Source organism: Corvus kubaryi, unplaced genomic scaffold (assembly GCF_017639235.1).
Source record: "Corvus kubaryi isolate FWS band 111438036 unplaced genomic scaffold, C.kubaryi_AGA036_p1.0 68, whole genome shotgun sequence".
Classification (NCBI taxonomy): Eukaryota; Metazoa; Chordata; class Aves; order Passeriformes; family Corvidae; genus Corvus; species Corvus kubaryi.
In genome coordinates this window covers 23,714,479-23,786,567 of record NW_024582056.1, presented here as the reverse complement: position 1 = coordinate 23,786,567, position 72,089 = coordinate 23,714,479, and the positions used below count along the sequence as shown (strand labels likewise).

General features: G+C 39.0%; 2 protein-coding genes across 4 annotated transcripts; one reads left to right on the top strand and one right to left on the bottom strand.

Moving 5' to 3' along the window:
• Nucleotides 1-27,919: 27,919 nt before the first annotated feature.
• FBXO15 (F-box protein 15) lies at nt 27,920-57,473 on the bottom strand. Of its 3 annotated transcripts, none has more exons than XM_042048823.1 (10): nt 57,308-57,473; nt 53,504-53,620; nt 51,450-51,554; nt 47,677-47,919; nt 47,207-47,416; nt 44,837-44,966; nt 42,461-42,543; nt 41,177-41,322; nt 35,121-35,245; nt 27,920-32,031 (listed from the first exon to the last, which is right to left on the bottom strand). In XM_042048823.1, the coding sequence occupies exons 1-10, from the start codon at nt 57,325-57,327 to the stop codon at nt 31,762-31,764; spliced, it is 1,449 nt and encodes a 482-aa protein (XP_041904757.1). In that variant the 5' UTR covers nt 57,328-57,473; the 3' UTR covers nt 27,920-31,761. The 3 variants fall into 3 exon arrangements, with proteins under 3 accessions (XP_041904757.1, XP_041904758.1, XP_041904759.1); XM_042048824.1 differs by having other exon boundaries at nt 53,504-53,617; XM_042048825.1 differs by lacking the exon at nt 57,308-57,473 and adding an exon at nt 56,963-57,269 and having other exon boundaries at nt 53,504-53,617.
• On the top strand, nt 57,326-64,632 carry TIMM21 (translocase of inner mitochondrial membrane 21). The gene is made up of 7 exons (XM_042048658.1): nt 57,326-57,602; nt 58,736-59,242; nt 60,467-60,529; nt 60,629-60,726; nt 61,996-62,069; nt 63,763-63,868; nt 63,961-64,632. Exons 1-7 carry the CDS (start codon nt 57,326-57,328, stop codon nt 64,051-64,053), a joined length of 1,218 nt encoding a protein of 405 aa, XP_041904592.1. The 3' UTR covers nt 64,054-64,632.
• The last annotated feature ends 7,457 nt before the right edge of the window (nt 64,633-72,089 follow it).

Below are 72,089 nucleotides of genomic sequence, written 5' to 3'. Positions count from 1 at the left end.
ATGCAGGCCTGCTGCTAAGAACCCCTAAGTACATCCCTGCTCCCAGCCCTGCTCCCTCAGCCTCTTCCTACAGGGCAAGCATTGCCACCCTGACCACCATGGGGGCCTCTGCTGAATGTCTTTCTTGCACTGAGAAGGGGGCTTGTCCAAAGCTGTATGTAGTAGCCTAGATATGGCCACACACGTGACATGTAGAGGGAGTAAATCAATCCCCTTTTTCGCAAGTGATGCAGCCTGACTGTAGATTTTGTGACCACAACCAGAGCAGTTGTTCCTCCCATTTGTTTTCCAGGCCTCACACATTCATGTACATGCATTTTATACAGGTGTCTTTTGCCCTGTTTCATTGTTTCTGAGGTGTCTCTTGTAACCACCATTCTGCATCCTCACGTATGGTATCCTTACTTCCCAAGTTGCTCTCCTCATGCGGCTGGCCAGCCTTTTGGCAAAGGTGCTGTTGCCCCATTTGGTTAGGTAGATCCTCCTCTCCATAGCAATCCTTCATCTTTAAAAAGGGTGTTGTAGCTGTAAAAGCCAGTTTTCCACCTAAAACACCAGCTCCAGACAGGTGTCTAAACAGAAATATCAATCTATTTTCCGTCTTTCCTGGTTCTACACAGATTGTTCCCCTCCTCCTACAGGCAGGTCCCTGCATCCTCCTCCCCTGCTTCAGCCCAAGCTCCAGGGTTCTGCTGAAGGTCTGAGATGTACCAGAGAAGCTGCTGGAGGAGAGACCTGCCCTGCAGAGCAGCACCACCCAATGGTACCCACCTCTTGCATCCTCAGCTGAGTTCGGCCAATTTCTAGTTGCTTCAAGATTTACTCTATTTCCCTAACACAGATTCCTCCTCAAAAAATGACCAATATCTATCCCCTCATTAAACAGCCCCAGGAAGAAATGGGACTGATCCTGATCCAACAGAGCAATCCCCAAGTGGCATTTTGGTTATAGCAAGGCGAATAAATAAATCAGGGAAGGTCCCTTCCCTTTATATGGTTGTCTCTTCAAGAAACTGTCACTAACCAGTTTCTTCTCTGCACTCAGCCATAACACAGGCCCCCACCATTTTATAGTTTTTGAGTCCAATACTAACTAATGAAGAGGGAAGCCCAAACAACTTGCAAGAGGTTCAGAACAGCACCATGAGCAGAAGGACACAAACAGGCCATGGGCATACAACAGGTACATTTGTTGTAGCCACTGAGAGTAATTATTACATAGAATTACTCAAGAGTATCAAGCAAAAAATAGACTTCTTATAAAGAGAAATTTTTCATTTCCCGTGGTGACAGTCAGTGCTGTTTTGAGTTGTAACAGCCCTCAAGAGATGGCAAATATATAGATGCACTTTTAATCATTGCAAGATGCTGACAGTCGGTTCTTTCCCAAATCCTACAGGAAGGCATTTTTCGTATATTGACTCTAACAGTCACTCTCTCAATTATCTTAGACACAAACTGTTATTATATGTCAATGTTAATATAATTATGTTAGCCATCAAAAAAGGGGTTTTTTTTAGAAATTTCTTTCTGCAAAATATTTCAAATTGAACTTGAATAAGCACTTCTCAGCAGAAAAGTGCTCTACTGAGACTTTAAAAGCAACTCTGAATTCAATTCCTCTCATAACAAACCTGATGTTCTCTGCTCCCTGACTTTGCTCAGCTCACTTGCAGGCATTCTGGTTATTCTCACTTCTGCACCCTTCTCATGCCCTACCAAAGACCATTCAAAATACCAGTATTGGGCTGAACTTGTAACAGAAAAACTGCCAGCATTTTGCAGTTGTCAGTGCAATAGAAAATAAGCTGCAGCCTTACTTCAAAGGAGTCTATTTTCCAGGTAAATCCTTTGGTTGATAAATCTTGTTGAAGAGTCTCTCCATGATGCAAAGTAGGGGCTCTCTCTGAGCTGCCCTCAGGATTCCCTGGGAAGCTGGAAAGCCAGGCTAGGGACATAAATGTGCTCAAAGGGACTTAAGTGCTTGAATTACTCCTTGAGTTTTTCTGCTCAAAAATGCCAAGGTAAAACTGAGCTTATATGGCTTTGATATGAAATCAGACCCTAGAAGTCTTCAAAGCCAGAACTGAATTAATCAAAATTATTTGTGATTATTTGGAGAATTTCGCTTTATGTGGCTTAAGATAACATTCTATGAGAGAAGGGGGGCTTCTGTTGTTAGTGAGCAGAATAATAAAAGGTATTTGAAGAGTCCTGCCAGCAGACTGAGGGATGAGATCCTTCCCCTTTACTCAGCACTGACTTTTACCTCTCCAGCAAAAAACGATCTCTCATGTGCTGCACAGTAACACTTGTTACTGACTGCTGCAGAAAACTGCTTACAAAGTCTCAGGTATTCATTATGACAATAACATTTTGAAAAGTGTAAAAAGGTTAGCTGCTGCAGAATGTAGGAAGTCTCCCTTAAAAAATTGTAAGTATTGTTTAATTCTGTTCTTAAATAATAAGTTCCTGCTGCTCTCCCAACAATAGAAAACAAGCTAGCAGTTTGCAAGAGCAGGAGCCAACCTGAATAAACATGGGTGGACATCAAACAAATCTATTTAGCATTCAATAAATGAGAGACTAATAACTATTCTTTCTAGAAAGTAAAAATTTGGTAGTTCCAGAAATCACATTAAATTTTTTTCCTAGTATTAAATTCATATTTACAGCCGGCTCCACCAACAAACACTTATATAATTAAAAATTATGTCAATCCATTTTATTAGATCTAGAAGGCATTTAATTTTATGGTGAGTGCAAAAGCAAATGTAAAGATTTTGAAACAGTGAGTTTTTTAATATTTACTCTGAACCAAAGAAAAGTAGAAAGAAGCTGTGAATACATAATTAACTCAAAGCAACAGTATGCTATCTTACTAGTCTGGAAATAAACTTCCCTCCCATCAAACATCATCACTCATTAAAAAAAAAAAAGAAAAAGAAAAAGACCACAGAAGTTAATGTATTTTAAAAAACATCAAACAAAGAAAAGCAATAACATATTCTGTTTTTAAAATTTATACACTCAGTCTCAGCTTTGCAGCTGTAGAGTAATACATGAATACAAATCAACTTCGCCCATTTCACCCAGGTACCTGGGGAAAGGCAGTCAAAAGAAGTGAGAAAATCACGCAGATATCTGAAGATACAGAATACAGATAAGAAAGTCAGGAAAACTTTATCTCCTAGAGACCTGAATTCCTAAAGCATTTTCCCAATTTACTAGAAAATAAAGCAAAAATTTGGGTTTATGTCAATTAGTTTTAGAACCACATAAGATAAGGACACTAATTTGAACTTGGCATGCTCCAGTCAAAGAAAATGAGTTCAATTTGAAGGCAATAAAAAAGTCAGTTATGAGCTAGAGACTGAACTCATTTGTGCTGAGACTCTCAGTCATATACTTGTGCAACCACTGCATGCAGGAGTTGCTTTACTGCCATGGTGCTATGTAAGAGTAATAAACACATCTGCTGGGAACTCTTAATTATAGATGACAAACTATAAATCACCAGCTTGTTGCAACATCAGAAGGCTCAACATGTGAGATCCATCATGTCTATAACCCAAGAAATAAATTAACCCCTCTGCTTTGTTTAGTAGAAGACATACATTTATTACATTTATTTATGAGCATGATGCTACTGCAATAAACAATTAGGGCCGTGCTTGTCTTGAGTATTGCTGTCATCCACTCTTCTGCCATTGCCTGTACTGTTTTGCACTGATACTATTTGACACGCCCTCCTGTGCAAGGATAAAACAATGCAAGGTGCAAGGCAGTGAAGAAGCAAGTACTGTATCTTAAGACACGGGGAATCCAACAGGATATTTGCTCTCATTAAGAACAGTCCTATTCATTAACTTCCATGAACTAAAAAAAAAACCAAAACAATATAATCCAGTCAAATAAATTATTAAATGTTTCCTGAGAAAGCACCAACAACATATATATGTATGTATCTGTATATATTCACAAATGTACTTTGTCCAAGTGACTCCTATTGTAACCTAGGCAAGTGGTTTTTTAGATGTTCACTCTTACATATTACAAACAAGCCTGAAACATATTTGGAAATTTATCTGCTTTAAATGAACAGTGACAATTGCTCTTCAATGCCAATAGGAAGAAAATCAGTTTGACAGGTGGAGGGGAGAAATACTGACAGCTGAAATCCATTTAAATCCTGGGGTACTGGATAAGGCCTTCTCACAATTATTATATTTCACTACTAAGTTCACCCATGTTGTTTTACATTATAATGGTAATAAAAGTCAGGCATGCAGGCAAGAACTTTTTAATGGAAGGAAAAAGTGGCTCTGCTGCAGGAACTCTGTCAGGAGGAACAGCAGGTGAACATATTAGTCTTTTGTGTGTCATAGGGTACTATAACCACAGCAGGACTAAAATTAACTCTTCAGAAACACACCTCCTTGAACATCATTACTGTGATCACCAACATGAAGCTATATAATATTACTGAGGATACAAACATAGATCTTCTACTTCATCTGAGAAGAAATAGCCCAAACTAGAGTAAATCTATGCAAACTAAAAATGCTTTGCTGTTTATTATGAGAAATGCATTTAGCATTGTTGGGAAAATCTTTAATTGTAACAAAGAGTGTTTAAGTCTTATGGATGCCTTCAGCTTTAAGTGACTGTGCTTAGTCCTGTATTAATCCTGTATTAATTTGTGCAAGTGGTTATCTTAGCCTTTAAGACTGTGGGCCTGAGAATGTAAGGCTGCTAAGAATGTATATCTTGGCCAGACCACATCACTGGGATGCACCCAAAGAGAAGAAACTTTTTGGAGGCCTGTGACCAAAAAAGAGTAATTTGAGGAATGGTACGTTCCCCAAACAACCACCAGAGACTCTTAAAAGACCCATTACTCTGATGTAAATGAGCTTTGAGAAGTGCTTTAAATATGAAAAAAAAATTGCAGGGATATTTAGCATACATGCACCGGTTTGGGGAAATATAACGAATTTGTGTAAGTTATATAGATTGAAACTGTCTGTTAGGTAGCTGCTCCACATGGGTTAGGGGAAGATATGTCCCTCACACCCAGTGCTGAAAATAAAAGCGATGCCACTTTCCAAGACTGAAACTACAATGTTAGAGAGTTTTATTCCCAACTTCTGGTGACAGTATGAGGAGTATGTGTTGCCTCTTGTTTTTCAGAAGATTTTAATTGCCATTTATGTGTACTGTCATTCCCAATAGCTCTGAGTTGTGGGTTCATGGTAGACCAAAAGCCCTACAAGCAGAAGAATAGATATATTCTGGCATTTCAGCATTTTGATCAAAAAACTCCTGCTGCTTGGCATAATAATACAAGTATTGCATATTTGAACAAAGCTGCCACAGCATGAGACTACCTTGGAAAGCAAACAACAATAACACAACAGATGCTTAAAAAACAACCAACAAAAAAAAAAGGTTTCCAGTCTATGAAATGATGTACATTCTCTCAAGACACCTGATACTACTATAGGTAGCAGAGGATGCTCACTCAAAAGGATCAATAGGATTATGCAATGTAGGAAATTAATCCTCCATAAGGTTTCAGGAAGTGGTTTTGGTTTCTCATATATCTTGTGAAGAAATAAGCTCCTGATTTAAGTGAGTTTGTAATCACACACTAATTAAATTATAAGGTATAAATTAAGCTTTACTGCTTAATAGATTAAATATTTTCAATAAAAGGCCCAGGTCACTGCTGTCTTAAATTGAAGGCCAATGAAAAAACCAAAATCAATTACAACAGCAGTAGCACTTACCTTTCCTCCCAGTCTCTCAGAGAACCAGATTCTCCTGGCTAGCTCAAAGAATAAATATCCACAGGGCTACACCCAGTTACACCTGGCCTGCATTCCCAATTAAGGTTTGCCCCATCTTGTTAGAGGCAGCAGCTAACCAACTCTGTTCATTACACACACCCTGCCAGTTTTGAGATGGGGGCTACAGAAGAGACAAACACCATTGTGCTGGTCCTTGCAGTAAAGCCAAGGAGATTGGAATGGATACAGGGCCTAATGCAATTGCAAAAGGCATCAACAGCTTATCCACTGCATTAAACTCATGTAAACAGCCAATGTACTAAAAGCTGTTTTAACTTTCTGCAAATTCTCTGCACAACTGATCCACAATCATCTGAGTGCTCACTGAAGCTTAGCATCCTACTTTTTCCCATTGATTGCAAATGGCCTGTTTGGTTCTCTAATATGTGTTATAGTGAGCATCATGCTCAGCAGAAAAGGCTGTTTGTTGGCAGTGTCTAGCTATCCCTAGAAACGGTAATACAATCACACAGGGTATGATGGTTCTGTATTTTCTTTCAAACCCTGGGGGAATACAAAAATGAAGAGTTTAAACTGAGCCCATGCCAGGCATCTATGAGATAGCAGGAGAGCTTGAAAACCTATCTGAAACAAGAATGATGAACTTACTGCAATTAAATCTGGATGTACAAGTACCAATATCATAAAAATCATCACCAAACTTGGAAATAATTGTCAAATCAGCTGGAAAACCTGATAAAGAAGACATGAATATAAAGGCCAAAGAGACAACTTCTCCCCCAGTGGTAAAGGCCAAAGGCAGAGAATGGAGAAATACATGTTTGTGTTTCTCATTGTGGAGAAATACATGTCTGCCATCACTACCAATGCCTGTGCTTCATTTACTAGTTTCAAATACTTTAGCAAAATCCTTTTGCCTTAGAAGGCAAGAAAAATAGTAGGTGCAAGTTAGCAATTCACATCCTGATGAGGAACATATCCAGGAACATAAAAGCCAAAAAGTCCTTTGAATTCATATTTAATTGCAATTAATTTGCAAGGCTGGCTGATTCTGTTAGTGGTGATCAGGGAAAGAAACAAGGTGAACATCAGATCTGTCTGAACTAAAACATTTGTTTGAAACATTTAAACCATGTTCTAATAAAAAAACTATTTCTATAAACTACAGCAACAGTTTCAACAAATATTTTAATACCCCTTCCACTGACATTATTTCCCCCAAATCAGTAAACAAGTAAGCAGCTGTGTAGCCTTTAAGGTAAGGTTTTTATTTGTTTTACACAAAAAAGATTCAGTAATTCCTCTCAAATAAGAGGTTTCAGGAAACATTTCCTTCATAGATAAGCCTAAGCAAAAAGTGGCCAGAATTCACTGCAATGAATGTTGTTCTTGGAACTATTTGAACTCAAACTACTTGAGGTAAAATTTACATGTTACTTCAAATAAATAGGCATAGCACCCTAGAATGACATTAATAATGAGAAAATTAAAAAAGCATGGTCTAAAAAATTGATTCGAGAGGTTTGGGGCAGTTAGAAAGTGCACTGTTACCTTGTATCTTCCCTACAACTGCAGTGATCTCCAGGATAATGAATCCAGGTGAAAGACAGTTCATTTATTTCTTGACTAGCAAATGCAGTTGTCTTGAGCACATGCAAAAACGTTTTCAAAGGAAACCCCATTAAAGTGGAACATACATTAGTTGTTCTTATTTCTAGCAGAGCAACAACATGAAATTCTCCATTTAATTAAGCTTAAAATACAATGCTCTCTTTAAAACAATGTACCTGTATTTCTCATGCTTCCTTCCTCCATCTCTCACAGCTTGTTTTGTAAGGCTAAGAAAATTCTACACTCAGAGAAGACAGAAAACTTGTAAATTATTGCTAACCTGTAAGTGAGGTTACCTACAACTGCTTTTAAAAGATGCTAAGTAAAGGGGTTTTTTCTGCTTTTTGCAAGGAAGATTTCCATTTCAATGTTTAACTAATGATACACAGGGCCTGCATCTGGCACTACACAGATGCCAGATTGCATCCACAACACCTTCCTGGAACCACTGAGCACAAAGATTAAGGCTCCCACCCAGCCCTTGAGTGAAGAACATGCGTGTAACTTCAGAAAATGAGTAGTGCATTAACACTTTAACAGACAGCCTGTGTGCTTAGACATGGCAGGCACATGTTGTAAAATCAGATCACCAGTTTACTACTGTAATTTAAAATTAGTAAACTCCTTTTATATATATGCATGTAAGCATCCTCACAGGGCAAAGACAAAAAACCATGGCAGTAGTAATATATTTATGGTACTTACTATTTAGAGTAGGTAACTTTGGAAGACTTCAACACCAAGGAAATTCAGGTTCCTGTGCACTTTCCTAAATTAAAGTATTTTTGCAATTTTTTTTTCCTCTGGAAGCAGAATTAAGTTCACTAACTCAACACAGTGTTTATTCTTCTTGAAACTGCAGACATAAGGTACACCTAGTATTTCAACCTTGCTCTACTAGCACATGGCAAACAATAATCTACTACAATGAGAATGACAGAACACAAGCATGATATTCTACTGTGTGCAAACACTGCATAATTCATTATTTCACTGTTCATCCACTGTAATGATGTTTTTGAGGATGTTTATTCTTATCTCTTTTCATCCATTCAGCGGTGTATGTATTGGTATCAGAGGACTTACAGGGGAGGCTTTAAATATCAGAGGAAATCAGGTCAGTGTCTTTTTCCTCAGAGAAGCCCTGAAATCAGAGGTGGTGGGAAGCATTGCTTGAGAGACTCAAAAGAAATCTGCAACAGAAGGCACAGTGATAGTAGATCCTCCACAGAGAGTTTCCTGACAACAAAATAAGCCATTAAATGAATAGAAACCAAATTCAGCCTTAGAAGTCCTACAGTGAAAATGGTTAGCTGGTGGGAGAATATTCTGTCTAATAATTATTACAGGCTTGCTCTAGCTTTCTGCTCTCCCTAAAGCTCATGCTTTTAGCCACTGTCAAGGGAGAAAAACAGAAGAAAAAAAGCCTTCTCAAAGACAGCCTGCTGAAAAAGACTTGGACTATAGCCAACAATTCACTCCATGACCACGACCCTAATGTCTTTAAACGCACATCATCTCATTTTCATTTTCTTATTACCAGAAATTATTACTTTTGGAATAAATGATGTGCAGGAATACAAATTCTGCCTTTGGCTGACGCATTCTAAGGCATTAGACTTGTTCCTTAAATATCATGGCACAGCTTTATTAAAATGGTAACTTAGCTCAAAGCGTTCATTACAATTTAACAGGTATTATAGTAAAAGCTGAATAAACAAGCAACACTAGTACAGGGTACTTCAGTACTGCATAATAAAATATTGTGATGCATGAACAAGACACTACTAATAAGATCAGGAAGGCTAGATATCGGATAAAGGGGTTTTGCTTTAAGCTGTTTAATAAAATACAAAACCCACGCTACACTCTTTAGCTCAAGTTTACATAAGCTGATGGAAAAAACCCAAACAAACCAAACAGGAAAGGAAACAAATCAAGCAGCAGCAATGCAGTTTATGAAGGTCTGAGAGAAATGAAGAGAAAATAAGTATTTAGAGGCTCTAAGTATTATAGGCTCTAAAATAAGAATTCATGGGCTCTATCACCAGGCCAGACTCAGACTAAAATTCAGTCCAAAGCAAGGTCTTGCAGGCAAGTCCTGTACTTCCACTTTTATTTGTGAGAACAGCTGAGAGTCTCACCTACAACTTTAAAAATGGCAACTCCGCAGTCTTCTTCCACCTCAGAGGGCAGTCCTACCATACCATCAAAGAAACTTCAGAGCTGTGTGTCTGCTTACATATCCCTTTCACTCCAATGGTTCTGCATTTGAGCACCGCTTGACTCTAAACCCTGCAGAAATGCTGCCACCATAGTGACTTCTTTACAAGGGCTGCAGGAGGTAACAATTTAGGATATGCAAGGCCATCAATTGATTGTTTTACATTTAGCTCCAGTAGGCCATTGTAGCTACATGCTGAGTCACAGCAGTTACTTTCCAAGCAAGTACTTTCTTAACTGAATGCTCCTGTACTTTCAAAAGCAATAATCTCTTTTTCTAATAATCTTGTAAAAGAAAAAGTGGTTTCTTCTTTCAAAGACTACTTGCAACTGTGAAGATGTGACATGAATTATAAATTCACTAGTGTAGCTATAAGCACGCAAACCACCCCATAGATATTCTTTCCATTCTTGTTTGAAAATTTATTACCAGCTTTTCTGTAGGTACCTTCCAACTTACCACCTGCTCTCCTGTTTCCCATAACTAAACCAAATTCTCAAGGCAGATATTCTGTGCTATGAAAAAAACTCCACTTTGCATCTAAGTGGAAGTAGAGCCTTCTCTTTTGCAGCTCTGTGGGGGCTCATTGCAGTGGGCTAGGATTTTTCTAATTCTTTTTAACTTACCTAAAGTGCAGTGTTCAATTTCAATAATAAAAACCTTAGTGGATCAATATAGACCAAGTTTTCAAAAAACCCCACAACCTAGAAGCTATTATTTTCACTTTAATTTTTTAAATCCAGCTTTGATAATTTTGGAAATATCTCCCCAAAACATTCCACAACCGACCTCTCACGAAAGCCTGTGAGATACTTGCACATTGTTACTTTGGAATTAGCAAACGATATAAATAGTACATTTCCCTCACCTCTACATCTGCAGCATCCTGGCATGTCCAACTTGTCAGTCAGAATGCCTTTACTCCTGATTAATTTTACTTTGGCACAAAGCAAGCCAAGCCAACAGAAACTCAATTGGCCAAGTTCATAGAAGAAAAATACGTGCATGTCTAAGCAGCCACCATATTGCTGGGCATGTAGAATATTCCTGAGTTTTAGAAATTTCAAATGAACTCTTATAACATGGGCTTCCACCTAATATAGAAAATAACAGAATACAGATGTTTCATGGAATTAAACCAGGGATTTTTGTCAGAGAGATTTTGAAAGTTGTGCCACGTCCTAATGCTGAAAAATGTGGATCATCTCAATCACCAAGGACAAGACACAGCTTTTCATGCTCTCATTACAAAGTATGAGAGATTACAATCAAAGTAACAAATAGTTAAATGGCAGCTATAGTACATTGCTTTGAGCAAAACTTTGTATAAAACAGGACGTCTGTAAGAAAGCCTAGCTCTGCTAATGTTCTCATTTAAAAATCAAAATTCTTTCCACTTTCCTCAGAGTAAAGTTTAGTATTTTCTTGAGGATACTTGGTGTTCATTTCCCACCCCAATTTTGTTAATGAACCATACCTAATAAAGCCAAAGTAAGCAACTGTAGCTTCTGTATTATCAGCTGTGACTGGACCCTGTTTTTTATAGAATCTGATTCACAAGGAATGTTGCAAATACTATGGCACTGCAGACCCTGATTGGAGTACAGCTTTTTTTTTAAATCCCAGGTAAATCCCAGGTAAATCTTATTTGTGAGATTTCACATCAGCTCTTCTGTAAACTGGAAAATCATCCTTCAAGTGAGATCAAATATGGTGTATTAGCCAACCAAGTAAAAAAGCACGAATGTGGAAGCAGCAGCTCTCCCCACAGGAGACACTTTTAAAAGTGCTATAACTGCAAATTAGAAGAAGTAATAAACACCAACTTAGAAAGGGCAGCAATCCTCTTATCTATTGCAGTGTTTTAATTGGGAAGGAGAGGAGGGAAGGAAGGGATATTGGGAAACAAGAATGGTTTCAAGAGTCAAAGTTTTAATTTAGCCTGTAGCTAGGAAATACAAGTGGTGTAAGTGGATATATACCTAAAAATTTACTTGAAATTTCAGGAGTGTTTGTGTGGCCTCTGTGAGCTACCAAGTAAATACCTGGCAAAAAAAAGCACAAATTTTCTGAGTGAGAATAGGAAGTCGTCTTATTTTTCTCTAGGCGAGCAGGAATACAAGCACCGAGATCCTTGTTTCACTCACAATGTACCTCCCACCCCTTGGCTACCCAACAATATAAATGGCATGAGAGATAATAATTGTAGCAAATAGTCCTCAAACTCTCAATCCTTAAAATGCCTCTACACCAGAAGAAAAGAAGAGTTGAAATCATTTTGAAAATTTTAAAGTCTTCCAAGTGACATTCAGGAACTACAGACAAATAAACCTGACAACCACAATTCTTCAGAACAACATTAGGTGGGCGGGACCCACCAAGGAAGAATCAGCAAAGCTTTTATCAAGGGGAGTCACAGCTCCCAGATTTCTACATTTTAAAAAGAATAAAGAAGATCCAGCTGATAACAGTCTACTCATACTGCTGAAAGCCCTTCAGAAGGATTTTTAAAGAGAACCAACAGCCATGAGAAGAATTTCACACGGTTTAAATAAAGGTGGCAATAATAAATAATCACAAAATGTTAAAAGACAAAAAAGCAGCCTACTCTAATCCCTCAACAGAGGGAAGGACCTTGCAGTCCCATATATTCATAATCAATCTAAGATGAAAAAAAGAAAAGGAGAACCTAGGACAACCATACATAACTGGGATAAGCTCCATTATTGTCAAATTTTGTCCAGCTATTTATAAATATTTGAATTCTGAATAAGAAAGAACATAGAAAAATTTGAATAAGAGAGAACATTGTGGAGGGAGGACACACATGAAGAAAAAATCTTCGTCCAAACTTTTAGTGGAAAAAGGGACTGTGAAGGAAAGATCTGAAATAAAAGCAGTCCTCTGGTGAAATCCTCACTGAAAAAGGCACCCTTTCAGTGCTGAAATAAAAAACAGAGAAGGCAACCAAGAAAGAAGGATGGGAAAACCACCGAACAAGGGACAAAAAGCTTGCTATCAAACTAAAAGGAACAAAACATAAAAAAAAGCTTTCCTTTAACTTCACATTTCTTAACTGAAATTGCAGCGATCCCAGTGCAAAACCCTATTTGCATTCAAGAATGCAATCAAGAAAGATAGATGAAACAACTTTCAGATACCTGACAGATAGAGACTGCGGAGAGCTACTGTAAGGAGGGAGATATAAAGAAGGCTGTGAGTGTCATGCTTATGCGTGGCTCGGGTGCGAAGACAGCACGACCATTCCCAAAGCGTCCTACGAGAGTCCGGGCCTAAACTGCTCTGGCACACTCACGCAGCACTCGGGGCAAGTGAACACACACACACAAGCACTTTGTTGAATCACACCAAGAACAAAGAGGCTGGAGGGGCTCTCTGTGTGCAGTTCCATGGACAGGGTTTATCTATACGTGAAGAGGTCCAGGGGCAAAGAGCACAGATTGCAGGGGGTTCAGGGATTAAATACGGGGAGGAGAAGGGGCGGAGAAGGGACCAATGGAGAGAGAGCCGAGGGGAGGAGCATAGGCAGGGCCAGCGTACACAAACCAATAGGGAAACATGGAGGGAAGAGTTGGGATTCAACAACCAATGGGGTGTCGAGGAGAGGAGAACATTCTGGAACTAAGTCTTATAGGGAAGAAAGGGGGCGGTAGGCCAAAGGGCCAACTAACTGGGAGTAATCTGCATTACTCAGATCAAAACAAAGGACTGTGGGAACTTGCCATGAGCAGAGGCACTTCTGTACATTAGTACCTGCCCACCAGCGGACTTCCGCTGTTCTTGGGCCTTGTGGCTCCTTGGTCACTTCTGCAGTGGCCTTGACCACCGCAAAAGCTGAGGAGAAAGAGGGAAATCAAGCATGGAGAAGAGTAACATGATACAAGGATCATCACAACACTTTTCTTCATTCTGTAGGTTCATGACAAACGCTGACGTTTGTCACAGATTTGGTCTTCAGTGAACCTCAGGTCCAGCTGAAAGCCTTCAAATATTTCCAGAAGTGACTGTACAGATTAAAATACAACACAGAGAAGCAGGTGTTTGAAGTGATCATCCAACGAATCGTGCAGATCATAGCTGTAATTTAAGTCTGAAGGACAATTTAGCACATGTAAGATCAGTACTTTTGTGCAGTATATGAACTCAAGAATACAGTGGTCTAGCATTTCATTTCCCCGACATCCTGAGACTATTATATTATCAGGATTATCTAGATTGCCCTAAGTAATGATATATCAGTGCCACCTTAAAACATTCCTACTCAAATTACTGTATTTTTAGTATTACCTAAGAATTATTGAAGCAAAAGGTCACGATGCCTAAATAATGAACCTGTTCAGAAATCAAAACTTTTAGAATTAGCACAGCAGTTTTTGAGACTAAAATCCTGGTTTGCACTGGAAGATTTTGAGTCCTAAACTACAATAATTTTACTTTGCTTGTCTTGTTAAAGACAAACTTCAAGCAGATCTTCACTTCTTGCTGATACTTAGCAAGAACTTTTGTTTGTTAAACATCAAAGCTTCTGTCAGTCTTGGTGGTATAAGTGACCAAAGGAATACTATCAGAAATTGAAAGAACTGCAAAAAAAAAAGTAGTCCGTACCAAAAACATTGAAGAAAACTCCATTTGCATATAAATAAGATAATGCAGGAACACATATCAATATTGAGATCAAAATTCTAATTCTGCAGAAAGATTCTGCTGAAACAATAAGATCTGACAGGAAAGGTCAGGGAGTTAATGAAATAATAGGGCCTCAGGATGGAAATAATAAATAATACACAGTTTTTATACATTATTATGGAGCTTTGTACAATAAGGCACTTTGTAGAAGAATTGATTATGACTCTACATGAGAAAGTCATAAGCCATCAATCTGGCATCAAAATGAGATATTATGATTTATTTGGAGAATATTCAGATGTGAGCCACATAAGTGTTCTGGGAAATGTAGTATAAAATATCCCCCAGCTAAAGTATTAATGCCGAGGTGAAAGTCATGGAAGTCATTCTGAAAAGGTGAGTAATTGCTATAAAGAGGAAGATTGGCACAACCACTTTTAATCATTGCAGCTACTTTTAATATATTTGCATTCTAAAAGGATTTGCACAAAATACTGGGACTAAAATATGTACCTCTTATCAATGAGCATTTCTACAAGTTCACTCTTTTTGCCCAACAACACAGGCACGACAAACAGAAGAATACATCTGTCACCTGTCTGTCAACACACCACTCCTGCAATTAGGTTCTAAAACCACAAGCTATTAAGCACTACAAGAATCTACCTCAATACAATGATTTTATTCCCTGCCCATGCTAAAATACTCATTTTAATTGGAGAGAACTATCGGCTATCCAAATAGGGTAGTGAGGGTCACAAATACAAGCACTAAGAAAAGATTAGTTGTACTCATGTTGTGTACAGCGTACTAGACACAGACATGTTTTTTCCCCCTTCAAGTCAGACTCCTTAGAATCTATTCATCTTGCCAAGGCAGATTTTAATAGCTGAACAGCCTTAATTAAGTTGATCTACTTACATCAAAGTATTTTTTTATTCCGATCACTCATATTTTCAAAATGTCACGAAGTACCTGCATGGCAATGGCTTTTTTTTTCTGATAGGCGGAAGAGCAATTATTTTAGTCATTTTAATGTAAAGCAGCAGCTTACAAAAACAAAAAGACAGGGTTGAAAAATGTTAAATGAAACTCTGTAATATAAAATTCTATCTTGACATTTCAGAAAATGGCAAGTTTTAAGAAGTGACAACCATCACCCCCAACTACTTTTTACAAAGGTACCTATTTGAAAGATTTAGGATAACTCAAGTATTTTCTGTGAGGACAGTAACATCTTGAAGCCATCAGCATCAGAAGCACAATAACACAGGAAAAGTTAGCTTACAACAGAGCCTGGCAGCTTGATAGAGTGACTGGATGTAAGCACTGCAGTTATCACAGCCTTGAACCAACTGCCTTTTAGAACCATGCATCACTACTTTCTTAAGAGTTAACTTCAGATCAGCTTTTATAAAACAATTTCCAATTATCTCCAGCTTCATCATTCCTCTTAAAGGGATGATTTCCTCCCATGGACAGAGATATACCTCAGGCAGGTGGCAAAATGAAGAATTATCTGCACTCAACATGTGACATAACAGGATATTCACTATTCTTTTAGAGGTAAACATTGCTAAACACAGCTACCTAGGTAAATAAAGCCTTCCAGAACGTGGGAATGGGATATTATTAGTGTAAAATGAGAAGGCAGTTCCTCTTCTCCTCTCTAGTTTTTGCCAGGTAGGGAAAACACTACAAAGTCACTGAGGAGATGCACTATGCAGTCACATTCTAAAACATGATGACTCCATAGGAGACTTCTGTGGCAGTGGTAGCTGCTACCACGCAGGTGGTAGGTGAGCCACAGGGACGGAATGCAGCCTTGAATACCTGATGGGCTGGCTCAGAAGTTTAAACTCTCCCCAGGCTATGATGGGCACTCACAGTCCTTTGCCCTGTTATGTAGACTGTCAATTGTTGTTTCCCCTCCCTGTTTTATGGATATATATATGGCCTTTAATATGTATCACCCCATTGAATACGTGTATGTTCTAGAAAGTTCTTTGTTCTTCGATGCCCCATTGGTCCCTCTCTCCCTGGTCCCTCCCACCTTCCCCCGGATTAGTCAGTTTGCATTCTCTCCTCCCCTTTGCCTGAACCTGATTGGTGGACTGTATCCCTATAAAACCCTTGGACCTTCCCTTGTGAACGTCTTTTGTCCCTGGACCCTCTGAGGAATTAAACCTTCAGAACCCATACAAAGGACCCCTCTCTATCTCTTTGCCTTCGGTCAGCACACTGAGGACTTAATCGCTTGTGATCCTGCCTAACATCACTCTGGGAATAGCAGGCATGTGCTTGGTGGCCTAACAGGCCCTCCTGAGGATCTTTAACCCTAGATTGGAACCCCAGAGGCTTCCAGACCTATGGTGGACGCTCAGGGAGGTGCAGCGCTGTTCCTTTCTCAGTCACAGTGGGCCGCGCGAGACTTCCATTATTAGATTATCTGCTTTAGAGCAGTAATTCTTGACTGACAGATGACTGTATTTCCATTGAGTCATCCCCCTAACTCTGATGCAGTTTTTTGTTCTCCACAAATACACCTTTGCCTTGCTGGCCAAAGGCAGTCTGCTTTGTGCTGGAGTTTTATCTTTATTCCCTGCAGTGCCTGACAATGGGGTTTTGAGACAATATTGTTTAAAATGTCTCACGTAGTGCAGATAATTATGAGTTTGCACGAGTCTGTATTGTCCAAATCCATCCATTTATTCAAATACATACCACAACCAGTAGGGTGCTCTAACAAGATCCAACTGAGTGTGTAAGAACGTTATTCTACCTCCCCTAGAATAAACATCTACTGCTGTGAACAATTCAAAATCTTTAAATACTATCAGCATGCAAGAAAACAGAAAATTACAAATCAATGTATACCACAGATTTAAGTGTATTTTCCAGCTGCTAAAATAAATTACTCTCATGTGCTCAACAGAGAACATCTGAAACAAATCAAGCCATGAGAATGCCTGATTGAGTGAAGTAAACAGCATGCAATGACTCCCTAACACTGCAACATTGTGTGTGTCATTTTTTGGAAGCAGTGCAGCCAAACAACGATCATAATTTAGTAATACTACTACTACTACTAATATTTATAATAATAATGTTTATAATAATATTTATGATCTGTTTTTCAGAGCATTTGCTGTAGCACCATAATGAATTATCATGTTTTCAGCTTATCAGAAGTTTGCTGCTACAATGTACATCTTGCTTTTATTACAGAAAAGCATTTATTCCTTACTACCTGCTAGAATCATCTTTATGCTGTCACTGGCATTGCATCCTACTTAACCTTAATCTTCTTACTGCAAGTTACATCCTTGTGCCATATTATTTGGCTTCAACATCACCTGAACTATTCTTGTCCATCAGGTATAAGAAATATTGTACAATTGTATCGTATTACAATTGTGTCTCATTTAACCTCATCACATACATAACAGACATCACATACATAATAGATGTAATAGCATCTTGGCTACCTTCAGATGCTGCACATCAATTTCAGAAGCAGTGTAGCCTGTAGATTTAATTTTTTTTTTTTTTTAAATTCCAGAGGAGGACTTTCTAATAACTCAGAATACTTAAAATTTTTCAGCCTTGGGGCTGCTTTTTTTTTTCTGCTTTAAATCAAATTATGCAACATTCCATTGTGTGCTGTGCAGAATAGTTCAGAAGAATACTCAAGCTAACAGTTCGCTTCCAGTTCCCGAATTGTATCAACACAGTCCTGTACAAACACATTAGCCCTGTGATGCCGTAGCTATACTTTTCCTTGAGCCTGCATACAGTTCTACAAATCCACACTAAGGAACCACTTTGCCAAAGATTGCATTTCCAAAAGCTTAATACTAATTACGAGATTTTCCAAACCCTATAAAAAGAATACTTGGGATTACTCCCCCCAGACTTTGCCTTTTTGAGGTTTTTAAGTAAAGCAGAACATTTTCTGAATCTATCCAGCTTCATGTGGTACAGAAAACTGAGCAGTTCTAAGGGAGAACTAGACAAAAACATCATGATATCAAAGACAAATATCTAAGTCATTTGCAAGCAGGGACAATGAGGAGTTTTAAAATCTATACAAATTGTTGGTTCACTGAGGAAGATCTGCTGGCAAAAGAAACATTTCAAAGCAATCTCTTGCTTCAAATTAGCTCAGCAATTCTTTCAACCATAGTAATTAAATACGAGGAAGTGAAATACAAACTATTTTCTTTGCAATCCTAAGAAGCAAAGTCCAACTCTGACCCCACTTGCACATTTTACAGTGGAACCATCCCGACTCTTCCACCCAAAGAAAGTTTCTTTATATATCCTGCAAAAATTAATGCAGCAGAATATAGAAACACTGGGATTGGCTCAGATATAATGAAAACAAGGAGCCTAGAAAAGAATTCACTGAGGAGACAGGAACTGCTAGAGGGTAGCTGGACTGCTACTGAAAAAGCTGTTCAGACCATGGTGCTAGTAACACCAAGGTCACAGGTTTGATCCCTGTTCAATCCCTGTACAGGCCATTCACTTAAGAGTTGGACTCGATGATCCTTGTGGGTCCCTTCCAACTTAGAATGTACTGTGAAATCTGTGAAAACATTATTCAAGACAGAAAGTGCAGAATCCCCAAGGTCAATAATGAGCATGAACTAGAACTGCACACTCAGTAACTGGCTCTTCAATGAGTGACTCTAGGGCAGTGATAACCAAGCATGTATTGATGCCTTTCCTGGTCTTAAAATCAAGAGTCATACATGGTTAGAAGGGGAAAAGGGATTTTACATTGGTATTTATTTTAAGGATCCTTAGGTGCACACGTCCAGGTCAAATGAACCGAAATGCACACCACAATGCCCCCCGCCCCACCCCCCCAAAAAAATATCTGGTATAACATTATAGGTTTTACTAATTAGCATATCTATCAAAAATTCCCCAATGAGAGGCCCGAGTGAGTCCCCCTCCCCAAGGAGCCTTCCCCTGGATGGTTCTATCTTGGTTTACAGAATATGTTCTGGAGAGGACCTTGGGGTCTGGGGCACACTATCCTCTACCTACGAAGCTTCTAAAATGTTTAGTCTCCCAGCTTGACAAACAAGTCCAAGAATGTAGGCAAAAAGCACTAGGAATACAGAAGTTGTAAAAAGGTATAACAGGGGTATAAAAGAAAAGGCAAAAAATCTTCATGGCATCATTATCACCAAATGAATCCTGACCTACAAACTAAAGATTGTTCATCAGTGCAACCCTATGGGGAGAGCAGTTATGTAATGCACGGGGAGAGCAGATACCCAGAAAGGACATTTGCCTGACTACCCCTGGGTTTACTGCCACAGTTTCAGGATACACTGGCTGGAAAAGGGAAAATGGAAAAGGACATGAACGCTTCACTTTGCTCAGCTAACCCAGCAATATTGGAGCAGTAGTTCAGCTACCTTTAGAATTCCTCTCAGCATCTATTTCCAATCATTAAGCTTCATTTCTTAGAAAAAAAAAAAGTGTTTTTCAGAGAGACCTTGCAAAATTACCCTTCTCACAATAATCTGATTATGAACCATTACAAGGAGCTGTATTTTGCCATTCATTATATTACATGACTGCAGGAGCTTTAAGATCAGTGCTTCCTATATAATGCTACAATGATAAAGAAATTTTCCAATAAGCTTAAGGATACACCTTCTCAAAAAGTCATTGAGGGAAATGTGAACACAGAACTTAAATTATGTATTGACTGAACTTCAGACATTTCAAATGTATGCTCACATGTTTAACTATGCTTATCGCTTAAGTCCTGCTGGGATCAAACCCTTTCCCACAGATATTCTTCTGCCAATATTGTCACTGAAAAAAACCTCTGGGACCTGGGGAATAGCAGTTGGTGAATTCATTCACAAAAATCTAAACAAGATGTATGCATAGATACTCAAAGATATTTTGTAGAAAACACCTTTCAAGTCACTGGTTAAAATTCAGTCAAAGAAATTCAACATAGATTTCTTTCATTATCAGATAAGACAGGCTACCTTTACAGACTTCAAGGCAGCAGGATAAGATTGGCCACATAACTGAAAAGCAGGCAACATAGGCATGAACTGCTTGCATGTCAAAACCTATTTCTCCCCACAGTTAACTGAAGAAATGTGAAAGTAATGAAACTGAAGGTTTATGCTACTGTGGGTGGAATTTCTGGATGATGATGATGCTAATTTACTGCATCATCCTTACTATCTCTAGAAGAAGCAAAGCTGAAAGGACATGACTGCAAAGCTACTTGCCAATGTCTGGAGGTGACGCTCAGGGTGAAGCTGCTGATGCACCCTGCACCATTCTTGATGCACTTAGAATATCTCTGCCTAAAGGAGGTACTTCCCACAGCCTTAAATTTGCTTAAAATGCAAACTAGGAAAAGCATCACCTAAAATATCAACAGGAGTTTTCTAAATCCAATGAATAAGTTTAACCAATTTGTGTCAATTACAAAATTCCTTTTAAACTAACTCATCAAGCTCACTTATGTGCTCTCATTAAATTCCCCTTTGTGCTAACATTCTTTAGTGGCAGGAACACACACACACAGATGCACTGAGGCTCAGAGAATTTTCTGGACTGTTACCAATGCATAACCACAAGCCCCAAACCAACCAGGTTATACACACCCTGCCAGAAACCCTCCTAAAGTGAGGTTTTCCTGGGAGTAGTGGGTCTATGAGGGGATGCCTTTCCCTTGGGGCTGGAATGCCAGGCAAGGACACTTCTGGGGGCTGAGTGCCCTCAACACTCCTCTTGTGGGAATGATTTTTCTGCTGAATACCCTTTAGTGACCCTTCGGGGGGTGCCTCAAACCCAGGCACCCCCCGAGAGGGGCTTGGGGAAGGGGGGTGTTGTTGCTTTTGTGTACCTCCATGACAATCAGGAAGGTGCCACAGAAGTTCAATTGAACTTCTTCACAAAAGCACCCCATCTTTTCCCCCCTCCTTATTTTACACCCTGAAAGTTTTGCTAGATGAGATAAATCACACATGCCTGTGTGACTTCTCTTGCTGCTTCTCAAAACTCTGGAGTCCAATGTGAAAATGAGCATTAGTGAAAGTTTCAGGGGAAAAGTGCTGGTTTATGATTTATGTCCTTTAGAGATGAGATGACTAGAAAGTTCACTAAGTCCCTGGTGCCAGACTGCAGGTACATATTAAATTAATGCTTCAGTTCACATATTCAGTTCTATTACCTGTCCAACTCTGCCAGTAGTAAAAAGATGCTACCCAGTGACATGCTCTGTATAAACTTTACTGTTTTACGAGTTTATATTACAGTGCAATCTTCTGTCTCTCAGTTGCTGTAATCCCCTGGGCAGCTACTGTTGTTTTCATCAAGGACATCAGGAATTGCCCCCATAACTGCTTAAGATAGTTCCATGCCTGTGGGAAGAGATCAAACAAGATTTATGGTAGTTACTATGTGGCAAGACAATTTGCCTGACACTGATGAGGCTGAAAAAGATAAGGCAGCTCCCAGCAGCAAACCTGCCAAATAATTCAGCAGTTAAATGAATCCCTCTATGATCCCCTGTATGAATACCACTAGGATTATGGTAAAACAAAGGCAGAATCTGATGTAAGTGTGGGAAGAAACAGATAAAGAAGCAAAAGCAGTAGAATAAAATAAGAAAAAAGAGGTAGAGACTGAAGATTGAAGTTCAAAACTTTTTTCCACCTTCAGCTGCAACCCTTATCCATGTTGTTACATACAGTGACCTGTATCTTGCAGATTCCTGCTGCAGTTTCCAAGCTGCACAGAGTAGCATATGTTGGCTACATTTGTTATAGCAGTCCTACACCACATTATTACCTGAATCCTCAACAATGGTCCACAGCAGACAGGTATCATCAGTAACACAATTAAATCACAGAAAGGCTACTCGAAAAACTCCAGCAAATTACTGCTCAGCAAACTTCTTATGGGCAAACTTTGCATTCTGAGAGATATGCTGGAAATAAAAGAAATTCACGTCTTTGTCAGGATTACAGCAGACCAGTGTGTTCCACGGGCCATCCACAATGACTTTCTGCTTCCACCCCAACTCCATCACTGTTTTGGGACTTGTCCCATGACAAGCTCTTTACTCTACCTTGGTCCAGGAAAGTTCACGTCTAAGGCTCAAAGGCCTTAGATTTATCTCACCTGTTTCCATGCACCTTAGCAAGTTCCCTGTTACTACAGTCATTTGCTACCTTCATGGGAAAGAAAGAGATACCTGAAGGAAGCCAAGGAAGGGGAAACATTCATTTTCCTCCAAGAGAGGAACTTTGGAACTTGAGCTCTTCAGACAAAGTCTTAGCCTGCCAAATAGGAAACATTGGTAGCGACCTGTGCCTAAAGGTTATTAGGTTTTGCCTACACTATAACCCCTTAGTAATAAAGATGTTCTCATACCAACATCTTTACAGGAAACAAAAATAGCAGGAAACAAAAGTAGCAGGCAAACATCTGCAAGACGAAGTCATTCAATGGAAAGACATTGCAAAGATGGCCAGACCATCTTAGCTTAGACCAACTATTTACGTGTCTTACAAAGCACCCTAACAGTAGAAAAAATGAATGCTTAAACTGCAGGTGACCTTGCACAGGTGCTAGCTGCTGCCTGTGACAGAAACAGAGTGAACTGTCATGGGCCATTCTCTATGAGCAAGGCTTTGTGTGCAAGATAGTGTGTGTTATGCATCACATTGAAACAAGAAAAAGGAAATGAAAGGAATGAGACTGCTCTACACAGGACGTGCTGGGAATGTCTAATGCTTGGTGCATTAGAAGAAGAAATCATTAAGGGAATAAACCAAGAATCTGCTACAATGACATGGCATAGGTCTCCAGAAAGGGAAAAACAACAACAAAAAGTGGCAGTAGGTAGGAGACATAGACATCTGGTAGCTTAAAATCACATTGGGGTCTTGAAAAAAAACAACTTCCAAAAACTCAGTCCTCGGGAAAAGATTCGAATTGCAGATTTAAAGGAGGCAGCAAATTCTTTACAGATAGAATAAGTTATGATTACCTGTTCATCAGTTTTCACAGACAGATGCAGACATATGCTCTACCTAGGTAAGAATGTCTATGCTGTGAGAACATAAATGTAAACAAGAGCTTGACAAAAAATATTTTATAATTATTAATTAGGGGTAAATCAACTTCTGCTATTCTTCTCTTTAAAACAGAATAAATTGCTTTTTTGAAGAGGAATCTCCGAGAAAGCTACAGTAGCTGCTACAACATTTGGATGGTATGCAATGCTTTCAGTTGACTAAGTCATAAATTTGAGGCAGTCTGGTAAGTTTCTATATAAATTCTGGCAAAAAAAAGGGTGAGAATCAAGACTGTTTTTATGTAACTACCCAAGTATTAGCTGGAAACAACTCATTTGCTTAAAGAGAATCTTCAATAGTCAAGACAAAACTATCAACACAAATCAAAAAATTCAAAACTTCTTCTTACTGAATGTAATTCTGTCCAGTTTCACTGAAAGACAATTTATTTGAGCTCTCACAGAGATAGGAGATTATAAAGGACATCGACACTGGAAATCCTTACTGCTGAACTAGAAGGAATAAACATAAAGAGCTGAGCTAAAGCTCGAACCAAAACTCCAGTTTTAATAAATCCTGGAATAAATGTCCCATGTAACACAAATATGGATGTGCAGTCTGATTTGGAGATGGAACTCTCTTTGGATTTCAAAATTTGCAGACGTTTTCCCCTTTGCAGTGCACACAATTTGTACAAAATTACTGCAGGTGCAAAATGAGGGACCAAGGCATAGCAGAAAAAATGAAAGAGTGCTCTGTGACACTAAATTACAGTTCCATATATAAGTGCACCGAGTAGCTGTAATGGAAGCCCCAAGTCATTAGCAATTACGAAGTACTTGCAAACAGTGATTGTGGGGAGATGCCAGGAAAATGCCTCCGTCTCTTGAAAGAGATAAACGTGGCAGTTTTTTTCCAGTTCTGCTTGCTAGCTAATGAGAATGAGGCAATGTACTTATCAGTAATGGATACATTCTGAATTCATGTTTTTTAGAAAGAATCAACTGCAGGTTGGCTCTTAACAGAAAAGAGCTGCATAAAACAATGCAAACTTTTTCACATACTGTTCAACAACAAACAGGCTAACTACCACTTCAATCTGAAAGAGCACCCTAAACCAACTCACAGAGAGAGGTCTCCAGCTGCATGAAACTGGACTTCCAATGCTTCAGAAATACTGAGAAATATGGGCAAGAATCCTTGTGCTCCACAAATTCCTACACAGTTACAAAATACAGTGAAAATTGAAGGCCAAAATAACTGCATTCTGCTCATGTTTTGAATATATAAGTTGTAAACATGAAATGCTGAGCTTTTTAAAAAAGAGCACACTGTCAATTACCTCTACTACTTCCTAAAGACAGTGTTATTTCCAATTCAGTCTTTACCATATGTCCTACAATATGTGAAAGGAGATGCAAAACTTGAAATTTAAAAATTACTCAGTAATTGTATTACACCATTACTTGTTCATTAAATGTCTTTTCAGGATAGCAGAACACTAGTCTTACAAAGTTGTGCCTTTCCTCCCAGACAAATATTCCATTAATTTACAATAGAATTAAAACTGAAATTTTAAGATCCTTATATATATATGTGTCATTAGAATAAAACACGGTGGACATGTGATATAGTTACTATGATGAGGTTTTTTCCTCAAAAATACTATTTTACTTACCATCTCATACAGGTAGCAAACCTGGAATGAAATTATTCTGTTCCAGAGCACTTTACCTCTCTTTCAAGGTTTTTGTTAAACGTTTTCACAAGGTACACACAGGTACCTCTCTTTGCACCTTTCTATCAGAAAAGGAAAAGTTGTAAACCAAGGTGTTAAAAACAAATGAGATAACAATTAACAAACAAATGAGATAACAATTAACAAAGAGCCACCGATAATCACAAATAACTTTATTCATTATTTCCAGGTTTTGCCAAACATGGAGAGTTTTCAGTATATTTTCTAAGGGTTTTGGGTTTTGTTTTGTTTTTTTTTAAGCTAAAATCTTTATTTTCAGGTTCTTCAAAATATCAGGAGGGGTTTTTTTTGCCCTATTTGTTAGTATATTGTTTCTTTGGTACAGAAGAGATATTGATGATCCTGAGCTCTGATATGCTAAGCATTTGCATAAGCTTGAGGGGTTTGGTGGCGGTATTTTTTGTTTAATGGTTAAATACATTCCAACCCCTGCAGATTAAACTGATTTATAGTATTTCAGGGAATAAACAGGACATAACATAGCTGTTACACATTTTTCCCTACCTTGCATTTTTTTGGGGGTAAGATTTCATCAAGACAGCTGAATTTAACTTTATGACTGATTCAGGAGGGAAATGATTGTTAGCATGTATTCTAAGTGGCCTCTATGCAGAACAAAAGTAATTTTACCTATCAACAGATGATCAGTGTCTAACTGATAAGCGCATTTCCCTTCAAAAGGTTCATCTCTCTTCAAAAGGAGATAAACAACTTAAAGCCAGAAAGAATAACTCCCATTTTAATTTTCTTCAATACATTTAAAAGCCTTACAGTTTTCAACTTCATTATAAACCCTTCTACAACTGAAGTAGCATTAATACAAAGTATCATTATTCCTTTTTCACTAACATTTTAAGAGGCACAGCATGAGAAAAAATTTTAAGCCATTTAAGAGTCTGAGAAAGAATAGAATAAGCAGTGCTTTGACATTCAGAATGGTAACTTTCTCACCACACTCAACTCCCTAGTTATCTTTGTTGCCACCATTTCCCCCTCTGATTTATGATGGATGCAAGAGACGGGAAACAAGAAAAGGATTTAACTTTTCATAATAATGTCCTTCCAACTCACTACACACAAACAGAGATTGAAACCCATTTCTTGTTCTCATTTTAACTTCCTGAAACACCATTTTTTCTGTGCAGTTTCTAATGCAATTATGTTTGAGCTCAGATTCAGTTATCACAACTTACTTAGACACAGCAGATCCGCTGAGCTGTAGTAATACATGACAAAGGCAGAAGAGCAAATGCTTTTACCTAAATCTCCTTCTAATTGTTTGAATACGTTGAACAGTCTGGTAAATACAACGTAGGCTACTACATAACTGTTGCTAGGCAGTCAGATATACCTAACATATAAAACTGGATCACTTGCCTAGATTCTTAATCTGAAACAGAATTAATATATTTCAGCTGACGGTATCCTTATTATACTATACATATATTTCTGCTGAGCACTCAATCCCTAGCATCAGGTAGCCATGTACCTGGGAAAAAAAAAAATAGGAAAAGAAAAAAAGGAAGCAGTTCTTGTCTCAAAAAGCAAGCACATGACAATGAGATCAATTTCAACAAAATCCAGACCATACCTAAATACCTAATGGATTGTGGTGGTTTAGCAAAACTTGATTTGTGGGGGCAAAGAAAAAAAAGGAAAAACAACTGCTTGAAACTTCTGTGACAGGCACAGAGCCAATAGCTGATGGGCAGGTTGCTAGACCAATTGGACAAGCTGGAAACGCCTCTGTGAGGGACATATTTAAGAGAGACCGCCAGAAGCTCCTTTTTCCCTTGTTCCCCTACAAGGGGTGGCAAGGGGCCGGGGTCCCCGGGCCTTCCCGGCGCGGCGGCCGAGGCTGGGCCACCGAGAGGAGCCACCCCGGCGCCACGAACAGCCACACGGCTGGAAAATCCCCCAAACTGAGGCCAGGACGGCGGGGCTGAGATTCTTCTGAAGCCGCCGTGGCCGGCACGGTGCCAGCGGGCCCCTGAGGTCAGCATGGCTCGCACCGAACCGGACAAAAAACACCACAGTGCCGGCAGCGAGAGACAGGGCAAGTCTTTCCCTGATGCAGAGCCCGGACAAGACCAACTTCTCAGCTGCAGCTTACAGACACTGACTTTTTTCCAAGTCAGAGAAAAAGGAAAAGTGAGGCCACGTGAAGGAAGGCCAACATGGTGGCAGTGAGGTCAGGGGGGGAATGGAGAGGGCGGAGGCGCTCCCAGTGCCAGAGCTGAAATTCTCCTGCAAGCTGTGGTGGGGACTATAATACAACAATCTGTTTTCCATACAATTCATGATGTACATGGGGGGGTGCAGAGACCCACGCACAGCCCGTGAAGAGGAGTAGTCACACTCGGGCGCACAGATGCTGAGAGGCTTTTAAAGATTGAAGAAGAGAACCTTTGCTTCCAGGCTAGAAGAGCTCATCCTTAAAAGACTTAACCCCATAACCCATGCTGGCAGTTGTAGGAATACTGCGAGAGTCATGGGAGGGATTTTCACTGCCGCAGATTTGGGCGGGCTGTTGCTTGTCCAAGTTGAAACCACGCTAGAAAAGTTTGCGGAGAACTATCTCCCGTGGGAAGGATCCCACGGCACAGAAGAAACTCTTCTCCTTAAAGAAAGACTCTTAAGAAATGAAATACTGACCAAAACCCCATGTTTGCTTCTTTGTGCGGTTGATGGAAAGAGGGAGGTACTGGGAGAAGAAAGGTGCTCTGAGAGTCTGCTTTAGTTCTCATTAGCCTTTTTACTTCTGTCAATAATAAATCTGTCAATAATAAATTCTGTCAATAATAAATCTTCTTCAGACTCTTTAAGTTTTGAACTTGTTTTGCCTTGAACTTTTTTCCTCAATAATCCTTATTTCAGTTCAAGAAAATGAAGTTTCAATTCCCCCTCCTCTGCTCAGCTATAGCAGAGGAAAATAAGTGAATAATTTTTCATGGTGCTTGGTGCTTAACCAGCGTCAAACCGCCATATGGATGAATACAAATCAAAACATACCTGCTAAATAGGGAGAGAGGCCAGGCAGGGAAAAGAAGAGTCAATGAGACTACCCACCATACAACTGCTTTCCATATTAAATCAAATGTACCAAAAAGCACATTGGAACTGAAATGTATTATAAAAGCAATTGCAAAAAGAAGGGAAGAAAAACCAAAACAATTGAAAGGGCATTTGGAAGAAAAATACTGTGATTACTCACCTGTGCTACAAAGACTTCAGAATATACAGCTGCCATTAGCTTCCCACTATAGTAAGCCAACTGCAGTGAAGAGCAATGATTCCAGAAGGGCAGTGTTAAAATTAAAAACAATTGCTCAGATAATACAAACCAACAGTTCCGGCTTGTATCAATGGAAGATCACATTAAATGCCCAAAAATATGAATAAATTGCTCATTGAAGACATTTTCCCTTCAAAAATACCTCTTAAAAATTTTTTTAAAAAATTCAAGAACACAGAATACAGAAGCATTTAGGTACCCAGCAGACATCTGGCAAAACAAGGATAAATGGCAGAATTAACATTTACATGTAGTTCTATTAGATGACAACTCCACTGTTGGAATAATCTCATGAAAGCCCTTTCATTAAAGCACTCTTTCACACTGATTCCTTTTCAATGCAATTTAAACTCATCATGTTAAATGAGCACTATTATAATAGCACTAAAATAAACATAAGTACTGTTTTTATGCTTGCCTACCATGTAAATCACCCTTTAAAAAAATCCTACCATTCTGTCTATTGCAGAGTACTTAAACATACACATTTAGAAGTTGGTAGGGGCTGCTCTATTTTTAATTGGATGAGTTGGTACCTGAAGCACACAAATACAAGTAAAATCTTTGACTTAAAAGTGTTTCTACTTCAGCTCACAGAAATTGTCTTACTACTTGTATAAATGATAAAATTACAACAAACACATTGTTCTGTCTTCAGTATGTAATACAAAATTATTAAAAGCAGCTGCAAGAAATCCTGAGGCTTTAAAGGAAAAATGTGCTGGAAGGCTTAGTGTCACGACCAGTTGCCACATGACCAGATTTCGACTGGTGCCTCCATCTTTCCCCTTTGTTCTAATAATTGTCTTTTATACAGCAAGAATCTTTTACGGTAGAGTGCTGCATGCAACTCACCCGACCACCTTTTGCACCAGGTGTGTAAAAGGGGACTTAGAAGATTAGATGAAGATGTTAACCCAAAGCATGAGTTTTTAGAACAGATGCTTTCTTTCATGGAATGGGCCAGTGCAGTTTACCTAATGTAAACCCTTTCCTCTGTGGAAGTTCAGTGTACATCCTTACTTATACAAAGAAAGGAAGATGTGAGTTGAAGAAATGGAAGCTTGATTTAAGGCATTTGTAACTTACCAGATTTGATCATACAGGTGGCACCTACTGAATTTGCTTCTGTTGTGCAAGTTAAAAGCAACTGTCAGCTGAAATCAAAGGAGTGGCATAATACTAATTCAAGTTTACATCCATCTAAGGCCTATTTCAGGATCCAGAAAGATTATGGTCAGTGAAGATACAGGAGAAAAGTTCTGCAACAGTTCCGTCCATTTTTTAAGATCTTGGAACAGTTTGCTTGGGTTTGCTGAATACACATATTGTTTATGAACAACAGAAGTAAGTCAGCAATAACCTGAGGAAACTGTTCTGCCTTGTAACACCTTTTAGGTTGACAATGCTGCTAAAGGCTTACTCTCATCCTCATCAATTCAGTTAGTAAACTTTCAGGCTACTAGATGAGCCTGTCAGGGGTAGGGAGAGCATACTCTCTTGTTTCATTTCCAACAATGACACCAGAATTTTCTATAAAATATTCAGTTGTATAAAATAATCAAATATTTTAGAAATTGAAATTGTTTATTAAAGTAAGTACTTTATTATTTTAAAACCCCCTAAAACCAGAAACATTGGAAATACAATAAAAATTCAGCTAGAATGAACAGTGACAGATCTTTTACCATTTGATGGCTGCTGGGTGCTCATTGACTTTAGTAGATTCATAGCAGGGCAGAGAACATACTTGCACATTTCAAAGGAACAATGTAGCCAGAATAATTCTACATTTTTGTTTACAGGTTTAGCAGTAAGGCTAATCACCAAGAAGACTTTGGGACTGAGCTACCATTTCCTTGCTAAAGCTGGTATCTCAAAGACTAAATTTGGGCAAAAAAAAAAAAAAATCTAGATTGGCCACTTGTCTGTGCAGATCAATTTCAGTGTCTGTTGTTCTGCCATTCATCACACCGAGTCCACGTGTTAAAACCTTTATATCACTTCAAGGGATCCCTGTCCCCATCAGCAGTCAGTAAGAAAGGAGACAAAATGCAGCTGATTGTTCTTGTAAGTCTGGCTAACGACCAAACACAGAAACATTTCCTCTGCTTCTTTAGGCAAGGTTAACAAGGTGAACTAGACCTGTATCAGCCTCAGCTTAAGGTCTTTGAAATTTACATTAAGAAACAACTCTCTGGCTGTAGTATCTATCTCCTGCTGCCTCTATAGCACAGAAGACAAGTGCTTACATATGAACATTGTTTGCACAAACCAATTAATATATGTAAACAAATAAAGAAAAGAGAGAATTTATTTTTAAGGAAATCACTAGCATAGGAACAGCAGAGCAGTCAACAACATAACTGTCCTTACTAGGTAATGACACTGGACTCACAATACCATGTAATTTTTTTTTTTTTTTTTAATACAGGGAGTGGAAGATGTGATTCTAAAGTTACTCTAAGGAACTGGAAAGATCAGGCACATATATTCAATTTTTAAATGAATCCACATTGTTAGATAAACAGTATCAGATATGCATTGTTTCCAGAATAACTGAATGTTACATACATTCAGTAAGAACAGACATAAGCTCAGGTTGGCTGATAATTGGGACACTTATTCATAGACCAGTATGTGAGGCAAGTATCTAGGCTCAAATCAGACAGAAGGTTAGAACATGGGAAAACAGAACAAACAGGAATTTGAAAAAATGTCATAAATAGATTTTACACATTACTTTCTTAACAAATGCCTTGACTGACATTTTTCAGATATGACTTCCCATCTACCCTTTGAATCCTTCACTAAAATATATTTAAGTGAAGTTTTTCTGGAAGAAGTGTTTAACAAAATGCATTTAATAAAACCTGTCATTTACCAATAACACTCTGACAAACCTGGAGGGAACAGCACACATGCTGTTTTATTACTAAGCATAAAAGTCAATGTTCTCAAAACCAGTCTAGCTTATGTAACATAAGGCATCTTCACAGTATGGCTCTCAAAAGAAGCAATTCCTTAACCATAGTAACAAGTGTCTATAAGGAGAAATCTTCCTAAAAATAATTTCAATATACCCAGTATCAGAAACAGACTAACCATGGGATGTTCAACAGAGAAGAAAAACTCATTTATATCAATATGTCTCTTTGATTCCCCCAATTGCCTATTAAAAAAAATTAGGCAATTGCACTTGTTACTGGAAAACTTGCAGGAACAGTCTTGCTTGTTGTTGTCAATCTTAAGCATCAAATGTTTATTGTGGTTTTTGTTGTGGGAGGGTGGTTTGGTTTGGTTTTTCAAGCAAGGAAATTAGTGACCTAATTAAGTCAGTAGTTTGTTCCATACCAGCTATTTACCTTTTTGGTGCTTACATAAAGCACCAAACTGACTGTAATATATTCCTTGGTTTCTTCCAACCATACAAACTCAACACAGACTTTACCCTCTGAATCTACATAGTCTGCAGTATAGACATGACCCATGTAGTCATAAAGGCCGGATGCCTTGGAAGACAATTCCATGTAGACTGGAGCACTAAAACACCAGAAGGGCTTTCCAGTTCCATCCAGGAGAGTCAGATCCATCACAAAGCAGTCCTACAAACACAAGCAGAAGAGATTACTTCCCTATGTCATGGCACAGATCTGTCCCTGATTTTAGAAGAAATATTAAGAGTTCAGAGAGTTTTATATGAAGGCTAAAAACTCAAAATGTAAGTGATAGTGCTTCACTGCCTACTGCAACAAATACTTACCTAGAAGTTTCCTAAAGAAATCAAAATTGCAAACTACAGACATCAAAGGCTGTGCTACAGAAGGTACCACTGCCAACCCAAATCAGAACATTATTTCTTAAACATTTTGAAACCCTTAACGTGTTTTTCTCAATTATTACTTTACCATTCAAATAATAATAGTCTTTTCAATATGAGAAAGCAACCTAAATTCAAACTCAGCTGCTAAACTTGGGTGAACGCAGCAATGTTTGCAAAGATACTCAGGGACCACCCAAGGCAGTGCACACACAATTACCCTTCCATGCCAGCTGTACATTGCACTTTTTGAATGGCTCACAGCTTCAGTTCCCAGAAAGGTAATATTAATAATCCTCATGTAATTCTTCCTTTTACAGATTCTTGAAAATATTTCTTTACAAGATTACACAACTACGTAATTTTAAAATGTTAATGCCAATTCTCGGGTCTTTGCAAAATGATTGTTTTGCATATCCCTCAAAACCATAGGAGTTGTGTGTCATTGTTAGTATCAGCTGTTACTTATTCTCTTGAGTTCTGAATCACTAAATGAATCAAATTATCTTAATTATGTTGTATCTATACTCCAAAAGCATAAACAAACCAACACCACATACTCCATGCCAAAAAAATTCATTTGAAATGTTTTATTTCTCTGTACTACATAGCTGTGCTTCTGTTGCTCTAACATAGCTTTCACTATTACTTTACTTCAATCAAACAATACAAGAGCAGATGGCACAAACATGAGGCAATATGATACATACAGTCTCCCTAAGCTTTTTACAGTAGACTATGCTGAAAATAAAAAATTCAAACCAAACCTAATGATGATATAATAAACTTACATGAGCTACAAAATCACTGGAAACAAGAAAGAATCACTGTTTTTTGGTCTGACAACTTGCACATATAAGGCCAATTATGAAAAGTAAAGCAAGGTGGTGTTGAGTGGCGGGATGGTGGGGGTCTTCCCATGCATTTCTGTCCTGGTTCTGGCCAGGACAGGGTTAATTTTTGCAGTAGCCAGGAGGGAGCATGGCTAAAACATGGAGTTTGTTCTATACCACAGTCACCTCATTTCCAGGGGTGGGGAAAGGCATGGTCAGGTTGGGCTCCACAGTGAGCATTTGCATGTGAATCACTCACCTCTCTCATACATTCTTGTTATTAATATTGTTGTGGCTACTCTCAATTTTCTTATCTCATTGCTGTTTCCAGTAAACTGTTCTTATCTTAACCTGTGATCTTTACCTTTCGTGCCTCCAGTTCACCTCTCCAGCCCAGCAAAGGGGAGAGGAAAGGGGGAGCAAGCCAGCAGAGCGTGATTTGGAGTGGTTACAGTGAGAACACTAAATTGGAGAATACCATTCCTAAGCCATGACTATTTCTAACTATATCTACTTCAGCAATTAAATTTTTTTATTAAAAAAACCCAGAAGTGCCAAGAAGCTTTTGGGTTTTTTGGTTTTCCTTAGAGTATTAAACAAAATTCAAATAAATTCAAAGTAGTGGAATGTCCTGCTTCTGTGGCTGATGTCATTTGGCCTTCACATGTTTTAAGAATTTTAGAGTCTTATGTTAAAAACCACACTGAATTCAAGCCACAGCTATGTGTTGACATGTTCAGTCTGTCACCACAAAAGTAGGAGTTTAAAAAAATTTATATTCTTTATTGTCCTAGAAATAAATATTCAGTATAACTTATGCTGTAAGCACAAAGGAGAGAGACTAAAACTAAAAAACTGAAGACTAGAGCCATAGCTCTCTGCTTCCTCTGACAGATAACTTCCCAAATTCTTATGTGCTACTCATGATTATTTTCATGGAAAAAGAAATATCTGCCAAGCAGCTGTTAATCCTATAGAGTCATAGAATGGTCTGGGTTGGAAAGGACTTTTAAATGTCGTCTGATTCCAACTCTCCAGTCTCACCATGCTCAGCATGGAGAATTTTTTACTTTTTTTTTTTCTGATGTCCAATTTAAATTTACCCTTTTTCAGTTTAAAAACATTATCCCTTGTTTCATCACTACAAGCTTTAGTAAAAAAGTCTCTCCCATTTATGTTATCAAACAGTATTCCATCCCACATTTATACAGGATTGGCAGAAACAACAGTTCTATTAATTTTGAGGGGTTTTTTTCAAAAGAAGTGCCAAAATTGAAATCAAGTGTTGAACTAGTTAATTTTTCAGTAGTGCTTAAATAACATTTACCAGAATTTTTGGGACTTCTGAAATATTCATGAAAAATCTAGAGAACTACTCTGAAACTTTGTTTGAAATAGTTCTTTTAGGAATTTTATCCAATAGAATGTGTGAGCACTCCTCTAAAATACAAGGAGTTAATCCAGGTGACCGACGTACCTGACCCCGAGCTAGGTGCTGACTGTAGTTTCTGCCTGTGCCCACTGGCATTTTAACATTCCCCAGCAGTTCCTGCATATACAGCACAGAACTGCAGCGTATTTCCCCATAGGTTCAAGGCTTATTGCTCACCAAAAAACCCAACCAACCAACAAAACAAAAACAAAAAAAACCCCAAAAACGAACCCACAAAACAACAACAAAAAAACCCCCTCACACCGAACCAAAAAAAACCCTCACAAAAAGTACATCTGCAGTACATTTTTTTTGTCCAGCATTTCCAAGCAGGGCTGGTTGGTCACAGCATCTTTGCTGAATGGAAAGCACTGGAGTAGTAACACACGCATAATGAGTGTATCATGCAATCCAGATGCTATGAGAGAAAAGAAAAAACTTTTTTCCTCAAAATGCACATATTTTTTGGAATATTGGAAGAGAGGTTTTTGTCTAGTTACAGACACCTTCTACAAATCAAAAGATTGTTTAAAATTTAGCATATTTAGGATGCACAAACACAATTCTGTTTTGAGATAAGCATTTCCAGAAACAAAAACTATTTCTGACCTTTACATTGCCTTTAAACGCATCTGTTTCCCAGCATATGCCAAGTGTCCCAATAATAGGAAAGTGCTTCCTATTATCCTTTAAGCTTACAACTGAGAGCCTCAGGTATCCATTTTCAATGTCACCTGAAAATACAAACAATATACAACATTATAGCAGTGTAAATCAAATTCAGCCCAAGTACACTGTAAATGTTTTCTTATCTTCTCTCCATGCCTTTTTCTTCCCACTCACCAATAAGAAACCTTGACATACACCAACAGCTAGATATCAAGCACACTATAGAGGAATTGAGTTGCAGTTTTGAGCTTTGATTCTGTGATGCACAATAGAAACAGCAGCTAAAAAATTATTTTGTATTTTTTAGTATAAAAATAGGAATGCCACCTAAAGAACTTACACAAGGATGCAAGAAGTAAATTCCACATTCAGCATTTCAATTTCATGCCCCCAGTGCCTCCATCACTGCCCATTCCCCAGAAGTCAAGCTCAACACTAACACACAAAATAAATGATGAGATATCTATCTCCCCCAACCTTTTTCTTTCAAATTATTTAAATCTCTCAGCTCTAACTGGAAACTCAAATAACCCAATACAAAGGGTATACAGTAACTATTCCTCCTTGGAAAGGATATTGCATCATTTTAAATTGACATGCAGTATGCTTTGATTTGAATCAAGTTTTTAAATTATGGATTTGTTCATTTTTAAAATAGCTTTCCAAGGGCTCAGGTTTTTTTTTTTTTTCCACAGAATTATTATTATTTATGGGGGGTTTTTTTATTACTATATATAACCATATTTCTTCAGTATCTCTCCTCTGAGAAGAGATCAGCGCTTTTTTTAATTGTTCTTTTTTCCCTTGCTATCAGAGAAGGAAAATTAACCAGGGAGTCCAACAGTCTAATTATAACCTGGGGTACATCATAATGAACTGACTACAAAGAAAAGTGAAAATAAAAGCATCACATCATGACACAAGCAGATTTCTTAGTAAGACATCCCTTAAACAAGTTTCCTTGAACAAGAGATACTCTCTCAAAACAAAAGCACTAGAGACCTCAATACAAAAAAAGAAAGTATCTAGCACTTGAAGGAGACACATAGGAAGGGAGAGAAGGAATGCCAGGAACATAATGCTTGTCAGGATCCAGGAGCAGGCCCTGGATGGTAAGGTAAGAAGTGAAGGGGCTTGCAGAGGTTTAAGATGCAAGTGACAGAAGTGAAAAAAGACCAAAAAAGTGCTTTGCCTGTGATTCTCCTTCAGTCAAGCTCAAGTAGCAGCACGAGGCTACAGACAGAAGAAGCAACATCAGAAAAGCTGGCAGTGAGTTAAATGGCTGCAGCCTGCATGCAGTGGCAGCAAAACCTCTGCTTGAAGCAGACAGCTGAAGGCAGTGATGGAGAAAGAAAGCCCACATTTTACCACAGAAGCCAGAAACTTCTCTGAATTGGCACTGTAGGGCCAAGCAACTCCCAAGATACAGCTGGCCACAAACCAATACTGGAAAGGCATCACTCACCAGTGGGGAGTCCAAAGAATACTTACTCTGGGGAGGAAGCAGCCCAACACATGACAGAACAGCTGCAGGTTTTTCAATACAGACACTGGAATAGGAGTGTGAATACAGTGAAACCAACATGACTATGCCCAGGACATATTTTGTAGGAAATATTTTGTATGGTTGAAAGAAAATGCAATCCTCCACACCGTGATACCCACTGTCCTTGCAGTGAAATCCAAAAGAAATCAGTGAGGAAAATGTAAGCAGAATTAATTTCCACGATCCATCTCCAAGGAGAAAAAGGCCGTTGATACCTGCCCAAATGGTTCCGTTCCAAAACCTCAGTAAATCAAATTAAATGACAAAATTTCATTCCAGGTAAAAATATCTTAGCTAAATAGTTTACTGACTAAGCACCCAAAAGTCCACATTTACAGCTGAGCTTTTATACAAGAGACTTGAAAACATCAGCCAACAAGCATTTTTTCCAAAGGACTATTTGGTTGTCCACAATTCCAATCTGAATGGCAGTGGCTATTTCTCTTACTCATTCAAGCCAAATAAAGTTTGAACAGAATAAAAACTGATTGAAAAAGCATTCTGCTAATAAATTAATGAACCCCAGGACATCACTACTATTGCATGGCATTAATACCACTGCTAGATAGATCAGCTGGCTAAGGTGTGTTGCAGTTACTTCTTAACTTTAGCAAGAATGGAAATAGGCAACAGATCAGGAATCTGAAGGCTAATTATTCATGGGTTAGTTAATCCAGTCTTTATGTATTTTTTTTAAATATAAAAGCTCCATTGCAGTCCTCACATTCAGATGGAAGGAAAAGTCTGCCTAGAAAAGAACAAGAAGCTGAAGGCTAAGTACTGAAATCTCCCCTTCCTCACCCCAGTCAGATGAGAAAATGAAATTAAAGGGCAGAACAAGCTACATTAAACATACCAAGAAAAACACAGAGGACACAAACTGGACAGGGCTTTCTTCAGCCGGATCTAGACTTTGTTTCATTGTTCCCTTATAATCTCTCTAGTCCTTGGTTTATGCAAGACACTTAGAGCAGCAAAGCAGCAGAGTTAAGTTATAGGGAACAAATATTTCCAAATAAAGGTAATACCAACAAAGAGAACATACATCATGTAGACAAACCTCAGGGGAAGGAAACAAATAGACCAATAGTTCCAAAGCACTTATTTTAGCTAAAAGCCAAGGAAGTTTGTTTTGCTAACCAAGCCTTTGTTGCAAGTTGTAATTTGATTAGTATTTTCAGAGGAAAATCTGTGGTTAACACTAATTCTGGTGCCAACAACAAGCCTAACCCCCACTGAAATGGTTATTTAAACTTGCAAAGCATTCTTCAAGGTCATGCAAAACATTTCAAATGCCTGATACGAAATTTTACAAACAAATCTTAAAAGCTCTCTAAATACACAAAAATCACCCCTTACATTCTGCAAGCACAACACTTCAATTTACATCAACAAGAAATGACATTGAAAAGCCAAAGCTTAAACTACCATGTTGTAGTGCTAGCAAGGCCTGACAGAGGATTTTTCCTGTGACACTTTCCTTTCTCATAAGAAAGCAGTTAGAGAAATCCAGCTTCTCACAGCTTCTCTGTGAAAGTTTTCGTTCTCATGAGAACTGGATGGACAACAGTTTGTGAGAATGTAAACCATTTCTGCACCTGCAGGTTGTTGTGAGAACACTAGAATTGTTTTCAGTCTTGTGAGAATAATATGTGGAAATGGGTGTCTTACTGCTCAGCCTGTCACCTTCAGAGGTGGTGGGTGAATAAGCCAATCATGTAATTTCTCTTTTGCGAACCATGTTATAAAGGTTATGGGTGATTAAACGAGGTCGCTTCGGCCATACCTTGCAACCTGGACTTGTGTCGTGATTCGCCGTTCTCTGAGGAGTAACAGCGACACCATGTGGCTACAAAGCTATGCTTAAAAAGTTGAAAACCTAGGTAAATACATTTCAAGAATGTTTATTAAGAAGCTAGATTGACGGCTTCTGGGAGTCATATGAAAAGCCTTTCAAAACTTCTTGAAGACAAGGAAATTTTTCTAAATATTTTCAATTCAGTTACAAAGTATTTAGCATATTCACCCCACAGTATCTGTCAGTAAGACCATATTACCAATTCTGCTTACATGAAAGGGAGCATAAAATAAAATGCTAAAACCCAACCAAAACCGTGGCAAAACAGCTAGTTACTGTAATGCTAATATTAAAAACAGAAAAAAAATCTGAAGCTGTATACACTCCATCTGCTTGGTTCAATGAAGTGTGATATAACCTTTTTTAATTTAATATTAAGAATTCTGCAAAAATAATTGAAAAAGAGTAGCAAAATTAATCCCAATATTAATAGACACTAACAAAAAGCAGACAAAAATTAAACTTGAGCAAATAAAACAGTTATTCCACAGAATACAAATGGGCATTCTCTGGTAACCTAGGAATATCTAGAGCTTCCTAATGAAAACGAGTAAATAAATAAAACAACAGTATAATAGCTGACAACTGATCTGTGTTTCAAGTTGTGGAAATTCCCATGGGCATTTCACATCCATAATTTAAAATAAAACTGGATTGGGTAGAGAATGTAAAGAAATAGTAAGACTTCTTAGTATGTTGCAGACCTCCATGCTTCAGAGTCCTCCCAGAGGATGAGACAAAGAGTTTTATTAGAATGGAGCCTAAAAACAAAGCACAAACCATCAAACACAACCAGCTTGGACAAAGCTGGGCACATTCAGCAATACCATGTTCACCAAAAAGAGCAAATTGAACAACAAATTACAATGAAAAATGTGACAGCAGACAGCCATAAGCTGCCTCACTACACCATTTTTGGAGGAAGTCAAGCATTTTCCAAGAGGAATTACTGTGCAAGCACATGGAAGGGACTAGATGACAAATGAGGTTATTGCCTGCAGAACCATGTCTTCAGCTGTCTGATGTCCTGTGAGACCAGAATGTGGTGGCTGTCATACTGCTGAAGGTCACAAAAACAAAGCAATTCAGAAAACACTTGTGAGCATAAAACAGATTCTGTAACTTGCAAAGTGAGATGGCATCACAACTGTAGCTCAGGGACATTTGCAACAATTTGCATAAACATCAGCTTAATCTTTTGTGGAAGTAGCTTCCAAGAAGGAAAAAAGTGATACCAAGAAAGAAAGTGTGCTACATAATACTTCTTGTGCAACTGTATTGCTAAGAGCGTAATATTTTAATTTTAGAAAACAAAACACGATACTCAGCTAAGCGAGAAAAAACAAAACCCAACACAATCCCAAAAACCCAACCCTCTGGCCGATTTTGAGAAGATTTTTTTTTTGAGAATATAAAGAGGACTTCCTGTATTGCACAACACTTCAGGTAAGGTTTCTTGCTACAAGCATAGACTTTCACTGAAGTTTTAGCCTTAGAACTATTCCTTTAATTCAAGCTTAGAGCTTTTCTGGAATCTGAAAAAATGTATATTTCAGGTTCAAGGACTACAACACTCCACACTGCACAAGGATGCAGTTTAAATGATAGTTCTTGGAATCACCAAATACAAATGAGATAAACCAAATCACGGGGAAATTCTGTAGCCCTGTAAAAGCACTCACGCCTGGCAACAGCGCCCTCTACTGACTAAAACCAATATTTTCTGAAATCAACAGAACGCTCAGGACTGCCGGTATTAAAAAAAATAGTGGGAGCAATAATTAATTTACAGTACTTAATTTTAAATTAAATAAATTAAAGTGCTTAATTTTAATATTTTAATCTGTCTCTGCTTACAGAAAGACAGCTTTGTAGCTGTAGGAAGTTATGCTGAAGTTATGTCAAAGGAGAAATCACCCATATATTTTCCGAAACCCCAGTACATTTATGAATTTGGACTGTATGAGAACAACAGGGATGGTAAATCATGTCTCATGGAAAGAAGTGCTGAGAAAAGAATGAAGCAGCAATTAAAAACAATGACAAAACATTGTGTTTACCACACAATGAAAGGATGTCAGAACAGGCAACCTAAGCTCACCGAAATAAAAACTGTAACTCTTAAAGTTCAGAGTAACTTCTACAAATCTATTTATGTATTGAGTCTGTCTGTGCACCCAAAGTATACTTGAGGAGAATTCTACAGAAACAAGCCTCCAAAATGTATGAGGACAAACTGTGTCTCCTTTATAAAATACAAGTGAAAGAAACATCGACCTGCACCAAGAGCAGTGCCACTGCATTACTAATGCAGCACGGAACTAAAAGAAAAGACCCTGACAATCTGCAGAATTTGTGTCCCAGGCCTGACACTGTGTCAATGTAACAGTGGGCAGACTTCCTACAGAGCAGGCTTAGGACACCACACAAAGCACCATGCAGATAGAAAGAAACCACACAATGAACAAAAAGCTTACTCTTAAAATTCCATTTCAGTTTCTCCCCTTAAAACAGAGAAACTGGATACAAGAAGGAAAGACATAACAGCAGGGATCATTTTTAAAACACACATTATTGTTCCATCAACTTTACCTTTTCTGCAGAAGAGGCCCTTGAATGATCCACACAGGTACATGCAGCTTCTGCCATGCAGATCAAGATGCAGGCTGTAGTCATGCAGTCCATATTCTGGGTCAATATCATCCAGCAAAGGTTTATTAGGTGGAGGAGCATATTGACTTTAAAAAAAAAAAAAAAAATTCAGCAAATTTAGCAGAGACTTAATAGAGAGAGATATAATACATAGCCTTACACTGAGACGGTCATCTTAAGACAGTTTTGAAATCAAACATCTCTAGTTCATCATGCTTCTTTTAAGCTAATACAGTGTCTAATACTGCTGATCAGCTGTTCAGCCTAGCCAAAAGCAGAAAATATGGCAGTCAACTTTAAAAGGTACATCTGCTAAACTTCAAAACATGGACTTCTCTACGAAAAAGAAAAAAGCATCAGCTTAATTACAAATCTAAAAGCCCACTAGCTAGAGACTTCTCTTAAATAGCAAATATTGAAATAATTTTGTCTGTGCCTAACTAAATAAGAAACTATTGCACACAAATGACCTGAAGAGACCAAGTGCCAGAGGCAACTGAGCAACTTCTACATAGGATCCAATTTGATACTAAGGGAGATGCTGTTAAATCTTACCTTCTATGTGAGAAGAGCCACACTAAGTTATAGTGCGCATTTAAGACTACTGGTAGATACAGCAGTATCTAACCAGAAAGCTGAGGGGGATATAAATTCCCCAAATACTGTTCTAAAGCTAAAAAACTCCATTTTTTAAAACAGTTTACAGTGTATAAATAGGTATTATATTATACACTGCAATATACACATATACAAACACTTCACAGGAAGCCCAGCTACTTTCTCAATAGGACTAAAAGATAAGGTACCTCACCAGTTTACCAGAATTTCCCCCCCCACCCTTACACAGCCAAAGATTACTTCCCTACTTCCTGAAATGTCTCTCTCTTTTCTTTCGCTGTTTCAGACAGGAAGAGGAAATAAAAAGACTGCTTGTGAAAAGGGAGAAAGTATGGGCAGTGTATTACTAACTTTCTCAATACAGCAAGTACTAGTACACTTATATAAGTAAATTATCTCCTTAATAGCATAAAAATGGCAATATTTTAGTATGAAAATGCTTCTGAAGTTTTGTATATAGTTGCTGTAACTGTTGCTTATATTAAACAAGAATAGATAATTACTGCCTAAATAAAAACCTCTTACAAGCAGCCAATTTTAACTGTTAAACTCAAAGCTTTATTCAAAAGGTTATCTTTATTACCCACAAAGGAAAACCAAACTTACACAGTAGCAGAGCCCAAAATGCTTCTCTCAAGAAGTTGATTATAATGAAGACTCGCCATAACAAAAGCAATTTCATTTTTCTCCTGAAAAGTTAATTAAAGTAGATGTATTTTCATCTGGAAATTCTTTTTTTCACAAGGTCTTTCTGAGCATTAAAATTCATGGATAAATGCTGCTGCTTATTACTCTGCCAATTACTGTAATAATGTTAGTAATGGCTTTTTTTAACACTTGGACTCCTAAAACCTTTACTCTTTTCACAAGAGTACAGAATATATATATAAAAGATTACAGCATTTCTATATTATGGGGAAGAGAAGGAAACTAGCTATGCCAAGGCAAAAATTATGCGAGCAATCCAAGAATTGTACTTTCCTAGCTTCTACTTACCACTTTAAAATAGATACCTAAACAGAATCAAACGGCACTTACTCCCAACTACTGAAGCATCAGGTTTATATTCATATGCAAGGAACTATTTCCAAAGAGGGCTAACATCAGTGAGGAATACAGAATTATTCAATAGAAATGGTGAATTTCTAAGTAAAAATCTTGTCTTCACCAGATTATTTACTCCTGGGAAAACATTAAAAACATAACCTTCTGCAGATGCGTATATAGTCAAAGAAAACATCAATGTGAAAACTAAATAGAGACAGAGGTATGTATTTACTTCAAGAACACAGAATGCTAGGATGTCAGCTTTTTTTCTTTAAATGCATTTTTTAAATCCTACATTTACGAACACCTAAGTCAATAGGAAAATTATCCACTGCCAGAAGTCTATTACTCTCCTTAAATGTGGGCGACTACTGTGCTCGTCTCTCTGGGTTACCAGAAAATGACATTCGCTCTTCAAACTTTTGGCTTTTTAACTACTCCTGTATTTTTGTAGTGCAAAATTACAGCTATAAAAGATATAACTAGGGCGATTTATCAATCACATAATTTCTCAGTCTTTCTCTATCCAAATACCAGGAGGCCCACGTAACCTGCCCTTGGTTTCTGTTACACAGCTACATGCAAAAAAACAGGATGTGTGGCATTTAGAATTATTACACCCACTGACAGTTAACTACCTCGTATTACTCTGCCTACACAGAGAATAAGAACTGCTGTTCAGAAAAGCAAGTAGGGAAAATATACTAGAGTGAGGCACTCAGTTCTTAACAACTATGTGGAACTTAGTTATAATTGAACCATTTCCAGGTGCTGAAAGAGTTCTCTTTCCAAGCTTTGGAGGGGCCAATGCATAAGCAAGACCACAGAGCCAACAATACAGGGACACCAGTCTACAAAACTTCTGAAGATGCAAGAGAAAAGGCTGTTCATTTAGCAGAGTTTTTCACAGATTGAAACAACCTGTAACAGGTTCATGCAGGTCAGGCAGTCTCAAGTTTTCTAGGAAACAAACTTTCACTCTTACCTTTAAGTAAGAGTGAAATGAATAGTCCTTCTGTGGTTTTAAACATTGCCTCTGGTGATTGTGCATATTTGAGGCAGCATGTTTGCAGCTGGAAATTAGACACAACTTTGAGGAATTGTTCACAGGCTCCCTAAGGAAAGTTCCTCGCCAGTGCCAAATAGCCCGAGCCTACGTCAATAACATGGCTGAGGGGAGGAAGAAAGGGTTCTGAATTCAGAGCAAGAGCAGAACACCTGAGACAGGCTTCCATAGCACCCACCCCTACGTACCTACAGGCAGACACTGTCCTAGTGCATTCCGTGCAAAGATGCAGATTCCTTTTGCATAGAAATCTACTTCAGATGCTCAGCACTGCCCTCTAAGGACATTCATCTCTACGCCCACCCTAGCGAAGCAAGCTGGTTAAGACTCTTAATACCAAGAATTCAATACCCCCAAAAGGTCACGATTTACAGCATTCCTACTGCTGGAGCAGGATACAGCTACCTGGTGATGTAGATTAAAACTAAGCTGCTATTTGGGAACTCATCACTCTGAGTGATGTGGACAGGACATGGTATGAATCAGAGGAAGAAGCACTTCTCAAACCATTCTGTTTAAAGTTCCTCTAGGATATCAAACTTGGGCATGTGAAGAACTGCAAAACAAATAAAATTGAATAAAGTATCTAATATAGAATGATACATAACTGATCTTCTAATTAAAAGTAGATTTTTTTCTTTTTTAAGTATATACACTCCTGTGACAGCTCTTTAGGATACAATAAATCATCCACTTACTGTTCCTACATGAGTTTTGTGGTTACTAGTTTAGACAAGATCTTTCAAAATCCAAAGGGAAAAAAAAAAGGAAGATAAAAAAAAATACTCCTCAAATCCCAAACTACCGGGCAAAAAAAAAATCTTTTCCTTCAAGTGATAATAAAATACTGAAATAAAAGGTTATCTTACCTTCCAAATTCCTACTAACAGTCCTGGACTCAGACTGAAGAGCTGGACAAGCTCATCAGCACCAACTGCTACACTACTTTCAGTCAGGTTAGCAACATGGTATTCAGCAATCAAGGAAAATCGACGAGGTCTTTGAAAAGAAGATACAGAATGCAGTGAAAAGGCTATGTCTCCTTGTCCATGTAGAAGTTCAGCCTAATTTCATTTTTAACTCTGGAGTCTGACCAGCAGCACATAATGAAAATGGTTTTGAAAGCATTTGGCATGCAGAGCCATAAACTATACATTTGAACAACTACAGTGTACTAGCAGGATCTCAACCCCTAACAAGAAAAGAAATAAAATGGTTCTAATACACTCTTGGAAAAAAGAAGAACTTACGTGCTTGCCCAATTTTTCAAAATACAACAGAATTACTCTGTAATTTGATTTTGATACTATATTGGTACTAGATGGAACCACTGAATATATGTCAGTGTGAAGCAAGCTACTAAGGTGAATTTTTCCTCCCCGGAAGCAAAATTCAAAGGAAAGGATCAAATTGTACACATAATAAATTAAAAGTTTGTGTTACAGGAAGCTTTCCTTTTTTAGATTTTTTTTTTCTATAATTTCCCTATAATTAAAGCCATTTAGCTCCAAAACACTTTTTATTAAAAAGTTCACAGACATTCTTATTAACTAGTGATGCATCAAAAAAAAAAAAAAAAAAAAAGAGCAGAAAGTAGAGTTCGCATTACCTATTCAGAATGAAGAAAGAAGTCTTTCTAAAACCCTTTTCAGACTTAGGCTCTTATTATATTCAAAACAGGTCCTAGATTTCCACATAGCATTGTAGATACAAAAATGCTGCTAGCAAGGATTTTCTTGCTGTTTTCTAAGTCCATGAGAGACTTTTCTCTCTCACAGAAGAGGTAGCAGAGTTATGCAAACAACCAGACACCTGCAGCCTTGAGAAGTCTTGTTTATGGTACAGTAGAAAAATATTTTGATAATGGATGTTTAGGATTTTAGCCAATCACCCCAAGGGGTGGCTGATCCTTTGCCCAATTAGACTATGAAGAAAAAAGTCTATAAAAGAGTTTGTAAAATAACTCAATAAATCAATCTTGCTGCACAATTCCTGCCTGCTGGATCTTCTCTCCTCTTCCCTACAGCTGCGGGACACGGTAAAATACCCTAGGGTTGCAGTAATACAGCATCACTGTAGTATCACCTACAACTACACACTGAACACTGCTGGGGATGGGGCATCCACAACCTCCCCGGACAGCCTGTTCCAGTGTCTCATCACCGTCACAGTAAAAAATTTCTTCCTAATTAACATCAATCCTTTCCATCTTTAAGTCAGTCAGGCTTGTCCCTGCACTACTGCCTTATAGTCTTAACACTGACATACTGAAATTGGTGAAACCACTGCCTTCATCTATATTCACAATCTTTAAAAACTTGCAATTCTGTGAAATAAATACACCAACTGCCTGCAAGCTTTCCTTTTTATTTTCTACATTTGAACCATCATCTTGGTAAAACAATTACACTTCCTACATAATTTGACTGCAAGACTTGTTCAGCTAACTTTATACAAAAGGCTTCTCTTGATTTATTTCTTTTTTAAGCAAATACTATGCTTCTGGTTGAAGAACCAGGTGCTTTGTAGGTGAACAATTCTCTCTTTTCAGAGCTCCATGGCTAGGGGCTTTGTGTAAGGAGCATGTGGCTGACAGTGCACCTATTATACACATAGGCCCAGATGTGTGCAAAACTCCCTGACAGCAACCAAATACCTCAAATAGACACTTTTCATTTAAATATCTTCTCAGAATATAATGACAAAAAACACTGTATACATTTAAGTTAAAAAGCAACAGATATGCTGTGGACTGATGTTTTTATATACAGGTACTGAAAATTGCACACATAGTTAAACATCAAGTTCCCTAAATTCACATACATACCTACCAGTCAGAAAATAAATTTTAACATTACTTGATTGTAACCACAGAAATACTGATGAACCTTTCCAAGCTAAATTTCTCACAATAAATTCTCCTAGATTTACGTGTTCCTTTCATGCTCATTTGTGTCTATGCCTTAAATTCAGCTATCCAAGTCAGGACCTATCAGTTTGCATATCACATGCCAATAGCTAAATTAACCTATGAATTAATGTCATAGCTTGCTGGATTATACTATTTCTTGCTAAAAAGCTCTACCAATGAGGAGAAGAACACAAGAAGAAATGCTACAGGGAGGCTTTCTAGCAAAGAGTTAACTTGTTGAGTCAAACCAATGTCAGATAGCTCCTACAGATACATTATCAACCAATTACACCCAAAAAATCCTCAAAAACCCTGTATTAAAACTTACCCATTCTTGTTAGGAGGGCTGCTTTGGTAAGGAAGCAATGGTGTAACTCCAAACAGTTTCAGGGTTGACAGGACATCTAAGGACGGCCAGTGTGTACCATACCAAAGTATGGTAACAGATGTGTCCTTAAATGATAGGTTTGGCTTCTCTATTACATGTTCTTTTCCATTTTTGTCCTTTAGAACAATTATCCAACTCAAGCCAGAGACTCTGTTATTTAGGAATTAAGAGGGGAGAGGGGCGTTTAAAAAAAAGTTCCCAAAGTGACAGAACTTAAACTATGCTTTCAACAGAATTTTTAAATTTCTACTAACTTCTACTTATGTTCCTCAGTTTCAGTCATTTACTGATTATCGTCGTATCTTCCAATTATGATGTACATTTTATACCTCTATTTCTATACCCCCCCAGCCATTAATATTTTGTACATTGTCCTCAAGTAAATCTCTTTATGACAAGGCATTGCTTACTTCATAGCTTCTTTGTTTTTACATGGAAGACCAGTATAAGGATCTAGAAGTTTAACGAGCCGCATTACTCTGGTTTTGAAGGCAGACGTTTGTTTGAAGATGTATTCTTTCTTCCAGTACCCAGGCTTTTTATCATGTAGAGCAGCACAGCCCAAAGAAACAGTTTCTGTTTGTTTAGACTTCATTTTCCAAATTGTCCATTTTGGTTGCAAAGAACTGGAATAGAGTTTCAGCCAAATTCCACTGAAAACAGAATAAAGAGGAAGAATAGTCACTTTATTTTTTATACGTACATCTCAGCTACCACTGAGCATAATGTTAGCAAAAAAAAGTCTTGCCTGTCTTCCTAAAAATACAGGATCCAGGATGAAACTCAGCAACAGCATAGCCACAGTCAGCAACATAAGTGAAAACCGATGAAGGTTAAGCAGAAAATTTTGAAAATTCAACCCCAAAACAATGATGCATCCTTCTCACAGAAAATCAGCTAGTGGAAAAAGCATTTTAATACTTCTTATTCAACAAAAATAACCTGTATGCTTCAAGTTTCTCACACAAATCCAGCTGAAAGTGGGGTGGAGAAGGACCATCAGAATCACCTTTGTTTGGTGGTACCAATGTCATGTCAATCCCTTCTGCATTCTCTCTGGAAAAGCTCAGAGAAGACATGACTTTCTGAAGACAAAGAAATACATGACCATAACGATGGTTTCATCTCTTTCATGCCAGGAAAACTATGAGCTCACACTTCAGCCCCTCACACAGCAGTATCTCTAGGACAGTTCACAGAATATTGAGTACAGGAACCTACAAGAATTCATACAATAACCTGTGAATACAGGTTGCCAATAAGTTTTCTAATTTTAAAGTGCTAGACACACAGTCTACATAACTGCACTAAGGAAAATGAATAGCAAGAGCAACAAATTCTTAAGAGACATTTTCTACCATTTATCAGCAAGATTACCTTTACCAGTCCTCACTTATCCTCAGGCAAACTTACAGTGGCGTATTTTGTATTGCATTTTCCCCCCTCCTTAAAGCACTCAAGGACTAAATCCATCCCACACTGCCTCCTACCCATCAAAACCATTCTCAATTCATCAGCTGCTGAGAATAAGTCCCCACATGCTGAGAGCCAGGCTCTGGTTATTGATGCAAACATACGCAGCAATTTTGCAAAAACCTTCCAGCTCCTGCTCTGCAGATACATCCAGAATTCCCCACTGCCATTTTTTGAGACAGAAGTGCTTGAAACACATAGACCAATAAGCTACCATGACTGATAAAGGTGGGTTCCCAGTCAACATGAGTTTCCAACCTTCCTTTCCCCAAAAGCAGGGTGGGAGGGGTAACATGAAGAACAATCCCATAACTAAAACAAAGATTTAAGATACTTCTATTTAAAGACAATAAGAGGCAGCCAAGTTATAGATAGCATAAAACATTTCTGATGGAGGGGGGAATTTTTTTTTTAACTCCAAAGCAGTTTAGAATTGTCTGGTGATGAAAACAAAGAAGAGATGTCCTTAACATTACATCATCAGGGGAAATTGAGCTGTGTATCATCCAATTGGTCTTAATCAGCCTAAAAGGTCCAATAAAATAATCTCCTATAAAAGTCTAGAAACCGCTTCCCAAGAGAGCCATCCTTTCTTCAATGGAGAGAGATACTCCGCATCTTACTGTATGATACGGAAAAGACAGGGCTTAGTAGTAGGCATTTCCTGCATTTTGAACTCAGGCAATTTAGTTGACTGAAGACAGACTAATCACAAATACCTACCATCCTCATCCTCACTCTCAGTTACATATTGCTCCTTCCTTTCCCAAACAGTATTGTGCAAGCAAAGAATTTAGTTCAAGAAACTCAAAAATTCAGTTAGGGCAGGTAGACAGAGGAGAAAATGAAGGAGGACTTGGAATCACAAGTGTTTAGGAAGGTATCACTGCCCCTTCATCCTCAACTTCTGAAGAATTCAGGGCAGATAAATCAAAAAGGCATCCAACAGAGAAGCACAAGTTTGCCTCTTTCACAGCAGAATACACACCCTTCTTGTCTCAAATTGTTAATATCCATCTCAAGGCCTCTTACTGGACATTACTACAACAAGCCAAACAAACCTTTTACTGCTAACTCAAATGTCAGAATCAGACACATCATCATCAGTCATCACTTGACCACAATGGCAAAAAGACCTTCCCCTGTGCTCTCACTTCCTCTGGTGATCAGAATCCTTTTGCAGGCAGACCATGTATGTGAACTTCCCACACTGCATGATAGGAAGGCTGGAATACCCCATGCTGGTGCAAGGAGGATGCAGAAAGGGGGGGTCATAAACATTTTCTTGTCTTCAACAGTTATATTGAAGACATCAGTGCCAAGAACCGTTCAAGTGCAGACATTATTTAAACAGCTTGAAGACAAATCACTGCATTAGGCACCACAGACATATCACAATGAAAGACTGATGGTCTTGTTGCACCAAGGACAGCACCCTGTACATCCAGGACAGCAGAAATATCCTAAAATAAATATTCTGTCTAAAAAGCAAGGTCAGATTTGTCATAGAAATCTGCATGGACTTCAATTAAAACTTCTGTTCATTCATTGCAAGACTCAGGGTCTTAAGACGGTCCATGGAAATCCATCAGAAAGAAATGACCTGGTCCCACTGAACCAGTCAGGACCTAGATAAGGGAAATATCTCTTCCCCAAGTCCCATTTGTGCACACACTAATATCTGTTGAGATTAGAAAATGGAAACAGACATCATTGAGATGGAGATGGATGAATCATCTTCCCCTGGACAGCCACAGTGATTTTATCCTGTCTTACCATCCTGAAGTGGAAAATGCGTACTAAGATAGGTAATTTGTGTCAACTATGCAATTTTTATCTACCCTTACCTGCTGACAGCCTCAAAACCTAAATCTGGATTACAGATCTCCCCTTTAAATTCATCAGTTCTAAAGGTATCAATGCAAATGTAAACCAATTAATTCACTGTAAAGGGAGAAACGGATTCATACCAGGTGCAGCAACTTCCTATTGAGGAAGACATTTTCTCATTCAAATAACACTAATGCAGTAAAATCCCAGAAAAAAAAGGATACCCAGATCCTAGTTATCACATACCAACCTGGTTCTCTCCTCTTTACCCTTTCAAAAAATTATCAGGGTAATTTCCTTTCCAATAGGTAGGAGCAATTTGTGAACTCTGTATAAGCAATCCTTATAAAAAAAAGGTCCCAGTATTTATGTTTGTCTCTTTTGTTCTCATTTAGACATCACCAAAACTTGACAAATAGAGCAACAGATAAAAACCACCAGTGAATCATTTGATTGAATCAATCCCTCTACAAAAACCTGATGAAAGAACTAAGTAAGTAGGACTTCAAAATTGTGAAAGCTATGACAATTCCATAAAGCTACTGGCAACACACCACTAAGGATCACCTGAACTGAAAAGTTTGTGCAGGTGCATGTAAATACAAACAAATATATGCAAATTTTGAAACAAAAATGTGCTAATAGCAACATTTCAAATCACTGGATTTAGTTTTTGTCTCATAACTCCCATTAAACAACAGGGTCTGCACAGCTTGAATTCTATGCAACATGGACTGTGGGCTACTCAGTGCAATTTCAGCAGAGTAACTGCCCACAGGTACACACATCAGTGCTCTGGCATCAGAGAAATGAAATTAAAAAAACTCATAGCTCAGGTACACAAAACTGCAGCATGGCTGAGACCTTCCCTCTTCCTTACTTGTCATTGGCCAGCTCATAGAAGCGCTTATTCACGCAACCAACAGACAACAGGGACACAGCATCCAAATAGGAAAATATCTTCAGCAGCATTTCTGATGGCATGCTGGAAAAGAGAAAGAGGAATACTGTTAGATTTGTCTGCAAACTCCAGAAGTTACAATGGCAGAGAATTTTAATTTCAAACCAGAGAAAAACAGAAGAGGTGGAAACCAGCAGGTTGTAAATAGATGAATCAAAAATCACCTGAAGAGTTAAACTGCAGAATTTGGGCTCTAATTTCACTTTCTGGTATGTGGCATTTGCCTAAAACAATTCATCACAACTTATTCAAGCGGCACAGCATAATCACATGAAAAGTTAAAGGTTTGCATTTTCATTAAGCTTTGTTAACTTTAACTATGCTTGACATGAAAATACCTCACTTAGCTTAAGTTTCTTACTGCTTGTACCATGATTTTAACATTTATTCCATAACCACCAGCATCTGCAAAACTGCAGATACATTCACTCTCCCTCTTGACTGCAGTATCAGGTCTCAGGATGCAGCAGGACAGAAATGTCCTGTCTACCTCATCATAATCTTCAAACTGTATGTGCTCAGGGGTCTTGTGCAGTTCTCATTTATGTCAACAGAAAGATGTGAACTTCAAAGTAAGAGCCAAATGGCATCTTGAAAACATTAATGTCTCTGTGCATCTGGAAAGCTGCCTGAAATGCAGGTGCCAGTCTAAGCGTGACAAGCAGAACATACCCTGGAGATGAGCCAACATGATTTTTCCATTAACAAACAGGAACCTCATACCATTCAAGCAGTACCTCATAACTACACAGAGTTTAAAATACATACATTTTATACTCTAATTTTCTTGAGCATTGAGTATGGCCACATCAAAATCACCACTGAAAATACAAGGTGCCGTGAAAGTCAACGCCCCAGCTGTGCCTCTTGTCATTTTACTACTGGGTTATTTGCAACACTTGTTGATTTATAACACTATTTCAGAAACAGAGAGCTTTAAAGGGTAGCATGATAATGCCAATACCTCAATGTTTGTATTAAACTCAGAATCTTAGTTGCATTAACATAGAGGCAACATGCCAAAACTTTCTGCATGCCAAAACTTGCACTGTTATTATGTGAAATAACTCGTGCACTGTAAGCCCAAAGCAGTTAGTGCACTCATTCCAGAGATAATTTAGAAGTGATACCTCAAAAAGCTCCAAATTAACTAAAATAACACGCTTGATCCAGAATTTTCAACAACGGTTTTTACAACAGTATTCTTCCTTCCTTGAAGGAAGCTGAAAGGATTTTTTTTTTTCTTTTTTCTCTCACCATTCACACCAGTCTAACAGCATAAAGGTACTGAACCGGCTGTCCAATGCAAAACAGAGCAATCATTACACAGGAAGCTATCAAATGTATAAAACAAAGAAAACTAATTACTTTTTCAGGAAACATATTCTTAGGTGGTGTTTTTTTTTTTTTTTTTTGTAAAAATGTAACTAATTTTTAAAAAGAAAACAACTCCCAATTATATTGAAAGTGCCCTTTCACTATCAAACAGGAAGGGAAACATTTACCTTGCAGCAAATATGCTGCAGCCACTTATTCCTCCCCCCTCATCCCAATCCACCATTCTCAGCCTCTCCATACACTAAGATACACTTGATGACAACCAATAACCAAGAGAAACATATGAAGTTTAATTCAGAACTGGCTTTCACTGAAGTAATAAAATCACAATTTTTATTATCAAGGAACAACACTGCCCACAACTTGCAAAGGAGTTGCTGAAGGCTTTGCCTGACTTGGAAAACCTACACATTTCTTATGAACTTAGAAAAGAACACAAAGGAGAACCATGCCAGAAAACATTAGAAGGTGAACACAGGATCCCAAAATAGACCAGGAGATCGAATCTTTTTAACTCAGAACATTTGACATAGAAATCTCCAAGGTATGAATATAACCACTGCAAGCAGTCAAAAGATGGCTTAGAGTCTGCAGGGGGTCTTCCACTCTTACTCCTAACATAAAGACATACTCACCTCTCAATGCACACATTTGGTTTCGTTTTTATGGGAGGTGTCAAATACAGACTTTTAATTCCAGCATTTACAGTTTCAGAACATTGCCCAGGCCTGGCAGCAAGGGTCCTTAACCTACTTGTAAGAAGGAAAAGCTGTTCAGAGTCACATATTCACAAAATGAAGAAATACACATATTGTACACACCTAGACACAACATTTCAACCAAGGCAAGATTCAGGGAATACATCACATGGCAATCATTAGTATCAGTTCACTGATTTGAACAATTACACTCAAGTTAAAATACCTGAAATCAGGGAGATTCAGATTTAAACTCACAGCTGTCACTCCTGTGATTAATCTCTCACAGCAGTCAGAGAGAATAGTGTCACTCCCCCAATCAGTTTGAATCCAGTAGAGATCTATTACCCTTAGACAGCTGCACCAATGTGGCCACCACAACCCAGCTCCAGAGTCCCCAGCAGCAAGTCAAACTCACTGATTAACCTTCTGTTTCACAACACTAGTCCAGGGATATTTTTGAGCCGCTCAACTTTGCTAAGCTATTAGAAGATACCAGATAAAAACAATGCCTTGAAACTTCCTCAGAAACTGCTGAGGTTCAAAAAGAATCTCCTTGAATATACAACATATCATATGTGAAACAAAGTAGAAGTCTCATTTCAGATACTCCCCTGCTAAAATACTCACAAATCTGAGAGATAAGAGTTATTTCAATAGGCAAAATGGATATCAATATTTTTATAGCTCATTAGTGTTGCAAAATGTGGAATACGTACAATTTTTTTAAGAAAGGATGTTCTTTGATCTTTCTACGCTTTCAAGCATAAACAGCAAGAAAGGAGATTTAATCCATGAAACAGCATCTAAGAAGCTCTAAGGGATGTCCAGGTGTTAGACAAATTATTTGTTGGTAGAATTACTTGTTAAGGTTTAGGTCTTGACATGCTTCAATAATATTTCAGACGTAGGGGGAGGTTAAAGCTTGGAAAGAAGGATGCCCACTGACAGTGGACACAAAGAATGCAGAATTTACAGGCCACAGGGATACCGGGAAGAACTCCTAAGATAAGGAAGAAAGTATTGAAGCCAACTCAGCAGTTGCACTGAAATCAGCTCCAGCTTCCAGAAGTATGAGATTGCAACCACTGACCCAAGAAACCCACTGACTCGAGAAAGACTGAGCATGCAGACCAATTAGCATGAAAAGCAAGAGAATCCCTAACCTAATAGAACACAGAATATTAATTAGAGAACTATGTAACTTGTAGCCAATGAAAATTAATTCCTTCATTTGCAAAAATGTATAAAATAGCAAAAGGTTTTGATAGTTGGTGTGCTGGCTTTGTGAATTTGACACCCAGCACCCCCTTCTGTGCAGAACTGTAAATATATCAAATACCTCAACTCCGTGTCTGGATTGGCCTCCTGCACACCAGGGTGAAAGAACCTATTTTGGCAACATTTGCACATCACAATTTAGATAGAAAAGAAAGAAACTTGGCATATTTCTAACACAATTTCTTACAATCCAACTGGTCACACATTTTTCCAAGTTTTCTGATAGGAAGGACTGTGTAAACTGAAATTGCAAATACTATCATTAAACCACACAGAAATATTGAGACAAAGTTTCAATCTTAAATCAGGACCTTACACTTCATACCCACTGATGCCACCGAGCAGGCAGAGCTCCCCTTTCACTGCATTACTCATGATTTAAATTGCCAGCAGACTTTCCAACACCTGGTCAAACCAGCTCTGGGCTTCTAGGTAACCAATCAATATGGGGGGGGAATAGCTAATTTTTCAGTATATGGGTACCAGGTACCTTTAATATATGGGTACCATGTACTTTAATACACACTGTTCTTGGTTTAAGATTGATTTATGCTCAAAGAAAAATAAAATGGAAAGAAATTAACAACTCTGGTCTACATTGTCAACTGTGCTATGTGTAAAAAAAAGAAAATTCCAAGACATTTTACTGAGAATTGTTACAACCTTAACAAAAAGACATGCACAGTTCAGCTTGGGTGCCAACCACTGATAGACCACCTAAACAAAGAGCTACAAAAAAGTAGCCATAGAACAAACACAACCTGGAGGTCAAACAAGGGTTTTACTCATGTATCATTATCAAGTACACTTAGACGATGAGGCACTTACAGACTGTATTTTTCAAAAGCCATTAAAGGGATTTAGAGACACAAGTCATGTTCAACAGCAGCAGAGCTATCACTTCTGTATGTTCCAGTGCAGCCCATCCCAGGCTATTCTGCCCTGAATCCATGCTGAAAGCAGAGAGTTTGGGCATATCCCACAGGGACACAACTTCACAGATTCCAGGCAGAGGAATAATTCATATAAGAAGCTGGATTTTGGATTTTAAAACACACCACCTTGGACAAGCATAACCTGCATTGCCTGTATTCAGTCCTTCTTGCTCATGTCATCACTCCCCAGTCTTCTTCACCCCAGGGAGAAATATCTGAGGAAAGAAAACTTTTGCCCACACATGCCTTGAAAACTTTAATGTAATAGCTATTCTTTTTAAAAGCTTCAATTAAAAAAAAAAACTTGCTGAACTTCTGCATCTTTCAAAACAAAAATATTTTCAAGGTGTGAAGAAACAAACAGCAAACCCAATCCATAAATTACTTTTCAAGTACTGTGTGTGCTAAGATTTTAAATTAGCATTAACAAAATGCTTTTACATTACATTGACATAGCTGGGGCAGATAAGCCTAAGAAAAAAGTGAATGACAGGTGTTACACCCCCTCTTTAGAGACTTCTAGAACAACTGAGATGCTCTTAACTAAGAGGCACAACAACTTCAACTGATTTTTTCATTAGCTTTCAGCCTGTGGAGCTCAGTTTTGTACCAGTATTTTCACTTTCACACCCTATAATACTTGCAATCTGCCTTGGTTTTTTGATGGTCAGCAAACAATTGTCTTTCGAGTAACATTTCAAATAATGTATACAAAGTTTTAAGTAGTGAAAAAACCTGTCTCCTCCAACTGTTGAAGCATATCTGGCGATAAACAGAAATTACAATAATGTATTGGCATGGGCTGGTTGGGGTTCTCTTTTGCCCTAAACTAACAATTTCAGTGTTTTTAAAAAGTGCATACTACCCCAATCCATTTGCAGGTCAAAAAGAAGAAAAAAAGAAAAAAAGAAAAGAAAAAAAAAAAAAGCCGGCAGGAGGAATGAAACTGCTGTGAAACTCAAGGTTGTTCAACTGGGTTAGCACAAAAATCTGCTTTCTCAACTCTGCCTCTAAGACTAATGCTTTAAAATTTTGAAAGCCGAACGTGTACTGTAAGAATTAAGGTAATCACACCTTCCATAGAGAAACCCTCCTATTTATTACAAAGGCCTAACTACCCTGACCACACATAAAGTAGCCACTAAACTAACTAGTACTTTGTGGATACTCATTATAGTACCTTCTCCAAGCTGAAGGACATACTAATGTTTAAGCTCCCCTTCCCAATCAGGAAAAGAAGTGTTAAACCCAGGCCTCCGTGCACCTGGCAACACCAGCGTTTTCCCACTGCAAGGTGTCACCTCCGCAGGGCCAGAGGCAGGGAGACAAGAGCACCATGGCCAGAGACCGCGCCGTTAAGGGTGGAGAGCTAGACACCAGAGCCGTGCAGCAGGTGAAAGAGGTTTCCCCGAGGAGCCAATGGGAGCTGAGGGAAAACAACAAACCACCCTCCCCGGACGAGGTGAAGAAGGCCGAGCAGGCAGCCCCGGGCCGGCAGAGCCCCACTCGGCGCGCCCCCGGTTACCTGCCACGGCCCGTCGCCATGGCCGCTCCGCCGCGCCACAGCGACGGCTTCGCACCAGCGCCAGGGAGGGAAGGGAAAGAAGGAGTGGGCGCTGCCACCCGCCGTGGAACGCCCTGGGGCGGGGTGGGACGGCGCCAGCCCGAAGAAGGCGGTGTCCGGGACCGCTGGCTCGGGGAAGGCGGGGCTGGATTCCCGAGCACGCCCGTGTGGGGCACTCGGGAAGCGTTAGCGCCCTGCGGAACCGCAGCGCTGCCGCCACGAGCATTCTGGCGGCTCCCCCGCCCCACGCCCCACCGTGAGCCCGGGGCTCTCGGGCACTCTGTTCTCGGGTCTCAGAATCACAGAATGAATTAGTTTGGAAAATACCTCTTAAGATTATTTAGTCCAACCAAGACCAAACACCACGGTGTCAATTAGACCACGGCACTAAGTGCCTAGTCCAGTCTTTCCTTAAACACCTCCAGGGGCAGCGACTCCATCAACTCTGGGCAATTCATTCCAGTGCTCAATCACCCTTTATGTGAAGAAATTCTTACTAATGTCCAACCTAAACCTCCCCTAGTGCAACTTGAGGCCATTTCCTCTTGTCTTATCACTTACTAATTGGGAGAAGAGGCCGACCCCCACCTGGCCACAGCCTTCTTTCAGGGATTTGTAGGGAGTGATAAAGTCCCCCTGCACCTCCTTTTCTCCAGGCTAAACATCCCCAGTTCCCTCAGCCGTTCATCATCAGACTTGTTCTCCAGACCCTTCACCAGCTTTTTTGCCCTTCTCTGAACCCGCTCCAGCACCTCAATGTCCTTCTTAAATCGAGGGGCTCAAAACTGAACACAGCACTCAAGGTGTGGTCTCAACAGTGCCAAGTACGGTGGGACAATCACCTCCCTAGTCCTGCTCACCCCACTGTTCTTTATACCTGCCAGGAAGCCACTGGCTTTGGCCACCTGGGCACACACTGCCTCATGTTCTGCTGCTGTCGAACAGCACCCCCAGGTCCTTTTCCACCAGCAGCTTTCCAGCCACTCTGCCCCCAGCCTGTAGCGCTGCCTGGGGTTGCAGACAGGACCCGGCACTCGGCCTTGTTGAACCTTAAGCCGTTGATCTCGGCCCATCGATTTAGCCTGCCCAGATCCCTCTTGCCGTCTCCATCCGTGGAAACGTCAGCTCCATCCCTTTAACGCATCTATGTGTGCAAAACCAAGAAAAGTATGTATAAAAACACGGCTTTAAAAGGGTGAGCGGGACCGCAGGCGCCGCCAGCAACCCCCAGCCGCACCTCGTGAAACGGGACGGGAGTCCCGCCTGCGGAGGGCGGGCTGTGGCTGTGGCAGTGGCGGCGCTGGGCATGGCGGGCGCTGTAGTGACCTCTCTGGGAGCCGCTCCCGGCGGCTGGCGGGAGAGGGCGCCCGCTCAAACTACCTCTCCCAGGGCCCGCCGCCGCCGCCGCCGCTCGCTGCTCCGCCGTCCTAAACATTTCCGCCGGGGCAGCGGCCAGCGGCGGTAAAGGGTCCGGTGGGTTCCTGAGCTGCGGAGCGGCCGCTGGGGGCACTTCCCCGAAGGTCCCCCGGGAGAGCGGTGGCGAGCGGCACAAACTTTCCGTTCGCTTCGGCTGCCCCGGCCGGGCCCCTGTAAGGGCGGCGGGAGCCGTGCCTGGGATGCTGCCGGGGACGATCCCCGCCTCCCTCGGGCGGAGCTGCCTGGGCCGCTGGCTGCTCGCCAGTCGCGGGTGGGCGCTCCTGGGCACGGGGACCGGGGCCGGGACCGGGTCCTGCCTGAGATGGCGGCACCAGCCCCCGGTACTGCTCTGGGCCGCCCGTCAGAGCATCGGGACGCAGGCGGGAGGGCTCAGAGCTGAAAAACCTGGCAAAAATAGCAAAGATGTGTCCGTGCAAAGGGCGCTGAACGAGGAAACGCTGGTGTCGGCGGCTCAGAAAGGTGAGGCGAGGGATGCTGTGTGCTGCTCAGAAGGGCTGGAGACAGTTCCTTCTGCAGCTGACGTTTTGTAGCTTCAAACCTCAAGTATCTGGAAAAAAAAAAACTCAGCACACCAAGTTGGTTTCTTTTCACATCGTATTGTTTGGAGCAGCTGTTATATTTCTACGTGTGCATTGCACAATCAGAACAAATTATGTGACTTTTTCTAAACAGCCTGTTGATTTAAGTCATTATCAGGCAGAAGATGTAATAGCCTCTAGTTTTCCATTTCAGAAGGAAAACCTATCACATGCAGCCTGTCTGTAGGGCTGTTGAAACAAGTTCACCTCCAAAAACATTGTCAAAGCTCTACATGTGATAGTAGTTTCTTTATGGATTGCCTTCACTTTGGTTGGTCTCATTCACTTCAGTGAAAAGTGGTTACTACATAATTAGCCTCAGAAATGTTATGCTTTGAAATGGTTTATGAAACACACCTTCAACTGATTAGAAAATTGCAGGAGAAATAGTTATTAACATTTCCTCCATAACTTGTACTCCACTGAAATGCACACTTTATCACTAAAAGTTAGTAGTTTCTTTCCAAGTACTCAAACATTTTGAAACAGAGAATTTTATATGACGTATTTTGCAGCGTGTACTGACACTTGTACTTTAGATAAAAATTGAAAGATAAAAACTAATCAGATAAACAGCAGTTAATTATGTTAATAAATAAAATACATACTTTGGTCTACTATTCCCCCTTTTATTGTTCTATTGATTGCTAATTCATAAAATCAGGTTTTTTTTGTATGTGCAATTTATAAGCTTTCACTTTTTTATTTTTACTTCTCCTTTTCTTTACATAAGGATTGCAATGATTGTGGGTTGAGGTGGTAGTTTAAATACTGCAGTGCTAAATACCTCATTAGTTCCTAAAAAATCTGGCTCTCGTATACCCAAAAAAAAGTAGCAGTAATTGCTACTTTGGATCTTGAAAACATCTAGCAAACAGGAATTAATAAGGCTTAACACAGAGAGTAAACATGCCCTGTACAATACAAGAGATGTTCCATGATCTCTTTTACAGTGATGAGGCATTATGGAAACTTACTGGAATTTTTTCTTCTGCCAAAATGTTATTTGAGCTGCAGACTAACAGAAAAGCATTTATGTAAGAAAGTCATACAAGTCTTACTATGCAAGGTTGTAACTTCTGTGTTGTTTTCTATTTAATTTCAGTGAAAGAAGCTGGAAGAGACTTTACCTATTTTATTGTGGTGCTTGTTGGAATTGGTGTTACAGGTTATTTTTTTTAATTATGTTCTTTATCAGAAGACACTTTCCTTTAATTCCATCTGTTTTGATAAATTTTCATTTCATCTGCTGTTGTTTCTGTTACAGGTGGTTTGTTCTATGTGATTTTTAAAGAGCTATTCTCTTCTTCTAGTCCAAATAAGATCTACGGAGATGCCTTGGAGAAATGCAGATCTCACCCTGAGGTTGGTTTTTAAACTTTAGCCATAAGTTTATGTTTCTCAGTAGTTACTGTCTCTCTTCAAGTCAAAACTTCACGCAAGGAATCTCACAAGCTGTGGGAAGACCCACGTGGTGCTTAGCAGTTTTGCAAGTGCTTTTAGCTGGCATGGGGTGGGTCAGCTCCAGAGCGGAGCCTGCATTAGGAGAAGTCATTGCAAGCATTGAGCCTTCGTGGACTGGCCTGCTAGAAGCCAAGTGAACGTGCCACGGCACAAAAACCGATGGAAATACAATCTGCCCTCAGAGCATGTGCTTGTGTCACCATACAGAAAGTTTTAAGGACATACCTGAGTGTCTGCTAAATGTAACACTTGAGTTGTGCAGGTCAGAGAGGCAGCTGGTCCCGCTAAGTTCTGTGGATCTAACCTGCTGCCTTTTCTCAGCACACTCATTCTATTGTGAGACTTCACTATGGTTCTATCATTCTGTGAAGCACTGCACTGACGTTCAGGAATTTAAATTCTTCATTTGAAGCACAATTAGCATTCCTGTGGCTAACAGGAAAAGAGACAGAGAACAGTCATGGGATCACACAGTCATCATAAGTAGGTGTAAACGAAAATCAGTGTAAAACCAGATTTTAAAAAACACTACTTCAGACGAAAAATCTTTCAAACAAGGTCACCACAAATGCCTTTATTCTAGCAACAAGTCGTGGCTAGAATAAAAATGAAGACTGCTTTGGAACAAGTTTGTAGAATTAAACCTTCTTTCCCGTACTTGCACAGTAAAACTTAACCTCCCTTTCTAACCAAATTTAAAGTAAGTTTAAGACTAAGTTAATCCACTCTGACTTTATAGGTCTGAAAAAAAATTACTGGATTTCTTATTCAGTAGTGTTTGTTAGAGAATGTCTAGGGGAATACATTTGCACTTTGAACTTCAAAACGTATTCTCTTGAAGGAGCCATGAGCAAATACTTCATGTTTTTTCTCCTTTTTACACAATATGTCAGTTTACACGTCTTCATCTCAGAGAACAGTACAAATGGAAGCTATCAGTAGGATTTATTTTAGACATTTAATATGGGACTGTAAAAAAAAAGGGCTGGAATACAGAGGAATTTTCCTTAAACTGTTCTCTTTCATAAACTCTTCTATTCTCGACACGTTAGATTCTCTAGGGGCATTTTGTTAAAAGAAGATGCATTCACAGCAGAGGTGTGAGCTGATACTGGAATGTCTGTTTGTGTGTGATCCCTTCTGACAACTCAAACCTCTTTTCTCTTGTAGATAATTGGTGTTTTTGGTGACTCTATCAAAGGTTATGGTGAGGCAACAAGAAGAGGAAGACGACAGCGTGTCAGGTACCCCTTGGTGCTTGCCCCATAAAGACATTAGTTTGTGCACAGCAAAGATATTTTTGGGTGACAAGTTCGATCTAGAGTGACGAACTGTATGTGACGTATCCTGTCACTTTTGATTGAACATAGAAGTTTTTTGCGGTACCTGGTCTCCCCAAAAAATAGGATGAGTCTGAGGAGAGTAGTACAGAGGCCTAAGCATGCATGAGTGGAGCAGGAATCTGGCTGAAGTTTGCAGTCTGAAACTATTCTGAGCTGATATGCAGAATGCTTTTTGGTACTTGAGACCACATCTCTGCTGTGCCTTTGACAGAACATCTATCACCTAAACCTTTCATGAGTGTGTCCATTGCTTTCCTTTTGAAAGAAACAACAACTATTTTTTACAAAATGTAAGACCTCCCTGCTTTGCCTTTATTACGCTCTTTGGCTGCAATATATTCAATGAGGTTTCATATAGCATGAGACACATAGGCCCAGATACACAGGTTGAACCGTGAAATTGAGATTTTTTATTTTGTCTAGAGGAAAGAGACTTTTACTGATTGAAGCTTTATCTCTTCACCAGACTCTGAAAAAGTGTTTAAAGTGAAGCTGCTAAATGAAATTGATGTGCACAAACATTTTGAGCACCTCTCTGTAAATAAGTAAATGTATTATGTATCAGCTTTCTTAGTATTTAATTTCAATCATTTTGATTTTGATAGTATTTTAAATAAATATTTGAGCTGAGAACTGTGTACGATTGTAAAGTTTGCATCTGCAGTATAAGGATGATCTTAAATGTCTCAAAAATCTACAGGGTTTTTTTGTGTATGAACACCTTGAATGTAAATTTACTGCAGTAAGGCTCTTCATTCATATTTGCTCTCTCTACCTCATCAAGTCACTTTAAACTGTATTAGAAGTTTAATCCACAGTGTGTACCTGGGCATGACTGATGGAAATAAGTGTTTGGTGGTAAACAGCAGTTAGTAATTTCAGTAGGAAACAAAAACTGGCACCAGAACTCCCATCGGACTATTAGTTTCCCAAAGTGGTCACTTTGAAAGTGATGTGCTATTTATTTAATACTTAAGCATAACCCAACTCCAGTCTAAATACCAGCGTTTATGTTGGAGATCTCATATCAGTGCCAAAGTTACACCATTTCAGCAGAACAAAATTATTGCCAAAGTAAGTAAAGCACATAGTAAAGTGTTTGTTTTGATGTGGTTTAACCAACCTGGTAATTAATTTGAAAAAACATGCTTTGTGTGTTTTGGCTTGATAACTTTGTTGAAGTGCCTAAAAAAGCTCTGGAAGTCTTGGTGATGTGGGGTCCTTTTCTAGATGTCAGGCTCCAAATCTGGGGTTTTTTTAGAATAAATACAAGGAATTTCCATAGTCTTCAGCACTGGATTGCTTTTCAGTTTTGAGAGGAGGACTGGGGTGAGCACATTTAAGCATTTCATCTCTTAATCCTCAGCAGCTAATTAGCTCTTCTAACTCCACTAGTCCTTAGGCACTCACAGTAAAGCTTGAGAGGAGCAGTAGAGAAGGAACCCAAGGTAGCATAAGGACACCACCGGAATACACTTTCTTACAAAATAAGTAAGCAACTCCTCTAAGTAAGTTTTAATTTGAAGTCTTAACTAGCATATAATCTGTATCTTTGCTGGGTGGTTGGGTTTTTGTTTTGTTTTGCTGTTTTTAGTCACATTGAATACGTAAAGGATGGACTGAAACATATGCGTTTGAAGTTTTATATTGAGGGCACTGAATCAGGGAAACAGGGAACAGTCCATGTGGAAGTCAAAGAGGTATGTACAATTGCTTCATACACCTAACAAGCTTAGTCTTGAACTTAAACTACCAAAGAGAAAAAAACACTCTTAAATTGTTTTCTTTTCAGAATCTTGAAACAGGAAAATTTGAGACCCGCTACATATTTGTGGATGTTGAGACCTATCCGAGAAGAACCATTGTCATAGAGGACAACAGATAGCCAACGATCAAAGCTGCTGCCTTATCTCACTGAGCATTGGATAATGCTGGAGTAGCCAGTCTACACGTGATTGTGTGGTGTTGCCAATTGTGTCCCGCAACTTCAGGGCTGTGTTACAGGAAGTAGCCTCTCAGGGCCTCCTCTAAGGATTTTTGATAATAACAGATACGGGATTTAAAGTGAAACCAATGAAATCTAGCAGAGCTATCATGGCAGACATTCTTGACATAGGAAAATAATGCCTGCTAATAAACAGTTTAATGCTGAATAATGCTTCTGCACACCCAAAACCTGAGTTTTCCAAGGTTTTAGGTTCGGACTGGGAGTTTTTTATCTTCCTTGGCTTGGATTTCCCCCTACTACTGCAATAAAGAAAGGGGTAGTTTAACTGTAGACAGAACTCTACTGTTTTCATTTTGGATACCTTTTTAGGTAAGAAGGTAAAATAAGAATGTTAGTGATGCAAAAGAGATCTAGGTATATAAGAGTAGGAATGGTGGAGAGACAGACCCATGAAAAACAACAGAAGATAAAGACTTCAATATTGGTGTCTCCTCAATAAATTACCAGCAAACAGAACATCAGTACCATCTGCTCTTTCCAGTGTTTGCTGTGCTGCTCTGCATGTTTGTAGCAAGGTGGGGGTTGGCCTTTTCTCCCAGGCACATAGTGACAGGACAAGAGGACATGGTCTCAAGCTGTGTCATGGGGGATTTGGGTTGGACATCAGGAAAAATTTCTTCACTGAAAATGTGGTCAGGCATTGAAACAGACTGCCCAGGGAGGTGGTGGAGTCACCATCTCTGGAAGTGTTCAAGGATCAACTGGACATGGCACTTAGTGCTGTGGTTTAGGTGACATAGGGGTATTTGGTTGGACTTAATGATCTTGGAAGTCTTTTCCAGCCTTAATGATTCTGTGATTCAGTGAATATAGCTGCAGTACTTTACAGTCTTCTTCCCTGTTGGTCACCTCCTTCAACATCATCGCTTCCACAGAGAAAAGAGAGAAACCACAGTGTCTGTAATTAAGTCCTGACTTTTTCATACTTCTGATTGGTGACATGGGCTGTGCCCCTGGATGAATCGTGTAGCACAGGTGGTCTTCTTACTGTGCAGTGCTAGTTACTCCTGTTGGCAAACGGCCATATTTATAGAGGGGCTTTTTATTTCTAAAAGTGGTAAGTTCAGGAGAACATTTGTTATTTCCTTTGGAATTGCCTTTTTTGTGGAATAACCTAAGTGTCCAGGAACTATGGTACTTCATCATACTTTGTTTTTAAGCTCTGACACCAAAACACTGGCTAAATGCAGTGGTAAGAGAGATGGGCATACACAAGAAAATGTTCACAAAGCTAAATGGTCATTGAGATCTTCACTGGTGTCTCTTTAAGAAAACTGTCGAGCTCTAAATATCATCACCTTCAAAATGCTTTGAAAACCATAATATTCCATTTAACTTCTCTCTTTCCCACTTTGTCTGCATCTACATGTGATAAACACACATGGTTTATCAGGGTGTGTCCTTCATCCATAAAGTGCTCCATGTTATTTTCTTTTACTGCTTGCATCACCTTTCTAGCTAAGCAGATCTACCAGGATGCTTCTCTGTATTTCAAGAATGGGGGACACAACTCCAAAGGACCCCACTTCTCTGTGTTGTGAAAAAGCTGAGAATATGCTTGATAAAATGAAGACAAAAAGTAGCAGAAGAAATCCACCTTTATCTGAGCTTAGATATATTAGTGTTCTTAATTTGAACAAATTACAAATACAAGGCTCAAATGCTTTCCAATCTCACTGGAGGAAAGCTTTTTGGAATCCTTTTTCTAGGAATATCTCATCAGTGAAGAATGAAAAGAAGAACTTCATAGCTTGATTTATCACCTTTGTACTAGCTAAATACCTATCACCTGCAAGATTATTTAAGCCCCATGAAATTTCAGGAGTATTAAAGCTTCATAGGGATGTAGGTTGTCTGCAGAAAAAAAAGTTAAAACATTTTTTGCTAACAGAAGTCTTATGGGAACTAATTACTTCTTTCCATATTCCTTCTGAGGCTGAAGTTCTGTTGGTCTTTGTGAACCAGGCTGGCATCCATGCTTGCAAAATTTTCTTAAATTCTGTTTCATGCAAACACATATGTGGAGACACCTTAATCAAAATGAGGTGACAATCAGTTGAGCAAGACGTCTGGAATAGAGAACATCGATCTCTTCTGCAGTATCACCTTTCCTGGTGGTAGTTTGCACTGAAGGGGAACAGCTGCATTCACTGAGTTTAAACATAATGTTTTAGAACACCCCTTTTGTAATTCTGAAGACTGTTAGCCTCAGCTTTCCTTATGAAGCTGCCCCTGCTTCACTGGATCATTGTGCTACCCATAAGTCAGGCAGAGATCCTTCTCCATGGCAGGCAGCTCCGTGTTCCATCCTTTCACTGGAGGATGTTAGGCTGGGGAGACAGCAAAGTAACTGAAAGCTTCTCCTTCAGTTGTTGGTAAACAGCAGCAGAAACCATTTCACTCTTTCCTTTTTAAAGCTCTTCTTCTTCTCTTGGGAAAACACAAAATTACAGCATGTGGCAGTTACTTTCTGATGTAAAAGTCTCATGGTATTGTTACTAAAGCATTGGGAAAAAATCACTGCCATTAAGTCAGAGCCAAAGCAATGACGTTTTCATGGAAATTAAACGTTTTCCAGGGTTCAGTTTTGATTGTTGCAGAATTAATAAAAGTATATATTCTTGAAACCCCCCTCTCCTTTGGGAAATGAAAATACGTCACCAGTGAAAGGTGGTTTTTCCAGAAGCCCTCTGTGGCAGACTACTCAAAATGTGTTTTAGGTAGGTGTACAACTTTGTCTTAACTTTCCCATCCCAGCACTGATTTTTGTGGGTTGCCAAAGCTTGTGTATGCAGCATAGGCAGCTGATATCCTTAGAGCTGGTTTGTGGGAATAATGTTACTATGTCATCTCCATGACCTGTGTTTGATTCTAGGTCCTGTTTATGCTTGCTGTATGGTGACAAAAAGAAATATCCCTCCAGGAAATGAACTCAGTGGAAACTTTAAAATATTGAAAAAATGATTACTCTTTTACTAAGCTTCAATAAACAGAAGCTCTTGCAAAGAAAGTGTAGTTTTAGACTGGGGAGGAAAAGTGGTGTTGTATATGACTGGGTTTAAAAATAACCTTGATACCTAAATATTTCCAGCACGGAATTTAACAACTGATTTAGGCAATAGAGTCATGATCTTAGCTGCAAACAAATGCGTGTCTGATAGAAGAGATTTCAACAAACTCACTTAACTAGCAGAGAAGACAGGAATGGGAGTAAGACAATTACTGCATCACATGCCAACTGCAGAGAGAAAAAGCCAAAGAAGATGTGCTGGGAGTTTCCAAGTAATTTCAATCACTTTGCTCTCAGTCTCATTCACTATGACAAGGGATGCTATCCACCCTAATACTTGGCAGGATTATTCCAATATGGATATTGTCAGCAACCTAACCTGTTAGAGATTATGCCCAAGCAACATTAAGGACACATTTGAGTCCAAGCCCACTTTTAGGATTCATTGCAGCTTGTAAACTGATGGAAATACACAAGCACAGAGATTGGAGAGAAAATTTAAAGGGAAAAGTTTTGAAGGGGCAAGATTAAAGGTGACAGGGCTCATAACTGCTCTCTCTATATGGGGCTGTGAAGTGTGCTTGAAGATCTGAAATACAGCTGGTGCTGGAAAAACAAAAATTTGAAAGCAAAAAGATCTTCTTCCTCTTTTTTTGAGAAGGGAGAAAAGGCTTAGTCCCTCAAGAGACGTTCATGTGCTCCAAATAGAGAATAATAGAACTCCAGTAGAATTTTTCCTTAGGCATCTGGGAATGTATATCGTCATGATATACAGTGATTCCAAACAGTACTATAAATAATTGAACAGCAGAAGTATTTGATAGTTTTTCTTAGTAAGTTCTCAGGGTTTTTTATGTGCATGTGTTATGTAAAATAATATATAGGAACTATAGAAAAATGTGAATTAATACCATCCTGTATTCAAATTCAGTATATTTATACTTTTTTTAATGATGTATAGTTAAAAGTTTAAAATGTAGCAAAAATATTTTGCAATTTAAAGGAAACAAAGGAAACACAACCAAAAAAGCTTCTTTGGAATTCTTGTGGTTGTCCTGGGAGGAATATGCTATATATGATTCTCTTCATCTCATATAGGTTATTGTGGAACATTTGTAACTAAGCATATAAAAATATTAAGCACAAATACCTGTTTTAGTAAAATAGATCACTGTGGAAAGCCTTTGTTTGCCTCTCAGTGTTGAGTATCAAACTACTGCATTTCATTTTAATACCCGTGTAAAAAAAATTATGTTATGGAAAAAGCATAGTAAGGGAGGGATGCCCTCACCTGCTCCAGCCCAGAGCCATCCTGTGGCAGATCAGCCTTGGCCAGCACCCAGAGCTACTCCCCCCACGGCAGGATGAGGGTGGAAATGGGGACCAGCAGAAATGAGAAATCTTGGGGGTTGTGATGAAGACAGGGAGATCACTTGCCACTTAGAGTTGCAGGTGAACAAAACTTCAGAATGAGCTCAATTTATTGCCTTTTGCTGGTGCTGCTGGCCAGAGCAGCAGCGTGGGCAGTGTGCCGCAGTGGTGAGCACCCAGCAGGGCTGGCAGCAGCGTTGTCTCTATTTCCAGATCACGTACAGGCGTCTGCCTCCACATCTTAAAACCTCCCAGTACTGTGCTGGAAAACCTTTCCAGGATAATCGTGTTTATCCAACCTCTATTTAATTACAATTCCCCTTTATCAGAATCACAATTATCTTCTCTAACATGAGTTGCTGCCTTGTATTACTCCTCACAATTAACTCTATTAACCTTTTATCCAAGCACATTTTTACCTTTTATGGGAACTAGGTTGTTTTTCAATTTCAATCCTAATTCCTGTTTTTTCCATTAAAAACCTAACAATCTCAGCCATAACAACATTTTATTACAGTTATGCGCATACTAAATCATGGCTATATTCCCTGAGATGTGATTTGCTTCATTAGTGCTACAACCTCCATAGAGGAGCTGGAAGTGAATTGCTATTTTGTACGCTGTCTGAGGCTATGCATTATCCCATGTTTTAATAAAATGAAGCCAAATCCCAGTGTTGGAGTGCAGATTTGCAAAATGCCACCAGTAGCTTTTTGGTGTGAGACCTGGCAAGGTACAGATGCCTTTCTCTCCTCTGTGTGGCTGCAAAGCCACCACATTCAGGGATCTGACACTGGTGAGGATAATAGTGGTGGAGAGAAATATCTGAGACATCTCAAGATTTAAAACAGCAGCTTTCTGTCAACTGCCTTGAGCATAAAAGCCTCATAATAAGCCACAACTATTTTTCCCTGAAAACATCCATGAAAAATGTCCTCCTGTGCTAATTTTTTTGTATTCTACACATTTATTTTCCTCTAATTTCTCTTTTAACACCTTTTTTGTGGGGTGTCTGGCCAGCTTCTGCATATATTTCTCTTTTTCTTCAAAATACAGTGCTTAACATCTGTGTCTGCATCTCTTCTTTACCTATATTTAATTTAGCAGAAAAAAAGCTAATCTCCCTCAATTTCTCATCATAAGACATGTTTTTTAGACCCTTCACCAGCGTCATTGCCCTTATACACATATAGACCTATGCATAAAACCACTATAAATACGTAATGTGGAGCATATATGTCATATAATGCATATTATGTAGACAAAATAATACCTATCTACATATATATATTTATGTTCTTGACTTCATCTTGAAAGCTTTTCAGGCAACATCAAAATAAACCAGGTTCTGGGGCCATTTCAAAGCAGACACCTCCCATTACTGACCAAGCCATGTTGCAGAGCTGGTCTCCAGGGATGTTCCTGAGATCACTGTGATCCTTCGTAAGCCACATGGAACTAACAAGTCTTGAATTCTAGGTGTTGAGTCTGATTGACACCTTCATTTTTAACTGATACCCAACACCCCATCCAAACCTTCGATGACTGACAGGTACAAAAGCTCCAGACATCTCTCAGTGGCATATACTTCAAGGTGAATTATGAAGAAATCAGATAAGCAATGTGCTATGATTAGAGCCAGTCAATTCTAATCTCTCCTGGACTGAGTGAATCATGATGGCAGTTCCTTCTTTATAATCCATCCTGCATTGTAATGGTAAAGGCCAGTAAAGTAGTCCTGCATTTGCTGGTTGTTGTCAGCCTTTGGGATGGAATTAAAAGTGGAAGTATATGAACATGGCTTTGGTTTTGTAAAAACATGCATTTTTCATGTGGGAAGTATTAATCCTAAAGCAACCACCAGTGTCACAGCCAGCCCCATTTACTCACAGGCTATGGCTGTCATGCTGTACTACTCACTCAAGGGATGTGACATAGGGACTTCCTTTTCATGGAGGACTGGCTCCGTGCTTCCTAAACAAAGTGTTCAAAATGTCTCCAAAATAATTATCCACCACAACATAAATATCAATACATACACAAAATCAAGGAAAAACTAATACTCTGAAAAATGAAACATCAAGAAAACAATATGTATTCCGTGGACTGAAATCAATGTTTTTAGATTTAGCACACTTCTGTGAACATTGCCAGGTAATGCTGTAACCAGTGAGTGATCTTGCTGTGTGAGAGCATTGAATACTCTGCTACGTGCCCGTTTGGATGTGGTTACATTGCTGTCCCTTGCCACAGAGTTCAGGAGCAACCAGCACATACATATCCCTGTTGAGGTCATTGTGATGACTTTTATAAAGGGTTCTCCTGCTGTGCCAGCTGGTGTCCTGCTTGTGGGAGTCTCCAGCTTTCAAATGGCAGACATCTGATGGCTTTCTAAAAATACATTCTACTCAGTCTTAGAGCCCCAAGGAAGGTTCTTGTCTCTTAATTCATCTCTTCTGAGGGAATAAGAGGCTGTTTGCTGGAGGCCAACTGCAGGCTGGTCCTTTAGACCTCTGCATACCACGCATGTCCCTCAGGCCATGCCTTCTGCAGCAACTCCATGCAGATCTCACTGGGATTTTAAAGACAAGAAAAAACGTGGATATTTTTGGAACTGCCTGTACATTACCACTGCTTTATACAGGGTTATGTGAAAATCACACTTTCACACTGAAATAATTTACTTAGTAGAAATAAGGACATGTTAGTAATGATGCAGATATGTTTTTTCCTCACACAAATGGGTAATGAACACAGAGCTGGGACTCAGAAAATACTGATTCTATGATAAATTCTACCACCCTTCTCTTCTGTGGACCAGGAGTGAGTATTTTTGTCTTTCTCTTTGCTATAATAATCACCTGTCCCAAATGTTGTGAGAATTGAGTAAGGAACTGAAGCTGCAGACAGCCTGGGCAGGTAAGCAGGAGCCTTCAGAACAAAACAGTGAGTTTGAAGAACGCATAGGGATCCATTTTCAGAAATCCTTGATTTCTAAACCCATTTCAAGTAAGTACTTGAAACCATTTTTAAAGGAGGAAGATCTCATCACTTCTGTCTATTAAAATGATGAGTAAAGATATTGTTAGATAATATGTCACAACATTAAGGAAACAAACACTATTAACCTTCCTCTCAGGCCATTCCTCTAAAAAATCCATGATTGTATAAGAAGTTTCATAGGAAACTGATAATATTAGCGCTGATAATGAAGGGTGAAAGTGTCCAGTAGCCGAAGCCTGGTATTCCTGGACATCCCACATGCCTGCACTGCAATTAATCTCTAGTTTTAGTGGAAAACATCTTCAGACTTGCAGAAGAATATGACCAGGAGCAGAAACTCACTTTTAAACTCCAGTTAAAAACCAGCAAACTAGAGTTTTATGCATAGCAGAACAAAATCCATGACTCAAGGACAGTATGAAATTCTTTACGCATATGAAGAATAAAATACATTTCTCTGAGCTGGATACAGCATTCTTATGATGCAGACAGCAGCCATGGCACTGTGTGCTGTGAGTGGGAGCACATA

Bases quoted from the DNA above. Each gene is read 5' to 3' on its own strand.
- TIMM21 (XM_042048658.1), top strand. From the start codon at position 57,326: ATGGCCGCTCCGCCGCGCCACAGCGACGGCTTCGCACCAGCGCCAGGG. The intron at 57,603-58,735 runs GTGAGCCCGGGG...TACCTCTCCCAG, and splicing joins CCCCCGCCCCACGCCCCACC to GGCCCGCCGCCGCCGCCGCC. The intron at 60,530-60,628 runs GTTATTTTTTTT...TTTCTGTTACAG, and splicing joins TGTTGGAATTGGTGTTACAG to GTGGTTTGTTCTATGTGATT.
- FBXO15 (XM_042048823.1), bottom strand. From the start codon at position 57,327: ATGGCGACGGGCCGTGGCAG. The intron at 41,323-42,460 runs GTAAGTTTGGTT...TTTTTTTTAAAG, and splicing joins ATTTTGGGCTCTGCTACTGT to TCAATATGCTCCTCCACCTA. The intron at 32,032-35,120 runs GTCAGAAATAGT...TTGTGTTTGTAG, and splicing joins CGTTTAAAGGCAATGTAAAG to GACTGCTTTGTGATGGATCT.